This window comes from Oncorhynchus kisutch, linkage group LG4, assembly GCF_002021735.2.
Source record: "Oncorhynchus kisutch isolate 150728-3 linkage group LG4, Okis_V2, whole genome shotgun sequence".
NCBI lineage: Eukaryota > Metazoa > Chordata > Actinopteri > Salmoniformes > Salmonidae > Oncorhynchus > Oncorhynchus kisutch.
The window spans coordinates 72,220,789-72,281,782 of NC_034177.2; the positions used below are offsets into that span (position 1 = coordinate 72,220,789).

The 60,994-nt window shown below is 41.6% G+C and overlaps 1 protein-coding gene across 2 annotated transcripts; it reads left to right on the forward strand.

The window, feature by feature from the left end:
• Positions 1-20,220: 20,220 nt before the first annotated feature.
• On the forward strand, positions 20,221-59,862 carry LOC109889961 (gamma-adducin). Of its 2 annotated transcripts, none has more exons than XM_020481827.2 (15): positions 20,221-20,469; positions 41,244-41,524; positions 45,653-45,797; positions 46,683-46,834; positions 47,145-47,225; positions 47,827-47,976; positions 48,505-48,648; positions 48,929-49,027; positions 53,104-53,277; positions 54,417-54,677; positions 54,999-55,115; positions 55,502-55,591; positions 57,093-57,216; positions 57,395-57,487; positions 57,744-59,862. In XM_020481827.2, exons 2-15 carry the CDS (start codon positions 41,324-41,326, stop codon positions 57,971-57,973), a joined length of 2,061 nt encoding a protein of 686 aa, XP_020337416.1. In that variant the 5' UTR covers positions 20,221-20,469; positions 41,244-41,323; the 3' UTR covers positions 57,974-59,862. The 2 variants fall into 2 exon arrangements, with proteins under 2 accessions (XP_020337416.1, XP_020337415.1); XM_020481826.2 differs by lacking the exon at positions 20,221-20,469 and adding an exon at positions 39,642-39,908.
• The last annotated feature ends 1,132 nt before the right edge of the window (positions 59,863-60,994 follow it).

The following is a 60,994-nucleotide window of genomic DNA, read 5'->3' on the forward strand; positions in this document are numbered from 1 at the left end:
TTAATGAACATGCACCTGTGGAATGGTCGTTAAGACACCAACAGCTTACAGACGGTAGACAATTAAGGTCACAGTTATGAAAACTTAGGACACAAAAGAGGCCTTTCTGAAAAACAGCAAAAGAAAGATGCCCAGGGTCCCTGCTCATCCGCATGAACATGCCTTAGACATGCTGCAATGTCCGTACTGTGAGACGCCTAAGACAGCGCTACCCAGGGAGACAGGACGGACAGCTGATCGTCCTCGCAGTGGCAGACCACGTGTAACAACACCTGCACAGGATCGGTACATCCGAACATCACACCTGTGGGACAGGTACAGGATGGCAACAACAACTGCCCGAGGTACACCAGGAACGCACAATCCCTCCATCAGTGCTTAGACTGTCCGTAATATGTTGAGAGAGGCTGGACTGAGGGCTTGTAGGCCTGTTGTAAGACAGGTCCTCACCAGACATCGCCGGCAACAACATCGCCTATGTGCACAAACCCACCGTCGCTGGACCAGACAGGACTAGCAAAAAGTGCTCTTCATTGACGAGTTGCGGTTTTGTCTAACCGGATTCGGATTCATGTTTATTGTCGAAGGAATGAGCATTACACCGAGGCCTCTACTCTGGAGTGGGATCAATTTGGAGGTGGTGGTCCGTCACGGTCTGGGGCGGTGTGTCACAGCATCATTGGACTGAGCTTGTTGTCATTGCAGGTGTTGTGTCTTTGGCTATGCCGGATTAAGTGATATGACATGCTGTTCTATAAAATAATTTCTCCGTAATTAATATTACCTGATTGAGCTAATCCTGTAAATGTAATTAACTAGAGAGTCGGGATACCCCAAAATAATATTTATAGAGCTCTAATCTTCCGAATAAACTCTTAAAGACCTAGTAATATTTTACATCAATAGCAGTCAATATTAATCGTCATCTTAATTCAGTCTCATCTGAAAGCTGTAAATTCTTGGTTATCTGCACGAACCCTGGCTAAAAAGTTGAATCAGCAATACAAATTTGGGTTTAATAATTTATTTACTAAATACCTAACTAATCACACAGAATTACACATCCACATAATTAAATCATAACTTGATTACAAATTACGTCATAAAGGAAAATGTCCCTAGTGGACAGAACAGATATGACAGCTTGTTACACAAAAGAAAAGGGCTGGGTTTGAGTGAAAGAGCGGGAAGACTGAGGAACAAAGTGCTATCGTAAATACAGTATATTATGCATTCTAAATTACCGCCCATTTGGAAAAGGAAAATGCAATAAATATTTACTCTGAGCTGCTGTGTAGGTTGGTGGTAGATGGAAGGCCATGTTGCCCAACCGAGTCCTTTGTCCTTTGAAGAATGTCTCTGGTTGTCAATTGGATACGTTGTAGTAACGGGATACTCTGTCTGTTCCTTCCTAACCCTCGTTTGCAGCGGCTGTTGCTAACTCAACGGTTAGGAGGTATCACTTCTGTAGTGAATAAGAGTTCAAAGTCCATACCATTTGCAACCAAAGCTCACTCTGATGTTGGCTTCGTTCTGTAGTTATTATCTGAACCATTCTGACATCGGACCGTCGTCCTCACATCCTCGGAACAGGAGGTTATATTGTCGTCAAGGCTTTATATAGGAAGGGAGAAAAGGGGGGTGTTTCATAGTTTACAACCTATGTCTCTTCACGTGGGCGGGCCACTGAGTCAGGCCTTATTCACTCATATTCACTCATTTTAGAAGCTAAAATCACATTTCATCCCATCATGAATAATTTCATATTCAAACATTTAAATTGAACAACAATTCCATGTGAATCCGATAACTCTGATGTGTAGACTTCACACTGTAGAGTTTATGTCATCTTATCATTGATGAGAATGTCTCAGATGACAACCGAACTGACATTATATTCATTAAGTACCACCCCATATGTTCAATTGGTCGGATTACCAGAATATAGTTCATTTCCCCCCACCTTCTGATGTTCCCGAAATCTCTTGCAAATGTAACATCAGTAGGGTAGAGAGAGGGAAAAGGGGGGAAGAGGTATTTATGACTGTCATAAACCTAACCCCAGGCCAACGTCATGACACTGGCAATCTCAACGCTGTGTGTTACACTCATTTGGTACCCTTCCTGCAGGCTCATCCTGACATGACCCTCCAACATGACAATGCCACCAGCCATACTGCTCATTCTGTGCGTGATTTCCTGCAAGACAGGAATGTCAGTGTTCTGCCATGGCCAGCGAAGAGCCCGGATCTCAGTCTCATTGAGCACATCTGGGACCTTTTGGATCGGAGGGTGAGGGCTAGGGCCATTCCCCCCCAGAAATGTCCGGGAACTAGCAGGTGCCTTGGTGGAAGAGTGGGGTAACATCTCACAGCAAGAACTGGTAAATCTGGTGCAGTCCATGAGGAGGAGATGCACTGCAGTACTTAATGCAACTGGTGACCACACCAGATACTGACTGTTACTTTTGAGTTTGACACCCTCTTTGTTCAGAGACACATTATTCCATTTCTGTTAGTCACGTGTCTGTGGAACTTGTTCAGTTTATGTCTCAGTTGTTGAATCTTGTCATGATCATACAAATATTTCCAGATGTTAAGTTTGCTGAAAATTAACACAGTTGACAGTGAGAGGACGTTTCTTTTTTTTGCTGAGTTTAGGTTGTAATATGGCTTTTTTCCCTGGCTTGGGTTCCTCAGTGATTTTACCCATGCAACACTACTGCTGACTGCAGTTCGGCGTCGTAAACGACTTCAGTGGGCCAATGCACACCTTCGATGCATGACCCCATGTTGCAACAATCTGCACACAATTCCTGGAAGCTGAAAATATCCCAGTTCTACCATGGCCTGCATACTCACCAGACATGTCACCCATTGAGCATGTTAGGGATACTCTGGATCTACGTGTAAGACAAAGTGTTCCAGTTTCCATTAAATAGGAGTGGACAACATTCCACAGACCATAATCAACCTGCTAAACTCTATGTGAAGGAGATGTGTCGCGCTGCATGAGGCAAATGTTGGTCATACCAGATACGGACTGGTTTTCTGTTCCATGCCAATAACCTTTTTAAGTATCTGTGACCAACAGATGCATATCTGTATTCCCAGTCATGTGAAATCCATACTTTAGGCCCTAATGAATTCAATTGACTGATTCCCTTATGTGAACTGTAACTCAGTAACATCTTTGAAATTTTTGCATGTTGCGTTTATATTTTTGTTCAGTGTACTATGTCTGCATATCATTAGTCTACCATGAATATATCCATACTATCCTACTAAAGCACATTTTGATGGGTAGCCAGGCTGGGAATCCCTCGTACAGTCAGTCCAAAACCTTTGTGTCAAATTCAATTCCTGGAGAGCTGTGTCTGCTAAGTTGTTTCCTTTGAATTTGTGTTTAGTTTTGACCTAGCAGACCAGGTGAGAGGAGGTCCAAACTAAGAAAACAACAGACACTCACCCCTCCAGGAATTGAGAGTAACGCCTCTGGCTTAGTCCTTACATCAAGAGGTCTAAGCATAACAATACATTTTAAATTCCAGAATTCAGAATCAATTGGGCTTCCAGAAATAATATGGTCGCCCGGATAGCTTTATTTTGATTGCAGACAAAAAAATGAATGTAAAAAGTTATATGGCCTATGTAAACAGCCGAGCTCTGTGCCCCGATTTTAAGTCCCAATGTGAGGATTCGATTAAACTGGTCGAGGTGCCAGGTTGGGTGGAAATTTCACCGGTTGAAAAGTGATTGCATTCCTTTTGAAACCTGGGCTGCCTCTTGGGCGTGAGCCGGGTGACGTAAGTCACCTGGGCTCAAAACAAAGTGACGTAAGTCATGCACGTGGAGTAATGATTACAACACATGCAAAGTGCTTGCTCTTGATAAAAACACATACAGTACATACTTTATCTGCCTTAAACTAGTTTGAAAATGTTAACATTTATTTATGGAAAATACATGTTGTATGTTCCTGAACAATGCACCATGCTGCCTTGATGACAATATGACCTGGTGGCCCAGATTACAGTTCTATTTGAGCAGGGTACTCCTCCCTCACTGCTTAAGCCTGTTTATGTCATGAGCCATAGCCCGGTGCACACCGGTTCAGCTTAATCAAACTCCCTCATTCATATGCTGAAACAGTGTCAAACAAGGCATATCCACATGGGCAGTAATATGAAATACACTTCCACAAAGGTTCAGATGCTACTCGATAAGCTAACAAGGAAAGTAAGTGTTAAGCAATTACACTGTGGCATTTTTTAAATAAAAAATAATTGTTAAACCCTTTTTCATGGTATCCAATTGGTAGTTACAGTCTTGTCTCATCGCTGAAACGCCCACACGGACTCAGGAGAGGCGAAGGTCAAGAGCTGTGCATCCTCCGAAACACAACCCAACTGCTTCTTGACCCAATGCCCACTTAACCTAGAAGCCAGCCGCACCAATGTGTCGGAGGAAACACTGGACACCTGGCGACCGTGTCAGCGTGCACTGCTCCCGGCCCACCACAGGAGTCGCTAGTGCGCGATGGGACAAGGACATCCCTGCCGGCCAAACCCTCCCCTAACCCGGACAACGCTGGGCCAATTGTGCGCCGCCCCATGGGTCTCCCGGTCGAGGTCGGCTGCAACAGAACCTGGACTCTAACCCAGAATCTCTAGTGGCACAGCACCTTACATGACTGCGCCACTCAGGAGGCACCGACACTGTGATATTACATGAGAAGGAGATCAGCTTACTTTAAAACAAAAACAGTATACTTTTTTGGTGTTTGTGTACCTCTGTAAAATCTTATCACATACCATGGGGATATGAAAAAAATAACAGTAGGTTGGATTGTTAAGCACAAACTGAAGTCCTTTTAAGTATGTTCCACTACACTATACACTACATTGAATGTATCTTCATGTGGTCTTTTTTCTTTCCTGCTGCCAGGACCTACCAGCTGCCTGGCTCAGAACCAGTCCCGCCTGGCCAAATCCACTCATGCTTCTGGCCCCTCACTGTGCTGGGTAACAGGTCACAAACCATAACAGGTTGGAAAAGTAAGTGAAAAAAGTTGTCAGTGAGTTTCAAGATACTCGGTAGCTAGCTATGCAGTCTCAAAGACAAGAATAGGCACACAAAAAGGGCAAGGACATAATTTCAGTATGCTTTCCTACAATCAGGGCACAGGATAGTGGAAGTGGCTTCTAGCTTTATACCTGCCTCCATAAGGCTATTGAGTGCTGCACTCTGTCCTCGCTGTCCTCCTAGGCACCCTGGTGGCCTATTTAGAGATTTATGGATACATTTATTAATAGGCTACACAAGGGGTAGACAACCCTCGTACAAGAGTGCCGCAGGCACTTAATGTATATGATTTAACCAACCTGGAAGACCAGGTGTGTTGTATTTAGTCAATCATTGAACTGATCAATTAGCTCAGGTGGTCTGGTGTGTTGCCTAGTTGGGACAAAATCCTGCAGTACCTGTGGCACTCCAGGAACAGGGTTGCCTACCCCTGGGCTACACCCTCATGCACAGTATTTTATATGCTAGTGCACGTACATCCTGTTTATTATGTAATAATGCACTGTTATGTGAGCTTTAAATTGTGCTTGATGTATCTGACACCACACATTTTTCTCTGGGAAAATAAAGTTAGTTATACATGCTGTTTTGCTATAATGTGTTTCCAGTAGCCTTAACTTGAATATTCTACCCATTTGTCACGTGAATGCTGCTACAGGACTGTGCTGTTTATCTCCGCAAAGGCAATTTACTTATGTACAAGACATTCTTATTGCTCTTCCATGTTGGCATGGAAGATATGTGTAACCTGAGTTTGTTGTGGTAAAAGAGAATGAAATGGAGAGTTAGATGTACACTACCAGTCAAAAGTTTTAGAACATCTACTTGTTCAAGGGTTTTTCTTGATTTTTACTATTTTCTACATTGCAGAATAATAGTGAAGACATCAAAACTATGAAATAACACATATAGAACCATGTAGTAACCAAACAAGAGAATGCCACGCGTGTGCAAAGCTGTCATCAAGGCAAAGGGTGACTATTTGAAGAATCTCAAATGTCAAATATATTTTGATTCGTGTAACACTTTTTTGGTTACTACATGATTCTATATGTGATATTTCATAGTTTTGATGTGGAAAATAGTAATAAAAAAAAAGAAAACCCCTTGAATGAGCAGGCGTTCTAAAACTTTTGACCGTAGTGTATGATATGGGATATTTTATGTTGATAAATGGTCAATTCATTATCTACCATGATCTATATCCCGAATTGGTTAAAATAAGGTTAGGTTAAGGGGGTGAGGGACGTTTTTATCTCAATATCAAATACTTTCTGACCCTGGTTAACAATTAAGTACCTTACTATGATTGTTTTTAATTAATATGGTCAAAAAGAAAGAAAACACAAATATTTGCAAAGAGCAATTTCTTAAGCAATCATTTTAGACATGTCTGGGAGTGGTCTGATTGGGGAGTGGAAATCTAAAAATGTGCTGTTATTGGCAGGCAGGTTTGGAAATCTATTGATGTCACCCTTATTGATAAGGGATCATAGCCTTTACCAGGTCAGTCTATGTTATGGAAAGAGCAGGTGTTCACAATGTTTTGTCTGTTATTCCTGAGTCCTTGGTGATAATCCAATAGTTTATAGACTGCGAAATACGTATATAGTTCTCTGAATAAATGTCTGGGTGGATGCAGTTTATCACATTCTCTGAGTATGAATTCTCATGGCCCTTTTTCTCCAGCATCTATCTGATGATATACACTTTTATTTGTTTCCCCCCTTCTCTCCCCCCCCCCCCCCCATTTTCTCCCCAATTTCGTGGTATACAATTGTTAGTAGTTACTATCTTGTCTCATCGCTACAACTCCCGTACGGGCTCGGGAGAGACGAAGGTCGAATGCCATGCGTCCTCCGAAACACAACCCAACCAAGCCGCACTGCTTCTTAACACAGTGTGCATCCAACCCGGAAGCCAGCCGCACCAATGTGTCGGAGGAAACACCATGCACCTGGCGACCTGGTTAGCGTGCACTGCGCCCGGCCCAACACAGGAGTCGCTAGTGAGCAATGAGACAAGGATATCCCTACCGGCCAAACCCTCCCTAACCCGGACGACTCTAGGCCAATTGTGCGTTGCCCCATGGACCTTCCGGTCGCGGCCGGCTGCGGATATACACTTTCTAGGTGTGCCCATCGTTGATGTCGAATGCCACATAGGCCTAACAGCTGATTGCCCCGGTGTCATCTGACTGCCGTGTCATCTTTCCACAGTAAAAATTAGGGGGTTGTGTATTCTGACTTTGCAGACATTTGGCCCATCAAGGTCACTGATGTCGCTTTCGCTGAACTCCTCCACCTCAGTCTCAACCACTTTCACCTCCACCTTTGCCCCATGACTCCTTTTTTTTGACGCATATGTTTGACAAATCCAACGTATGCACCACACCGAATGCACTGCAACCGCATCTGCAATGCAATGCAAATGCAGTGTTTCATTGGAAGTGAATGTAATTCTGGTGTACCAAAATGCGATGACGCTGTCGGTGTGATCGAAGCATTAAGGTCCAGTGGAGGCAAGGCACCTCCCAGTGGCAGCATTCACTTTCAGTCCCCTGGCAAAACATTGGCGTCAGTCGTTACTATGGCAATTCAAGTTGGAGCTACCCATACCTCTAATAAACCTTGTTCAATTTCAAAATCCCCAAAATCCAGATGTTTCTATATATTAAATGGGCATGTTTAGTATTCGTGGATGGAATACATCTCTTTGGTTAGCTTTACTTCCTAAAGGGTTTCTATTCTCGTTGAATTCAACAGGTGTTGTGCTTCAACATGAAATGCATTATGGGATTCATTCTACATGACACCCTTGAACAGCATACCCTATCAGTGGCACGGTGGCAGAGCTTCGGTCAGTGTCGGCATCAATGTGTGAATGTGCGATTGTCTGTGTGATGAACAATGGCACATTACAGATAACATCAAATGGAGGGTACACAAACCTCTCTTCTCTGTGACCCTGTCACTAAATGCTGTACAGAGCTGAACGCTTCTGTCACACTGAGTTTATGCCTCTTTGTACTGTGCCACGAATAGCCTCATAAACTGGACACTGAAGACTGCATCAAGGTTAACTTCAAGATTATTTGTAAAGTAAAGCAGATATCTGCAGATACTGTAACACAGTGTTGGTGTGCATGCGGGTGCATGCATGTTTCCGTGCATGTGCATATCCTTGGGTTACCATAAACGCAAGATGACATGTATCTTAGCATTGGATACATGTTTAAACCTCTTGAGCTGACCACTTTCAATATAGAGAGGGATTAGTAGAAGAATAGCAAAACCTTATATGGAAGAAAAGCTGGAGAGCTGTAGAATAGCTATGGATTTCATTCCTCAATGGCAAATACAGCTTCAGTGAATTGTCCGTTGTGGCTGTGTCCTATAGAAAATCATTAAAGATTGTTTAGTAGGTCTGCTGCTTTATAAGTAATGCATTCCCAAATGGACAGCTGTTTAGCCAAGTGAAAATGCTAACAATTTAAACCATGTACCTTAACGACCAATAAAATGAATACCTTTTCTATTTATTAAAATAAGTAGCTCTTAAATAGCTATTTCATCAAATATGTGGTCAAGGTGAGTGCCAGGTGTGTGTGCATCACAATTAGGCTGCCCAACAATGGCATGTGTTTTTTTGGATAGTTTGGCATGTGGTTCTTCTGAAAGTTTTGAATGTCCTGGCAACCTTGCATTTCCATCAACAAAAAAAAATTGGGGGAGGAGGGGGCACCAGTGGTTGGTCGTTAACGGGTTGCCATTTCTGAGGTTGACGTTATACCCATCTCAGTTAGGCACTCTCATCACTATTGCTATTGCTGCTGGGTTCAGCATAGTAAACAAAGGCAGCAGCGCATTCTCTTTGTACAAACTCGGTGACTCACTCAGTGGCACTCTTCTTGATGCACCAATCTGAGAGAATGCTATACACATTGGCACTCAATACACACAGGTGCAGGCCTACACTGACTGTAGCTCAAACATGCTTATATGTCTCAGAGCAGAGGTCCCCTCAGTCCCCCTCAACAGACATACTCATGGCCATATAAAATGTGAACTTCTCTAGTGAACTCGTTGCTATAATCTGTCGTAAACTCATCCCTCTAGGCCTACACTGACTGTAGCTCAAACATGCTTATATGTCTCAGAGCAGAGGTCCCCTCAGTCCCCCTCAACAGACATACTCATGGCCATATAAAAATGTGAACTTCTCTAGTGAACTCGTTGCTATAATCTGTCGTAAACTCATCCCACTAAGCATGTACTGACACTGACGTCTTTTATTTTTTTTGATCTGGTCCGAATCAAACCCCAATCATAGACGTTTTTGTTTTGTTCAGATTTGGTCCTGTCCGGACCGGCCTCAATTTCAACACCCACAGACATCCAGAACGGCCTATATTTGGCCCAAACATAGATGTCTATAATTGGTTCAGATTTGGTCTTGATTTGGCCGGTCTGGACGTCTGTCAGTTTTAAAGCTTTTGAAAAAGCTAATATAAAAGTGTGACAGCAATACTAAATATTCTATGTTGTGATCTTCAGTTGGCTCCTCTTTCTTATTCAGTGGTTCAAAAAATAATTATTGTAATATAATACTTACTTCATTGAGAATGTACAGCGTGTGCAGTTGAAATTCTCTTAACAATCATCTTGAAAAAACGCATACTAAAAACTTGGAAATCAACCAATCCGTAATCATTAACACAATGGAAAAATATAATGATTTATTATTGAAATATTGAAATAGCATGGGTGACCGAGAAAAACAAATTGTTAGAATTTGAGGCCATGTGGCAAACAATAATGAAGGTAATAGGGTTGGGGGTGTGAGCATGTGAGTCTGAACAGAGTAGATGGAGTCATTGTTTGCATGTCTGAAAGTTGTTGTTCTTATTTTAACCTTTATTTAACTAAGCAAGTCAGGTAAGAACAAATTCTTATTTTCAATGACAGCCTAGGAACAATGGTTTAACTGCCTTGTTCAGGGGCAGAACAACAGATTTTTACCTTATCAGCTCGGGGATTCGATCTTGCAACCATTCAGCTACTAGTCCAACACTCTAACCAATAGGCTACCTGCCACCCCATTTACCTTTGTATATGTAGTAAACATCTCAAATAAAAGGGGAAGACAAATATCAGAAAAAGTAAATAATAATAAGCGTTTTCAACGTCCATAAAATACATATTTTCAGAGTCCCAAAGAATACGTATTTTCACCATTCATTCAGAACCCAAAATGAACCTAACTTCAACGTCTGTAAAATACATATTCTAGACCTTTGTTTACTGGGTTATGTCTCTGAGGTGCCCATGCAGGTGGCTCTCACATCTGAACTTATTTATTATGAATAGGTTGCTGAATTTTGGCCTGTATCCAGTCTTACTCTAAACTTCACTCTAAACACTTGGCAGAAGTTGCAATTGCCTCATGTGGAAAGTTTGAGGGTTGACTGCCTGTGATATCCACAATGTTCTCATCTGTTCATAGGGTAATTAAGGCATCGGGTCACCTCAGGAGAAATCCGTTTGTCTGAACTAGCTTTGGCAATCTGTGAAACAGGGAGGTAACTCTAGGCTCTTCTGTCGACATGAGAGGTTCTAGTAAAGAGCTCTTGAGGTGGTGAATGATGAAACGAGAAGCTTTTACAGAGTTCAAAGACTGGCTAGGCTGGAGTGTGTAGAAGTGTCTTATGTCTACATGAGTGAGCATGTCTGGGCTAATTCATATTGTTTTGAGTGACTTCTTTGTAAGTGTCTGAAAATGTCAGTCTATTTCTGTCTAGGTCCTTGTTTTGTGGAAAAGATTCACCAGAAACTCATTTTACATACATATCTTTAGTATTTATCTTTAGTAAGTCCAATTCTGGCCTTAAAAGGTTTTAACACCATCATTGAATGAGTTATTATCTTCCTTATCCATTCTGCATCACACCATAAACCGATTCTACCAACAACCCTTTGAACGTTCTTCCTAGAACCCTCCAAAAACAGTTCGACCAGCCTTATTTATACATCAGGCCTGCAAGTCACATTATGCTAGTTTGTAAAGTGATGTATGATTCTTATGGGAATCCAGACAGAGTGAGGTTATCCAACAATTTGAACCACCTGCAACCTGCATTCAGAATGACTAACAGGGTAGGGAAGACTGAGTACTGAGATGACCTACATTTTTTAAACTGGAACAACCATCTCATTAACGGGTGCTATAGTCCAACTGCTAACACATTGATTAGTTTAGAAAAATGTATTTTATTTATCTTTGTGCAGCATGAGGTTAGTCAACCAATCAATGCACATGCAAAAAACAAGATATTGAAGTAAACATTTCTGAAAATCAAGCTGCAGTAGAGCATGCTGGGAAATATGATAATGAGTTTCCAGTGTTTCACTCTACACAGAGTCAAAATGACACAATCACACTCAACTCTGGTTATTAATACACCAACGCTGGGGTTTTTGTACACAACTGAGTGTTAATTTTCAGGACCTCTTTGAAGACCGAATGCTGCCTCCGAGGCTAAATGAGTTTGACACCCCTGCTAAACCATTACTGTTTCAGCAAAGGTTTAAAAGAGCGTCAAAATGATTAAACCATGAATATGGTTGTTTCTTATCTATTCGTTTCAAAGCCAAGCCGAACATTTGGCAGAAGTTGTAATTGCCTCCTTTGGAAAGTCTGAGTGAATGCAGTGAGACTGCCTGTGATGTTCACAAAGTTCTCATCTGTTCAAAGGGTAATTAAGGTATCGAGTCACCTCAGGAGAAATCGGTTGGTCTGAACTAGCTTTGGCAATCTGTGAAACAGGGAAGGAACTACATTTCAGGCTCTTCTGTCGACATGAGAGGTTCTAGTAAAGAGCTCTTGAGGTGGTGAATGATGAAATGAGGACCTTTTACAGAGTTCAAAGACTGGCTAGGCTGTAGTGTATAGAAGTGTCTTCTTGAGTGAGCATGTCTGGGCTAATTCATATTGTTTGGAGTGACGTCTTCGTAAGTGTCTGAAAATGCCAGCCTATTTCTGTCTAGGTTGTAGTGCTGTGGAACAAATGCACCAGATTCCCAGTGGTTATATGGCTAGGTCATCTCAGGATTCAGTTGAATCTAGTTATTTCAGGTAAGCATATCAACATATCAGTAGGTATAAATTTAAAGGTTTTATCACAATGATTGAATGAGTTATCAACTTCCTTATCCATATTGAAACACACCATAAACCGACCACCAATATGCAGTATTTGAGGATTTTGAAATCTTATTGCAGCAGGAGTATGAAAAGAAAACTTTAACGCACTGTGGGAATCAATTGTGTCTCAAATTTCAGGAGTTTAAGCTCAGCCTATTAAAGGCAGCAATCAGGTAATATCTGTGTGCAGGTTCCTACAGGGACATGGAGGAAGTCTCCTGGCTGTATCTTGTCCCCTTTACTGAGTGCCTGACTCATAGTCCCATTAGATTAACATGGGGTGCAGTAAAACCTTTTGCAGAGAGAGAGAAAGAGAGAGAAAGAGATGGAGAGAGGTAGTTAGAGAGAGATTTTTAAGCTCTAAAAATATCTATTTCAATATCTGTGTTTACCTTAGCTTGCCCTGAATGATATTGACTTTGAATCTTTCATTGTCACACACTCCCTGATTTGAGTGTATATTGAATAATCTTATAGGCCTATTGATTTTGAAGTACACAGAGTTCTTTGATTGATTTCATTTTGGCTTCTATAGGTCTTTTCCAGACTGAATAGAAATGGTCTTGGCATTAACCAGTCTCACGTAGACAATTTTACTCTGGCCCATCTACTAATGTGTTCATCTTATGGAACGTTTTCCAAGAGGACAAAACATTTAAATGCTAAATATATGATGGGTTTTATTTACATTCATTGTATAGGTCTTTGTTTTTTTGTAATAAATGTAGAACAAAAGTAGAGAGGTAAAACTGAAAAGAGAATATTATTAGGTCTATAGCCCTTTTATTATTGTATATTTGTTTCACTAGATGGCAGTGTAAGCAAGCACTGGCGTTGTTACAGATATTTCCAGATATGCTAATAGGCTTACACAAAATCCAAAACGTTATGAGACCAAATGTTGTATTATTTCGTTTTTAGACTCCTCCTACGAGAAAGTGTTGCTTACATTTTCATGCATGTATTGCAGAGATCTTAGCCATTGACATGGGCTTGTTTACAAATGCTTAACTCCTAGTTTTAAATCAACATGACACCTCCTAACTTTATGACACTGGCCTTTTTGGGTGTGCTCCTGGGATGGGGTGTTATCCTGCGGGTGTGGTTTACTGATTGGAGAACGTTCAGGAAATGAACGTTTTTTTCAGCCTATTAAAAACAACAACAACATGTTGGGTGGGAGAAGCTGCAGCCAATCTAAATAAGAGTGGATTTACATTAGTAAAATGTGTCTAGTGAGATCTATCTCTCTTCAACATCCGATTTGCAACTTTTCTGTTTACACTAGCCTTGGATGTGTTGTGGCCCAAGCCACATTCCTGCTTCTTGTGTGAGTACAGCTATTACTATACTATACAGGAGCTTCTGATCTAAACCATATTGCACATGGTGTTGCACACTTGATTAATGCAATGATTCACAAAAACATTACATTTTTTGTTCGGCTAACAGAGCAAAAATGCTGTCTACTGTTAAAGTAATAAAGGTAATTATTGCAGGGACGTGATGTGGGAGAAAAAGCGTTTACCCAAATATGCATACTATGTCACATATAATGCCTTTTAGAAAATATTCATACCTGTTGACTTATTGCACATTGTGTTGTGTTACAGCCTACATTCAAAATGAATTAAATATTAATTATGTTTTCCCATCTACACACAATGCCCCATAATGACAAAGTGAAAACATGTTTTTAGAAATGTTTGCAAATGTATTGAACATAAAATACAGAAATAAGTCTCTGAAATCTTTGCACACTTGGATTGTACAACATTTGCACATGATTATTTTAAATAAATGTCAAGCTCTGTTTGGTTATTTTGGTTTTTGGTTATTGCTAGTTTTTGGTTATTGCTAGACAGACATTTTCAAGCCGATTTCAGTCAAAACTCTAACTAGGCCACTCAGGAACATTCACTGTCGTCTTGGTAAGCAACTCTAGTATATTTGGCCTTGTGTTTTAGGTTATTGTCCTGCTGAAAGGCACATTTATCTCCCAGTGTCTGTTGGAAAGAAGAACCAGGTTTTCCGCTAGGATTTTGCCTGTGCTTAGCTCTATTCTATTTATTTTTTCTAAAAAGCTCCCTAGTCCTTGTCGATGGCAAGCATACCCATAACATGATGCAGCCACAAATATGAAGACTGGTACTCAGTGATGTGTTGTGTTGGATTTGCACCAAATATAGCACTTTGTGTTCAAGACATAAAGTTAATTTGTTTGCCACATTCTTTTTCAGTTTTACTTTATGCATGTTTTTGAATGTATTCTGTACAGGCTTTCTTCTTTTCACGCCATTATTGTGGATTATTGTAGAGTAACTAGAATGTCATTGATCCATCCTCAGTTACCTGTTACAGCCATTAAACTCTGTAACTGTTTTAAAGTCCTCATTGGCCTCATGGTGAAATCCCTGAGCAGTTTTCTTCCTCTCTGGCAACTGAGTTAGGAATGATGCCTGTATCTTTGTAGTAGCTGGGTGTATTGATAAAGCATTCAAAGTCTAATTAAGGGATGCCCAAAGGGATATTCAATGTCTGCTTTTATTTATTCCTACCCATCTACCAATAGGTGCAATTATTTGCAGTGCATTGGAAAACCTCCCTGGTCTTTGTGGTTGAACCTGTGTTTAAAATTCACTGCTTGATCATTTTATGTGTGGGGTACAGAGATGAGCTAGTCATTTAAACATCATGTTAAACACTATTATTGCACACAGAGTGAGTCCATGCAACTTATTATGTGACTTGTTAAGCAAATGTTTTATCCTTCATTTAGTTAGGCTTGCCATAACAAAGGGGTTGAATATTTATTGACTCAAGACAATTCAGCTTTTAATTTTTAATGATTTTTTTATTTTTTATCTTTAAATCATGATTCCACTTTGATATTATGGGTTATTGTGTGTAGGCCAGTGAAACAAAATCTCTATTTAATCAGTTTTAAATTCAGGCTGTAACACAACAAAATATGGAAACAGTCAAGGGGTGCGAATGCTTTCTGAAGGCACTGCAGAATGTGCACCACATTATTGCACTCTCTCGTTCTGCTATGTGTGCATCTTACTAGCCTTCACTCAAATGGCAAGGGGCTGAATGAAACTCATTGGCTAAAACTCTAATTGTGCAGATTGACATAAAAAGTGTAGTCAACTTTGTTTAAATTCAGAAATAATCTGATTGGTTTAGGGCAGAACAAATCTGATTGTTTTCTAAAAGGTCAATGGGCGGAGTTTACGAGATTCACAATTTATGAAAACATGGTGGAGGTTTGAACCAATTATTTGTATATGCACTATTTGGTGTTATTTTTATTTTTTACTCATCTATTTTTTACTTAACACGTATTTTTCTTAGAACTGCATTGTTGGTTAAGGGCTTGTTAGTAAGTATTTCACTGTAAGGTTGTATTCGGCACATGTGACAAATAAAATTTATTTAAAATCTTTAAAATCTATTTGACATTAATTCCTATGAAGGACTACTCCGAATGGGGAGTGTCAATATGGCCGACTGGTGGCTTCAAAGCCTCTCAATTGCCGATACATAGCATAATCTGCAATCCGGGGTTTTTATACACCATTGGTTTGAACTGAGAATCTTGTAAATAAAACTTTGAGTTAAAAGTTGTAGCTAACATTTTGAAATCATTGTGTTACAGTAGTCAGACAAATGTGAGTCAGTGAAGGGAAAGGGTGTACCTAGTCAGTTGCACAACTGAATGCATTCAACTGAAATGTGTCTTCTGCATTTAACCCAACCCCTCTGATTTAGAGAGGTGCAGGGGCTACCTTAATCAACGTCCACGTCATCATCGCCTGGGGAGCAGTTGTTGTTGGGTGTTAACTGCCTTGCTCAAGGGCAGGATGGCAGATTTTTCCACCTTGCCGGCTCGGGAAGCTCATAACTGCTAGGCAAACTGCTGCAAAGAGTAAAATGTAGCAAGCTAGCAGCAACATGGTAAGTTAATCAGAGTTGCTAGCTAGCTAAGCATTTAGCAACCTCTTAGCTACTCATGTTGAGTTAATAAATAGAGCAAACGAGAAGATAGAACAAATATTACAACAAATGTTATGGTTCAATTCAAATATGCTGATTAATAATGAAAACATTATTTATGGAGAAGAAAAAATATTTTTTTTTATTATTTATTAATGTATTATGAATATAAACGGTGGAGTTATGTCACATATGCAGCTATCGGAAATGTATGGGAATGTCTGCTCAATCCAAATTTACAACCAACTGATTGCAGCATTACCACAAAAATGGAGGAAGCAAGTAGAAAAGGGAGAAGGTAGGGAACTTGCTTGCCTGCCATATACTAAAGATACAAATTGGCTGAAAGGAATTGGCATGAATAGAAAAATATACCAGTTTCATTTGAAGACAAAATTTTTAACAGCTGCGCCATACAGGTTGCAAAATAAATGGGAAGAGATTTACAATGTACCGATTCCATGGCACATGGTTTATGAACTGGTACCAAAAACAACACTTGATTCAACACTTTGAGTTTTGTTTCTGGTCACAGGTTCAGGAATGGTTACCTTACAAATAGCAGTGTTGGGCGATTTGGAAAGCCAGTCAATAAATAATATAATAATACTCGTAGGAAAGGTTTTCATCTTTACCTCACAATCTGTGGATACTATACGATTAGAAAGGTTCAAAATTATAACATCACAGCACAATTAAAAAATATATGGCACATGGAAAATAAACATGGGTAGTCTATGGTGATAGGTTGGATGGGCTGAGAGTGGCTGAGGGGTGGGATTAATACTTTATGTTTGGTAATGTATTATTGCTATGTGATTGCTTTATATAAAAGTATCATGTGTGCAAAATGTGTATGTAAAATGTATGTATATGTAGCAGAAAAGCTGTAAAACAAAAAAAATTGAAAGTGTCCTCCAAAGAGGGGGGGATAAAAAAAAGTGTATATATATATATATATATATATATATATATATATATATATATATATATATATATATATATATATATATATATATATATATATATATATATATATAAAATAGAGCAAGTAGATGTAAGATATACAAGTAAGTCAGCTAACATTTGCTTTATTGAAATGTTAAGTTCAATAAGCTATGTGAACTTAAAAAACAGGAATGGACAGCCCCAGGGACAGCATTGTAAATGCTAGGCTGAACAGAATGGGTTGGCTAGCAGATAGCTATCTCTTACTAATGTTGAGTCATAGAACATAGGTAGCTAGCTCCCACTTACTATATAAAAAATCTTTTGAATAAGCTTTAGATACTTAAAAATTGGAATAGACTGGTATACTATGGGGGCAGAAATGTAACATACTAAGCTAAATGTAGTTTAGCTGCGCAGAGAGCGACCTCCTACTAATGTTGAATTCTAAAATAAAATAGCTAACAAGCATGGTCTCAAATCTGACAGTTTGTCAGTTAACATTAGTTTTATTTAAAGTTTCGTTGAATAAGCGATATAAACAAAACAAATTGGAACAGACTGTTTACGATGCCCTGGGGGCAGAAATGTTTATTTGGGTCAAGATCACTTGAGGCCATAAGGGCAGACATCAAGTACAAACGGTAATTTAAGAAAGTCAACTGCCTTCGGGGCAGCCTTTTGAATGCACTGTTTAAATACTTCCCCAGGACCAGTAATGTTAGTTTGGGTTAAGATAACTTGGTGCCCATGGACTTATCTAAATCAGTGGTTAGAGCATTGGGCCAGTAACCGAAAGGTTGCTAGATCAAATAGCCAAGCTGCCAAGGTAAAAATCTGTCGTTCTGCCCCTGAACAAGGCAGTTAACCCACTGTTCCTAGGCCCGTCATTGTCAATAAGAATTTGTTCTTAACTGACTTGCCTAGTTAAATAAAGGTTCAGTCAAACTAAATATTCCAATTTATAGTTTATTAAGCTTAATCTTACCAATTCGTTTTGGTAATCATTTTCTCATTTACTGGCATATTTGAAAGCTAGCTAGCTAGCTCTGCTTTTTTATTCAACATTAGTAATAGGTAGCTAACTGCTTAGATAGCTAGTTCAGCTTAGTGTAGCATTTTACATTTCTAACCCCAGGGAAGCATAACAATCCGTTCCAATTTTTAAGTTTATATAACGTATTCAACTAAATAGTTTGATAAAGTAAGTGGGAGATGACTTACTGGTATATTTGAGACTGAGCTAGTTATATTCTACGACTCAGCATTAGTAAGAGATAGTTATCTGCCAGCCAACTAGCTCTGCTAAACTTAGCATTTTACGTTGCTGCCCCTTGGGCAGCATAACTGTCCATCTCTCATTTTTATGTTCATATATATTATTCAACATAACATTTCGATAAATCAGATGTCAGCTGACTTTCTTGTATATTTGACACCTAGCTAGCTAGCTATATTTATTAAATCAACATTGGTAGGTAAGAAGTTGCTAAATACTTAGCTCACTTGCTTGCTCTGAGTAGTTTAGCATGTTGCTGCTAGCTTGCTGTATTTTACCCGTTGTGTTTTAGAGATTTTGTCACTTTTTGTCTGACTACTGTAACACAATAATGATTTATTACATCTTGCAACTCAAAGTTTTCTTCACAATATTCTCAGTTGAAACCACCCTTGTTTTAAAAAGTTATGCATCTGTTAAACTCCGCCCATTGATCTTTTTGAAACCAATTGGATTTGTTCTGCCCTAAACCAATCAGAATATTTCTGCCCTTAGAGCAAAGTTCACTACACTTTATGTCAACCTGCTCGAATTGCTAGGGGCTGGCCTGCATAGTGGAAAAACAGTCACTTTCAAACTAGGGATTTCATGGCTAATTGAGGTAAATCTGTAATTCTGCTCATAGATTATGCATGTATTATGCAGGTTTCAAAAATCTTTAGTAGTCGGCAAAGTTCCGGTTGATGTCTTCAAAGAGAGATTTGAATCTACATCTGGCTCATTAATAAATTATACAAGTATCTCTCCTGAACCTACTTTATGTTGTGGAAGCAGTGTAGTGTAAAGAGGCCCTAAAATCACTACTGATGCTCTTCCATTTTTCTTTCCTTAAAGTTGATGTTTCATTATCAATGTTGATTCTTTGTGTTAAAGTTATATTGTCTATACTTCTGTATTATATGTGTGTATTCTATTGTCGTCTAATCAAATGTGTAATAGATACATAAAGGAACAACGTGGTAGTCGGTCCCACACACTGTCTACAGTACTGGGTTCCCCTATAACATTGTGAGAATACCCAGTACCCCCTATGATAGATGTTCATATCTCCTATATCAAAAATAATATTCCTCTTCTCCATCTCTCTGTTTCCTCCTACACAAACACTCTTTGACACTCTCTCTCCCTCTCTCTCCCCCTCTCTCTCTCCCTCTCACACACACACTTTCTCTCTCTCATGTGGTATTTATTTTTGTTAGTGTCTTTGTATTGCTTTACTGATTTTTTATGCAAATGCTTGGCTCTAGGCCACAATGTACTGAATAAAATGTACTATATGTCATGTATTCAGGCAGGCAGCACAGTGGAGAAGGGAAGCAGTGCTCTTTTACTCATCCACTCCTGTGTGGGAGGATGAGGTGATAGTGGGCAAGCATTCTCTGCATTGTCCTCCGAGCTGCACAATTTACAACATGTAGCCTAGCTGCACACAGAAAACAGGTTGAAAATATCCCATCCAGACAACTGAAAGTGAAAAAAGCAATAAAGTATGAATTGATCAAATGATTTATTTCATTGGTAATCCCCGATTAATCATTGTAATGTCACAGATCTTTGTGTAACACTCCAATACTACAATTTCTTTAATTTGATATGAACTATTTAGTTATTCAAAGCCCACTCTCAAAACATTGAATATTCCTGTTCTAGTCATCTTTGCCAGAACATATCTGGTGGATGTGTGACTGTATTGCTCCTCCCACTTTTGCACAATACAGTCCCATACAACAGATTGGTATCTCCACAACCTCGTCTGACATGTTTGGAGGTTTTTCCGAGCAAGCTGTGAGAATGTACAGTGCATGTCAGTGAGGAACTGAGGGAGATGAGAGGCAAAGCAGCAGTCCATCCTAGTTGGGGCTAGATTTTTACCCTTCCCATTGTGATAATGTAAACTGCAGACTGACAACTGGCAGAACTGTGGGAGTTTGACGTGACAAATTCCCCCACAGAGAGGTAAGTGGAACAGCATTCAAGTTTTTGCAATGGTGGTTGTTGAGACAAGTGAATTGAACTATAATAGTAGTTTGTAACTGCAAACAGGGCAAGTTTTTTATATTTTATGTCATATCTGTAAATCACAAAATGTTTTGAAAGTAGCTCCTCATTTTAAGATGATTACTTTATATATAGACTCCATAAAGACTTGCTCAATGACTGATCAGAATGACAATCCATATCATGGAATAATGGAATGAATCACCTGTGAGTCTGTTTAGAAGGAAACGTTGGACTGATAAGGCTTTCCCTTACCAGATGTGTTATCCTATTCAGTAGTCTTTTTTATTAACCCAACAAGCCCCCCTCCCTCTTCCGAGGACAAAAATACATATTTATATATTTTTGACACCAGTCTCAACGTCAACAGTGAAGACGCAACTCCGAGGTGCTGGACTTCTAGGCAGAGTTCCTCTGTTCAGTATCTTTGTTCTTTTGCCCATCTTAATCTTCTCTTTTTATTGGCCAGTCTGAGATATTACTTTTTATTTGCAACTCTGCCTAGAAGGCCAGCATCCCGGAGTCACCTCTCACTGTTGACGTTGAGACTGGTGTTTTGCAGGCACTATTTCATGAAGCTGCCAGTTGAGGACTTGTGAGGACTTGTCTGTTTCTCAAACTAGACAGTCTAATGTCCTTGTCCTCTTGCTCAGTTGTGCACCGGTGCCTCCCACTCCTCTTTCTATTCTGGTTAGAGACTGTTTGCGCTGTTATGTGAAGGGAGTAGTGCACAGCGTTGTACGAGATCTTCAGTTTTTTGGCAATTTCTCAAATGGAATAGCCTTCATTTCTCAGAACAAGAATAGACTGACAAGTTTCTTTGTTTCTGGCCATTTTGAGCCTTTAATCGAATCCACAAATGCTGATGCTCCAGATACTCAACAATTCTAAGGTTTTATTGCTTCTTTAATCAGTACAAAGGTTTTCAGCTGTGCTAACATAATTACAAAAGTATTTTCTAGTGATCAATTAGCCGTTTAAAATGATAAACTCCGATCAGCTAACACAATGTGCCATCGGAACGCAAGAGTGATGGTTGTTGATAATGGGCCTCTGTACATGTAGTGTTTTCAATAATATCTTTACCGATCATGAGCTCTTTAATCCCACCCCTTAGCTACTCTCAGACCATCACACCTATCATTGTATACCACCCTCATTTGGTTTTCATGTACCATATATTTTTCAACTGTGCTTTTATGATTGACAACTTATTCAGTATATTATTCAGTATGTATACAGTAATAACTGACTGGCTGTCACACGCTTCATAAACAACAGAGTAGAGTAACAGTGAAATTCTTAATTACCGACCTTTCCCAGTAATGCAGAGAGAGAAAAAATTTTAATAACAGAATGATAATAACACAAGGAATAAATACACAATGAGTAACGATAACTTGACTATATACATGGGGTACCAGTCCCGAGTTGATCTGCAGAGGTACGAGGTTATTGAGGAAGATATGTAAAGCAGTAAAGTGGCTAGGAAACAGGATAGATAATCAGCAGTAGCAGCAGTGTATGTGATGAGTCAAAAGAGTTAGTGCAAAGGGGGCAATGCAAATAGCCCAGGTAGATATTTGGTTAACTATTTAGCAGTATAATGGGATTGGGGTAGAAACTGTTCAGGGTCCTGTTGGTTCCAGACTTGGCGCATCAGTACTGCTGCCTTGTGGTAACAGAGAGTACAATCTACGACCTTCAAACTCAACCCTGGACCTTGAAGCCAGTTCCACTGCAGTTTTTTCATTGTGCCCCTCTAACCAGGGACTGATTTAGACCTGGGACACCAGGTGTGTGCAATTAATTATCCGGTAGAACAGAAAACCAGCAGGCTCCGAACCTCGTACGGTAAGAGTTGAATACCCCTTGTCTATTACTTGGGTGGCTGGAGTCTTTGACCAATTTTAGGACCTTCCTCTGACACCACCTGGTATTGAGGTCCTGGATAGCAGGGAGATCAGCCCCAGTGTTGTACTGGGTTGTACACACTACCCTCTGTAGCGCCTTAAGGTCAAATGCCACACGGTTGCCTTACCAAGGGGTGAGGCAGCCAGTCAGGATGCTCTCAATGGTGCAGCTGTAGAACTTTTTGAGTAACTGAGGGCCAATGCCAAGTCTTTTTAGCCTCCTGTGGAGGAAGAGACATTGCCGTGCATTCGTAGATTCCAAGATGGCATAGCAGTCAGACATCTTTGTGTAACGAAACTCCTCTTCGTCTGAGGAAGAGTAAGAAGGATCGGACCAATATGCAGCGTGGTAAGTGTCCGTCATAATTTATTGACTGAACGCACAAAACAAAATAACAAAGTGATGTAGCTCCCTTCAGTAACCACGAGCACAACCGTTCCTTGATTTTAACTGGCGGCTTTATTCTGTAGTTTTAGTCAGAATTATCACCTTCCGTGAGAACTATAAAGTAAATGAAAAATACAGTTAAGCACACTCTTACAACCTTATCTTACGAGTGACTTATTAGCTTGGTATAACTCTGAAGTGCTTGCATACATAACAGTTTAACCGGCGTTATAACGGGTTCAGATTAAACACATGAATAAAGGAAAAAATACCTCATTGGCTGCTTACAGAAGGGAGGAAATCAAACTTCACACTTATTATTCCTGGCATGAATTCACACTTCATCCTAACATACACTCTTCAACCTTTATGAACTACACCCGATGACATGAAAACTTAGCTAACGCAGCGCAGGATTGCCTTCCCTCCAAAAGTGTGTTGCTACAATAAGGATCCCCGTTACAACAGTATTAGCTACGTAGTTCTGCTTGTATTATTATTTCCCCCGCACAGCGGACACGTAAACAATTCAAACAAAAAACAACGACATAACCTGTAAGTCTAACTGTCAGTTACAAGTGAAATGGACTAAACGAAACAGTTCTGTAAGGTGACATACACTAAACAGAAAACAACCACCCACAAACAAGAGTGGGAAAACAGGCAACCCAAGTATGGTTCTCAATCAGAGACAACGATTGACAGCTGCCTCTGATTGGGAACCATATCAGGCCAAACACATCGAAATACCAAACATAGAACAAAAACATTGAATGCCCACCCCAACTCACACCCTGACCAACCTAAAATAGAAACATACAAAAGGAACCCCCCTCCAAAGGTGTGGACTCCGGCCGCAAAATCTAACCCCATAGGTGAGGGTCTGGGTGGGCATTTGTCCGCAGTGGCGGCTCTGGCGCGGGACGTGGACCCCACTCCACCATAGTCTTGGCCATCTTAAGTGGTGCCTTTGGTGCGGCGACCCTCGCCGCCAACCTCTGACAGGGGACCCTTACAGCAGGCCCCGAATAGATGGGAGATTCCCGGCAGCGCCGGACAGGCGGGAGACTCCGGCAGCGCCGGCGTGAAGGGCGACTCCGGCAGCACCGGAGTGAAGGGCATCTCCGGCAGCGCCGGAGTGAAGGGCGCCTCTGGCAGCTCCTGACTGACGGGCGGCTCTGGCAGCTCCTGACTGACGGGCGGATCTGGCAGCTCCTGACTGACGGGCGACTCTGGCAGCGCTGGACAGGAGGGAGACTCTGGCAGCCCTGGACAGGAGGGAGACTCTGGCAACGCTGGACAGGAGGGAGACTCTGGAAGCGCTGGACAGGCGGGAGCATCTGGAGGGAGGAGACGGAGAGACAGCCTGGTGCGTGGGGCTGCCACCGGAGGCCTGGTGCGTGGAGGAGGAACCGAATGGACCGGACCGGGGAGGCGCACTGGAGGTCTCGAGCACCGAGCCTGTACAACAACGGGCGGCTCTGGCAGCTCTGGCAGCTTCAGACTGACAGCCTGTCCTGGCTGGATACTCCCCGTAGCCCGGCAAGTGCGGCGGGGTGGAACAGACCGCACTGGGCTGTGCTGGCGAACCGGGGACAATGTGCGTAGGGCTGGTGCCATATACCCCGGGCCGAGGAGACGCACTGGAGACCAGATGCGCTGAGCCGGCATCAGCCGGGCGACTCTGGCAGCGCTGGACAGGAGGGAGACTCTGGCAGCCCTGGACAGGAGGGAGACTCTGGCAACGCTGGACAGGAGGGAGACTCTGGAAGCGCTGGACAGGCGGGAGCATCTGGAGGGAGGAGACGGAGAGACAGCCTGGTGCGTGGGGCTGCCACCGGAGGCCTGGTGCGTGGAGGAGGAACCGAATGGACCGGACCGGGGAGGCGCACTGGAGGTCTCGAGCACCGAGCCTGTACAACAACGGGCGGCTCTGGCAGCTCTGGCAGCTTCTGACTGACAGCCTGTCCTGGCTGGATACTCCCCGTAGCCCGGCAAGTGCGGCGGGGTGGAACAGACCGCACTGGGCTGTGCTGGCGAACCGGGGACAATGTGCGTAGGGCTGGTGCCATATACCCCGGGCCGAGGAGACGCACTGGAGACCAGATGCGCTGAGCCGGCATCATTTCTCCTGTCTCGATGCCCACTCTAGTCCGGCCGATACGAGGCGCTGCGATTTAGCGCCCCGGGCTATGCCTGCGCACTGGGGACACCGTGCACCTCACGGCATAACACGGTACCTGCCCGGTCCACTTCTCTCCACGGTAAGCACAGGGAGTTGGCTCTGGTCTCCTGCCTGACTTAGCTACACTCCCCGTGTGCCTCTCGTCCCTGTTGCGCTGCCGTGCTAGCTCCTCATAATTCCGCCGCTCGGCTTTGGCTGCCTCCAGCTCTTCCCGGGGCTCGGCGATATTCCCCAGCCTGTGCCCAGGGTCCCCTACCGTCCAAAATCTCCTCCCATCTCCAGGAGACCAGAACCCTTTGCTCCTGGTTACCACGCTGCTTGTTCCGGTTGTGGTGGGTGGTTCTGTAACGAAACTGTAACGGAACCATACCAGGCCAAACACATCAAAACACCAAACATAGAACAAAAACATTGGATGCCCACCCCAACTCACATAGCTACTAGCTATCAGTCAGCAAACCACTGCTAGCGGTCATCAGCTAACCTTTAGCTTGGAAAGCTCTCGCCAGTTCGTACAACGCGTTTCAAACCAGAGCATACCGAACCTATTTTTCCCTCCATATCCCCGAATTCCTACCACAAACTCTGAACCTTTTCATCTGGATCATCACAGCTAGCTAACTGCAGCAAGGGTTGACTACTCCTGGCTAACGTTTCCAGCCCGGAGCTAGCACCAACTAGCCTGGGGCTAGCCCATGCTAGGACCATCTCCCGGCTCACGCCTGGGCTACAATATCCGGACCCATTCTACTGCCGGTACAGGGCACGGAACCCCACCGATCCTCTACGACTTGAATACCGACATTAATTGCCCGAGGATTCCAACAGGCTCCTCAGGCGCGACGCCCTCTGAAGGCCCATTCTGCTAACCTGCTAGCTACCTAGAGCTACTTGGAACCCTACTAATTCCACGACTGGTCTATCGACGTCACCGCACGAAGAGGCAAAAACAGACTTACCCCCATCGCGACGTCCCCCAAAGGCTAACTTGCTAACCCCGGTCTGCTAACTGCTAGCTTGCCTTCCCCGGTCTGCTAACTGCTAGCCCCTGCTAACTGCTTGCTTGCTAACCCGATCTGCTAACTGCTATCTTGCCAACCCCGGTCTGCTAACTGCTAGCTTGCCAGCCCCGGTCTGCTAACTGCTAGCTTGTTTAGCCCCGGCCTACTAACTGTTAGTATGTTAGCATCGGCCTGCTAACTGTCTGAATCGCCGTGTTCCCAGTCAGCCCAACCACTCACTGGACCCATATGTTCACTTGGCTATGCATGCCTCTCTCTAATATCAATATGCCTCGTCCATTACTGTCCTGGTTAGTGATTGCTGTCTTATTTCACTGTAGAGCCTCTAGCCCTGCTCAATATGCCTTAACCAACCATGTTGTTCCACCTCCTACATACGCGATGACTTCACCTGGTTTAAACGTCTCTAGAGACTATATCCCCAGGTGCTCTCATTTGTTGACTTCTGTAACTGTAAAAGCCTTGGTTTCATGCATGTTAACATTAGAAGCCTACTCCCTAAGTTTGTTTTGCTCACTGCTTTAGCACACTCTGCTAACCCGGATGTCTTAGTCGTGTCTGAATCCTGGCTTAGGAAAACCACCAAAAACCTTGAAATCTCCATTGCTAACTATAGCATTTTCCGTCAAGATAGAACTGCCAAAGGGGGTGGTGTTGCAATTTACTGCAAAGATAGCCTGCAGAGTTCTATATTACTATCCAAGTCTGTACCCAAACAATTCGAGCTTCTACTTCTACTAAAAATTCACCTTTCCAGAAACAAGTCACTCACTGTTGCCGCTTGCTATAGACCTCCCTCTGCCCCAAGTTGTGTCCTCGATTCCATTTGTGATTTGATTGCCCCCCATCTATCTTCTGAGCTCGTGCTACTAGGTGACCTAAACTGGGACATGCTTAACACCCCGGCCATCCTACAATCCAAGCTTGATGCCCTCAATCTCACACAAATTATCAATGAACCTACCAGGTACAATTCCAAATCCGTAAACACAGGCACCCTCATAGATGTCATCCTAACTAAATCACCCTCCAAATACACCTCTACTGTTTTCAATCAAGATCTCAGCTATCACTGCCTCATTGCCTGCATCCGTAATGGGTCAGCGGTCAAACGGCCTCCACTCATCACTGTCAAACACTCCTTAAAACACTTCTGCGAGCTGGCCTTTCTAATTGACCTGGCCGGGGTATCCTGGAATGACATTGACCTCATCCCGTCATCCCTCAACTTTTCAGGGAAGTTAGGAACAAATATACACAGGCAGTTTGGAAAGCTAAGGCTAGCTTTTTCAAACAGAAATTTGCATCCTGTAGTACTAACTCAAAAAGGTTCTGGGACACTGCAAAGACCATGGAGAATAAGAGCACCTTCTCCCAGCTGCCCACTGCTCTGAGGCTAGGAAACACTGTCACCACCGATAAAACCACTATAATTGAAAATGTCATTAAGCATTTCTCTGCGGCTGGCCAAGCTTTCCATCCTGGCTACCTCTACCCCAGTACTCTGCCCGGCACCCTCCACAGCAACCCGCCAAAGCCCTCACCATTTCTCCGTTACCCAAATCCAGATAGCTGATGTTCTGAAAGAGCTGCAAAATCTGGACCCCTACAAATCAGCTGGGCTAGACAATCTGGACCCTCTCTTTCTAAAATGACCTGCCGAAATTGTTGCAACTCCTATTACTAGCCTGTTCAACCACTCTTTCGTATCGTCTGAGATTCCCATAGATTGGAAAGCTGCCGCAGTCATCTCCCTCTTCAAAGCGGGTGTTGTTGTCTGGACCTCTGGCAGTCTTTATGGGGGTGCCACAGGGTTCAATCCTCGGGCCGACTCTTCTCTGTATACATCAATGATGTTGCTCTTTCTGCTGGTGATTCTCTGATACACCTCTACGCAAACGACACCATTCTGTATACTTCTGGCCCCTCTTTGGACACTCTGTTAACTAACCTCCAGACGAGCTTCAATGCCACACAACTCTCCTTCCGTGGCCTCCAACTGCTCTTCAACAAAGGGGAAACTGCTCGCTGTCCAGCATTACTACTCTGGACGGCTCTGACTTAGAATACGTGGACAACTACAAATACCTAGGTGTCTGGTTAGACTGTAAACTCTCCTTCCAGACTCACATTAAGCATCTCCAATCCAAAATTAAATCTAGATCTAAATCTTGGCTTCCTATATCGCAACAAAGCATCCTTCACTCATGCTGCCAAACATACCCTCGTAAAACTGACCATCCTACCGATCCTCGACTTCGGTGATGTCATCTATAAAATAGCCTCCAACACTCTACCCAACAAACTGGATGCAGTCTATCACAGTGCCATCCGTTTTGTCACCAAAGCCCCATACACTACCCACCATTGCGACCTGTACGCTGTCGTTGGTTGGCCCTCGCTTCATACGCGTCGCCAAACCCACTGGCTACAGGTTATCTACAAGTCTCTGCTAGGTAAAGCCCCGCCTTATCTCAGCTCACTGGTCACCATAGCAGCACCCACTCGTAGCACATGCTACAGCAGGTATATCTCACTGGTCACCCCCAAAGCCAATTCCTCCTTTGGTCGTCTTTCCTTCCAGTTCTCTGCTGCCAATGACTGGAATGAACTGCAAAAATCTCTGAAGCTGGAGACTCATATCTCCCTTACTAGCTTCAAGCACCAGCTGTCAGAGCAGCTCACAGATCACTGCACCTGTACATAGCCCATCTCTCTACCTACCTCATCCCCATACAGTATTTATTTATTTATATTGCTCCTTTGCACCCCAGTATCTCTACTTGCACATTCATCTTCTGCACATCTACCATTCCAGTGTTTAATTGCTATATTGTAATTACATCGCTACCTGCTCCTTTGCACCCCAGTATCTCTACTTGCACATTCATCTTCTGCACATCTACCATTCCAGTGTTTAATTGCTATATTGTAATTACTTCGCCACCATGGCCTATTTATTGCCTTAACTACCTTATCTTACCTCATTTGCACTCACTGTATATAGATTTTTGTTTTCTTTTGTTCTACTGTATTATTGACTGTATGTTTTGTTTATTCCATGTGTAACTCTGTGTTGTTGTATGTGTCGAATTGCTATGCTTTATCTTGGCCAGGTCACAGATGCAAATGAGAACTTGTTCTCAACTAGCCTACCTGGTTAAATAAAGGTGAAATAAAATAAAAATAAATTTGTCATGACTGTGTTGATGTCTCTGTTGACCATCTTAATTCATTAGTAATATGGACAACGATGAACTTGAAGCTCTCAACCAACTCCACTACAGCCAATGTGGGGATGTGCTCGGCCCTCTGTTTCCTGTAGTCCAAGATCAGCTCCTTTGTCGTGCTGACGTTGAGGGAAAGGTTGGTGTCCTGGCTACCAGGTCACTGCCCTCATCCTTATTGGCTTTCTTTTCGTCGTCGGTGGTCAGGCCTTCCGCCGTCATGTCGTCAGCAAACTTAATGATAGTGTTGGAGTCATGCACGGCCACACAGTCGTGGGTGAACAGGGAGTACAGTAGGGAACAAAGAATGCACCCCTGAGGGACCCCCGTGTTGTGGGCCAGTGTTGCCGATGTATTGTTGCCTACTCTCACCACCTGGGGGCGGCCATTCAGGAAATCCAGGATCCAGTTGTAGAGGGAGGTGTTCAGTCCTGGGGTCCTGAGCTTAGTGATAACACTATGGTGTTGAACGCTGAATTGTAGTCAATGAACAACATTCTAAAATCCTCTTATCCAGGTGGGAAAAGGCAGTGTGGGGTGCAATAGAGATTGCATCATATGAGAATTGGAGTGGGTTTAGGATATCTGGAATGTCAGTGCTACGGGGCAATAGTAATTTGGACAGGTTACCTTAGCGTTCTTGGGCACAAAGACTATGGTGGTCTGCTTGGAAAAAGTAGGTATTACAGACAGGGTCAGGGAGAAGTTGAAAATGTCAGTGAAGACACTTTCCAGCTGATCAGTGCATGCTCTGAGTACTCGTCCTGGTAATCCATCTGGCCCCACGGCCTTGTGAATGTTAACCAAATCAAATCAAATCAAATTGAATTGTCACATACACATGGTTAGCAGATGTTAATGCGAGTGTAGCGAAATGCTTGTGCTTCTAGTTCCGACAATGCAGTAATAACCAACGAGTAATCTAACTAACAATTCCAAAACTACTACCTTATACACACAAGTGTAAAGGGATAAAGAATATGTACATAAAGATATATGAATGAGTGATGGTACAGAGCGGCATAGGCAAGATGCAGTAGATGGTATCGAGTACAGTATATACATATGAGATGAGTAATGTAGGGTATGTAAACACTATATTAAGTAGCATTGTTTAAAGTGGCTAGTGATATATTTTACATAAATTCCCATCAATTCCCATTATTAAAGTGGCTGGAGTTGAGTCAGTGTGTTGGCAGCAGCCACTCAATGTTAGTGGTGGCTGTTTAACAGTCTGATGGCCTTGAGATAGAAGCTGTTTTTCAGTCTCTCGGTCCCAGCTTTGATGCACTTGTACTGACCTCGCCTTCTGGATGATAGCGGGGTGAACAGGCAGTGGCTCGGGTGGTTGTTATCCTTGATGATCTTTATGGCCTTCCTGTGACATCGGGTGGTGTAGGTGTCCTGGAGGGCAGGTAGTTTGCCCCCGGTGATGCGTTGTGCAGACCTCACTACCCTCTGGAGAGCCTTACGGTTGTGGGCGGAGCAGTTGCCGTACCAGGCGGTGATACAGGCGGTGATACAGCCCGGTGATAGAGCCCGACAGGATGCTCTCGATTGTGCATCTGTAGAAGTTTGTGAGTGCTTTTGGTGACAAGCCGTCAAAAAAAGCACCTCAGCCTCCTGAGGTTGAAGATGAGCTGCTGCGCCTTCTTCACGATGCTGTCTGTGTGGGTGGACCAATTCAGTTTGTCTGTGATGTGTACGCCGAGGAGCTTAAAACTTACTACCCTCTCCACTACTCTCCCATCGATGTGGATAGGGGGGTGTTCCCTCTGCTGTTTCCTGAAGTCCACAATCATCTCCTTAGTTTTGTTGATGTTGAGTGTGAGGTTATTTTCCTGACACCACACTCCGAGGGCACTCACCTCCTCCCTGTAGGCCGTCTCGTCGTTGTTGGTAATCAAGCCTACCATTGAGTTGTAGGCGTGCGTGGCCACGCAGTCGTGGGTGAACAGGGAGTACAGGAGAGGGCTCAGAACGCACCCTTGTGGGGCCCCAGTGTTGAGGATCAGCGGAGTGGAGATGTTGTTACCTACCCTCACCACCTAGGGGCAGCCCGTCAGGAAGTCCAGTACCCAGTTGCACAGGGCGGGGTCGAGACCCAGGGTCTCGAGCTTGATGACAAGTTTGGAGGGTACTATGGTGTTAAATGCTGAGCTGTAGTCGATGAACAGCATTCTCACATAGGTATTCCTCTTGTCCAGATGGGTTAGGGCAGTGTGCAGTGTGGTTGAGATTGCATCGTCTGTGGACCTATTTGGGCGGTAAGCAAATTGGAGTGGGTCTAGGGTGTCAGGTAGGGTGGAGGTGATATGGTCCTTGACTAGTCTCTCAAAGCACGATGACGGAAGTGAGTGCTTACAGGGCGGTAGTCGTTTGTTTAAAGGTCTTGCGCACATCGGCTACGGAGAGCGAGATCACTCAGTCATCTGGAACAGCTGGTGCTCTCATGCATTGTTGCTTGCCTCGAAGCGAGCATGGAAGGTATTTAACTTGTCTGGTAGGCTGGTGTCACAATGTAGCTTAGCATCCACTTCATTGCACCAGTTCCGTATTGAGCACAATACTGTTAGATTTTGTTCGAGTTTTTACCTGTAAGCAGGAATCAGGAGGATAGAGTTATGGTCAGATTTGCCAGAGATGCTATGGTACCCCTTCTTAGGTAAGAACCATCTAGATGTCTTTTTAGCTGATGTACTCTATAGTTAAAGCTGTTTTAACAATCTTGCCGAGATATATTTTTTATTGTTTGTCTGGTCTTTCTGTGACCAGAACCTCATCAGTTCCAGATGCTGAGTTAATTAAGTTACCAACAGCTGTTTCAATGAATGTCTCTCTCTCTAGAAATATTATACACTGGGTAGGCGTGTGTAGTGGAATTGAGACATGCAAGATTTCATAGCTAATTGTGTCCTTTAATGTAGGTTTTCAGACACCCATCAAGTTCACATGCAGTGGGTCGTGACCCAAACCATTTTAACCATGTAATTGAGCATTATCAATTAATTTGTTAAGTTTAAGCAATGTTTCGGCAAAATAGGGAGTGGGAGGGAAAGATGCAGTATATCATAATGAGAAAGACATAATTTGGAACATATTGGATATTTTCTACACAACACAAGTCTCTTTAGCCATGAATTTTACTCAAATAGTTGCCATGTTCTTAAAAGTAAAGTTATTTATGTATACACTGAGTGCACAAAACGTTAAGAACACCTTCCTAATATTGAGTTGCACCCTCTTTTGCCCTCTGCAGAGCCTCAATTCATGGACTTAACAAGGTGTCGAAAGCGTTCCACAGGGATGCTGGCCCATGTTGACTCCAATGCTTCCCACAGTTGTGTCAAACTGGCTGGATGTGCTTTGGGTTGTGGATAATTCTTGATACACACGGGAAACTGTTGAGCATGAAAAACTCAGCAGCGTTGCAGTTCTTGACACAAACCGATGCACCTACTACTATACCCCGTACAAAGGCCCTTCAATTTGTTGTCTTGCTCATTCACCCTCTGAATGCCACACCTACACAATCTATGTCTCAATTGTATCAAGGCTTAAGCCTGTCTCCTCCACTTCATCTACACTGTTTAAAGTGGATTTAACAAGTGACATCAATAAAGAGTCACAGCTTTCACCTGGATTCACCTGGAGTCTATGTCCTGGAAAGAGCAGGTGTCCTTAATGTTTTGTACACTCGGTGTATATGTTTTAGCTTTCAGCTTCATCTTCCCATGGTCTAGTTTTATATGATAAACCCACCAGGAGTTAAACTAGGCCAGACCCTTACTCCAGCCCAATAGTCAGCCGCACCCTAGACCACATCCTATGATGGAGGCAATAGAGGCCAGTCCAGTCTCTGCCAGGTCCTCCATGTACTGTAAATAAACAAAGCTTGGCCGTCTCCTCATTCTCCCCCATCCAGCTCAATCCTCTCTCCTAGTCATTATGTATGTGTTGTATCTGTCAGTTTTAAATTCTATATAAAGCTGTGGAAAATACTGTTCTGACTGCAGCAGCGTAAATTGCTCCAGGTCCCTAGTTGCCTGTACATGTATATTGCTGCTCATCACCCACACTGCTAAAGTGAATAGCAGAACCATGTTCAAGTCTAGTGAGTACAATGCATATTCATAAGTAGTGTGATTGTATTGAAAAGATAGACTTGCAGTCAGAGGGTTTATTATTTAGAAATGCCATATGATTAGGTTCCCCTATAGCATGTTCTTCATATTATAGAGTTCAGCATACATGTAAATGTTTGTAAAAGTACTTCTCTTGTTTGTGCATTTGCCAGTAAACTTAAAACACTACAAGGGGGAACAATAGCTCAGACCAAAGACAGGAGTAGCCTTCAGTTAAGCTATGCAGTGTCCAATATCCTGAAATAGGGTTTCAGAAATAGACGGTTCTCAGGCCTTTGACACTGACTTGGTTATTACATAAGGCTCTTGGGGAAATTATCTACATTTCCATTATATGAGAAAGCTGTGCACCACCCATTTACAGTGAGGTATCAATTTAATCAGCATTACAGAGGCTTAATCCTATTTCATTACTTACAAAAAGGCTTGAAGTGGGTAACAAATTCAGTGGCTAAGACGCTCTCAAAGCAAATGTGTCAAGGTTAAGAATGTTCATGTTTATGCATACTGTATCTAGGGAGTTGTGAAGTTGTTCAACATTGGTCCATGGTGGTATTCTCTTGAGAGAGCTGTTGTTGATGGATATTTTTTCTCAGTGGAACCGACTTGAAGGTGCTGTTGGTGAAATTCGATGAGGTATCCATTTCCTCAAACTCTGAAACTATGTGGTGGGACATTTTACTGTATCAAATTAACTCATAAACAACACATTTTATTTTTGGTGTCTGTTGGTTCTCAACAGTTGGTATCAATTAGTTGAGTTAGGGTCAAAGGTCCTTTTGTTGATAATAAAATATGGTGTTCCCATCACAGAGGCCAAAGGATAATTACCAGAAATGGAGGTAGGGGAGGGGACAGACATGGACATAAAAGTCTCTGGAAATATTTCATAGACCCTAGAGAGAAAAGTTGCCCTTTCAGTCTTTAAAGAGTCATTAACTAGACACAAGAAAATCAACAGATATGACGTAGAGCGAATGCGAATGGTTGATAAGGGGATATGACCTTTAACATTTTGCTCTGACGGCAGGAATAATCAGTCAAGAAGGCAACATGACCTGTAATATTGACTGATGAGAAAAGGATGTTTCCACCTCCAAGACACCTAGACTCCCCCTGAAAAGGACTTTGTGACAACTGCTGATGTAAAAATGGCTTTATAAAGAAAATGTGATTGATTAATTGAAAAAGGAAGTTTGGGGGAAGATAGGGCTGGCTGGTCTACATTATTAGGATTCTCGCTCTCTTCTTTCTTTCTCTGCGATGACAAACAGATGATTTTCTGGCTGGAAGCCCAGAGTTCACCATGAGGCTTCCTGTGAAGACATGTCGTTTTTCTCATTATCCCCACACTGACGTTGACAGCCACCATGATGTGGAAATGATTTCCTCAGTTTGAGCAACAGACATAATAATAATGCCTATAAACTTGAATGGCCTCCAATGAACCAGAAGTCTTGTCAGCTAGAAACATTTGGCGGAGTATGTGAAGGAGATTCCATGATTAGATTCATTGATAGTTAATGTTGTGTTACATTTCAGATTAGTACAGTAATAACTATTAGCATAGCTTGATAAATAAAAGTCTGTTAGAAAATGATGAAAATAAAATGTGAACACTGAAATAGAACAAATATTTTCATCAAGAGTTCTTGTGAGAATCAATCAATTACTGACGGAGTAAGCTAAAAAACAAACAACAACAAAAAACACTGGCCAAAACATTCCTGTTTGACCAATGCTGTGTTGAGTTAGATGCTCTGATGGGAAAAACAGCTAAAGAAAACAAAAAGCAAAATTAACACATGGGGACAAGAACCAAATGGAGAGAAAGGTATAAATTAATGATTTTAGTTGCCATTACAGTTGGTTTATTAGGATATACTACTGTATGTCTTGCGTGCCAGAGTTCTGATCCAGTGATTCATTAAAGCTGAAATCTAATTGAATTCCTGCCAAACTTTAATTTCACAATTATTTTGTGAGTTGTAAAAAAACACTGGTTGGAAGTTATTATGCACATTTTGACAATGAGAACAGAAAAAAGCAAACCACATAACTGACCCAAAAGACGTGCAGCATATTGCATCTTCTGGAGTGGATATGTGCCATTCACGTGTTACCAATCTAAAAGTCTAAGCCGTTTGGGAGGTAGGGGGAGGGGGCATGGGGTTTACTTAGCTAACATATGGAATTGTTTTAAGATGGTCATAATATGGATCAGTTAGCTATTACATTTTGAATTTTAGGACCCCTTTAGGTATCCCCCAAAAATATATAAAAAATATTTGATAAAATATTGAATTTGGCATTTACTACTATAGCCCACAGAAACGCATTGAATAACACATTCATAAATGGCAAAAAAGACCGTCTAAAAATAAATCATAAGGTATAAGGTTTTGAAGTGTCTGTCCTATATCTAGGAGATATAAGAAAGCTAAGGAAATATGTGTTTTTATGGACACATAATTAACCCCTTATTTTTGTTGGCACAAAACATACTTCCATTTGTTTGTATGGGTTACCTTCAAACGAGTCCCGTGACACTTGTGGGAGTCTCCCCTTTCCATGGAGTGGTCATAATAGTTTGTAGGCCAAACCGTTTGGACGCTACATGCGTTTTCATGAGAAGACCGATTTTTGGGATGTCTCATGATCTGACAAACACCGCTGGAGCTCGGCCACCTTCCACCTTCCACCACAGATGCGGAAACCCGACATGCAGTGGATTGCAAAAAAACGGATATTTCGAGCTTAGATTTACGGATTTTGATGGGGATTTTTACAATTATGTTACTTAGATTGACGCACAAGTTTTATTCAGTTGTTCTGTATGTAAATGCATAACTTTGCGATGAGTCTAGAGTCAAAACAAATCTAATTGTATTTGTCACATGCCCCCAATACAACAGTTGTAGACCTTACAGTGAAATGCTTACTTATGAGCCCCTAACCAACATTGCAGATTAAAATTGTTTGAATAAGAATAAGAGATAAAAGTAACAAGAAATTAAAGAGCAGCAGTAAGATAACAATAGTGAGACTATATGCAGGGGTGTACTGATACAGAGTCAATGTGCGGGGCACCGGGCTAGTTGAGGTAGTTTGTACTTGTAGGAAGAGTTATTAAAAGTGACTATGCATAGATGACAACATAGAGTAACAGTGGTGTAAAGAGGGAGTGGGGGGGGCTGCAAATAGTCTGGGTAGCCATTTGACTAGATGTTCAGCAGTCTTATGGCTTGGGGGTAGAAGCTGTTTAGAAGCCTCTTGGACCTAGACTTGGCACTCAGGTACCGCTTGCTGTGTGGTAGCAGAAAGAACAGTCTATGACTAGGGTAGCTCTAGACTTTGACAATGTTTAGGGCCTTCCTCTGACACCGCCTTGTATAGAGGTCCTGGATGGCAGGGAGCTTGGCCCCAGTGATGTACAGTCAGGATGCTCTCGATGGTGCAGCTGTAAAACCTTTTGAGGATCTGAGGACCCATGCCAAATCTTTTCAGTCCCCTGAGGGGGAATAGGTTTTGTCGTGCCCTCTTCACAACTGTCTTGGTGTGCTTGGACCATGATAGTTTGTTGGTGATGTGGACACAAAGGAACTTGACGCTCTCAACCTGCTCCACTGCAGCCCCGTCGATGAGAATGGGAGCGTGCTCAGTCCTCTTTTTCCTGTAGTCCACAATCATCTCCTTTGTCTCCTTCTACTTGTTAATAATGTTAGAGTGGACATCTTGGATGTTCAGTGGAAGCCTTTGGAAGAGCAGTGAGACTTGTTACTGTGAACCCATTTTATTCTATAATTCAGCCTTTTATATGGTTCCCTCTGCCAAGGAGTGAGGTCAAGTTCATGTCAGGGATGACGTAGAATCTCATAAACGCTTTTGTGCTGTTATCCTAAGATAATGTGGGTTTCCTCAGTTCTTCATGAAAACTTGTTTGCTGACAAGCAAAACATTTTGGGACTATGTCAACAATGGGCTAATGAAACAAATAACAATATATTGTTTTTGAGTGGAATTTTCCTTTATGTGTTTGGAGGATTGTATTTAGGCCCTTAGTAATCAATCATAAGAAAGAGGTATGCTTGTGTTTCTGATACATATTTCTTACTGTTTATGAATACGATCTCTAGTAATAACACAAGACATCTGGTCAATGCTACACGAGAGGGATTGCCCTGTTTAAAAAGTCAAAATAGAGTTACAGAGAATTTAAGGGTTCAGTGGGAGGATGCTGAGTATGTGTGTGTATGTGCACTACATGTTTAGTGTAGTGTGCAGGCAGGGTTGAAACCATGCTATCCTTTGGGAGTTGAAGGGTCACACAGCTCTGCAGTGAGAATGTTCTGCTTTTCATTAAATCAACCCATATGTCCCCGTATCTGCCTCGCCGTGGAGACTCCACTCTGCTTCCTCTCCCCGTGTGTGTGTGTGTGTGTGTGTGTGTGTGTGTGTGTGTGTGTGTGTGTGTGTGTGTGTGTGTGTGTGTGTGTGTGTGTGTGTGTGTGTGTGTGTGTGTGTGTGTGTGTGTGTGTGTGTGTGTGTGTGTGTGTGTCACCTTTTGAACCGCTAGGTTAGAGGTCCTTGGTGCAGCAAGAAATGTTTACGTTTGTGGCATTTGGAGACCAAATTCTACTCTAAACTTTCTGTGTGTGTTTGCGTGGGAGTGAGTGCATCTGTGTTCGTATAGTAAGTCAATGTTATTAATTGCTCCTACAAGTTGGCAGAGCACATCAATGATTTGTTGTAATTTGTATGTCTTTGTGTTTGTGTTCTACCAACTTTTGTGTCAATCTTATTTCTATTTTTGTGCAACAAAGACATTTTCATTTCTCAGAACGAAAATGCTTTGCGAGTGGTTAGGACACAACCCAGAGTGGGAGTTCATTAACAGAGTTAATAGAGTTAAGTAGTATTATTTCCTGAATGGGCTAGTGAACCACATTCCCAAGGGACCAAAACAGGGGCTAGAGATACACATTTGATCAAAATATAGTTTTAAAAGGATGCCAGAATATACAATTACATTTAATTCAAGTAAGGAATCAAATGTTTACATCAATCTGAAGAAGTAATGAACTGTAATTTCTATTTTTTAAATAGAATTCAACCGTTGACTAGAACTGGAATAATTTCAGTTTCACTGGAATAATTTGATCTATGTTTGTAGGCTAATCAACACAATATCTGCACAATCCCACCAGTGCTTGAGGGGCATATCACTATGTTGTTGTTTGAAATGTGATGTCTATGTGTGCCCTCTATGGCACAGGAAATTTATTTTGTCCATTTGATACATAATTTTTCAATCTAAAGTTCTGAGAGTTGTGAAATATACCCTTGAGAGTTAGCCTTGGTGTCAATTGTATTTATAGAATAGTCAGATTATTCAAGAAGTAGATCAAATGTAGCTATGATGTCTAGACTCAAGAGCTCTCTCAGTAAGTGATGCAATTGTATGCAATGTGTTGCCCTTCAAAGTGCTTTGTAGGTTAAATCATATTCTGACAAATCCAAGATTGTGGAAATGGGATTATTTCAGTGTGACACATACACAATACTCCTGTTCCTAAAATGATGTCTGATCTCTGTGAACTGAAGGGACAATCCTGTAATGTGTATTATTGAGGCATGCATATGTGAACATTTGTGTTGCATTGCTTCCACTGGGCCACAAAGCAAACCACCAGCCTACTACTTACTGCCTGCATTCACTTTTTGACTGTATTCGTTCGATACACAGCACCTTGAGGCTTTTAAGTTTTATTTGTTGGTAATGTTTGGCCAAAGACTTAACGTCAACCTCTTCTGCAAGGCCATGGGAAAGGCAGATTTCTCAATTATTCATGAAATTAAATAGCGGATGGTTATTTTCAAGATCGTCATACACATACGCATTTACACACACACACACACACACTCACGTGCACACACACTTTTCCCAACAGTGACATCATTCCTATTCCCATTGTTATAAGTATAAATATTCAGGAAATTAGGCCAGCAATACGATCTATTCATGATCTGTTTTACTGTAGCCTATTGGAGGTCTTGATAACATAACTGAGTTTCAGTTCACTTTATATGTAATTAGCCTACTGTTACCGAAGTCAGTCAATTGATCATGAGTTGGATTCGTTTGGATTGAGGGGGAGGGGGGCGAATTTCCTTTTTTTTGTCCCGCCAAATTGGCAAATTAGTAGGCGGATATGAGAAGTCACATGGTCTCTCTTTTCCCTTTTTCCCTACACAAACACACCCACTCCGAAGAGAGTACAGTATGCCCACACTCAACACGCGGACGTACTCCATCGTGCACACATAGCTGTTTAGATATTCACTAGCTACAATGCACATACGGATACATTTTTTTACACCATTTCAGTCAGAATGCATCGAAATCTGGAATACATTTAACACTTTTCCCTCTCGATCTTTGAATTCTAATTCTGTCCAGGACTGTGGTTTCTTCTTCGGTTAGATAGCCTACGAGGATACAATCACTGCCAAAAAGGTTTGATGTTTCAAATAGTTACTGCATACTATGTTGTCTGTTTCCTTAAGACTGGTTTTGTGCAAAGTGTTGTAGCACTCTGCGTCTTGATAATATTCATGGAAGGTGAAAGTCACTAGTCGATGTCGACTATACATTGTCATGCATTCTCAACTTTTTGTCTTGATGCGCTCCTCAATGGAGTAGCCGAATTTGAGTTTTCTAAGTATACTCGGCTACGTACAAAATATACATAATCTCTATTTCCAGAGAGTTGAGTATCTTCGTTAAACTTTTGATTGATCTCATGCATGCAATTTTCTCTGTTAGTCTGCTCTTCCATCACATCACATTGTTGGAGGTGATTTTAAGCGTTAACTCTATTGAGTGCCTCTGTATGCTGCTTGCCAGTACGAATTAGCAGTTTTACTCCTTTTTGAACATATGGTTGAATTAATTTACCATTTATTTAGATTAGAAGCCCCATCATTAGTTATTCTATGGGTACAATACAGGAAATGCTCTGCTGATATTTTCTGTAATTACTGTATGTTATATTCAGATAACAGTTTAAGTTATCTTTGGCAGAAAAGGTACATTGAATAGCCCACGTTTGACACTGTAAAACGAGTAAAAATATTTGTTGCCACAATTTTTGTCCAGACTTCATCACATCTAGTTGTGTTGATAAGAACGTGCTGACGACCCTGACATTGATCAGGCATAGTAGAGCAACAACAAAAAAGTATGTTGCCCACCACCCCAATGGCTGTTACTTTAACACCCGAGGTGCTAACTACCCTAAAGCACCCCTATGATGTTTTATTGACATGCTTTATGGCTGTTGGCATGACAGTAGAAGTAGGTGGTTGTAGTTTCCTTCCCTCACAGATTACAGTGGACACGGGATTCTCTGTCTGCCTGCAGAGATAGTGGTTAGAGGTTTTTTATTTTATTTAATCTTTAGTTAACTAGGTAAGTCAGTTAAGAACAAATTCTTATTTACAATGTCGGCCTACCCCGGCCAAACCCTAATGACTCTAGGCCAATTGTGCGCCACCCTATGGGATTCCCAATCACGTCTGGTTGTGATACAGCCTAGAATCGAACTAGGGTCTGTAGTGGTGCCTCTAGCACTGAGATGCAGTGCCTTAGACTGCTGCGCCACTCAGTAGCCCAAATTGTGTGTGTGTGTGTGTGTGCAACTTGGTGTAAGCCTCCTATTTGATTTCCTCAGCAATAAAATGAACTGATTTAGTATCAATCAAGTTTCCTGTGAAATAAATACATTTTCAACATATGGCCCCACTTGACTAGCTCTGGTGCGAAACTGAAGTTTTGGTCTGTCCCCAACAGATTCCCAGAGCCAGCTGTCCTGCAGTGTGGCAGGTGAGGACCAGAGAGAGGTGAGGTGCGATCCTGAAGATTTGGACAGTATGAGTTTGGTGGAGATCAGACAGGCTGTTGGGTCCATGACCCTGTCCCTATCCAGCACAGACTCCAAGGAGAGGTACTTTGACCGGGTGGATGAGAGTGACCCTGAGTACCTCCGCAGCAGGAACATGTCACCTGAAATACAGCAGGACTTCAACATGATGGAGCAGAAGAAGAGAGTCACTCAGATTCTACAGAGTCCAGTATGTTGCTTGTTGTCTGTCTATGTTAATGTGTGTACACAGTACAGTCACTTTCATTATCTGGTTGGAGACCATAAAATGGCCTGAAAAGGTTTGCTCTTTGAGATCCAGGCCTATGTGGTTGGCTCTTGTAGAAACACTACACCATTGATGTTTTCATCAAATGTTATTGGTCATATACACATGGTTAGCAGATGTTATTGTGAGTGTAGTGAAATGCTTGTGCTTCTAGTTCCGACAGTGCAGCAATATCTAACATGTAATCGAACAATTCCACAACAACTACTGAATACACACAAATCTAAGGAATGGAATAGGAATATATAAATATATGGATGAGCAATGGCATAGGCAAGATGCAATAGCAAGACTCTGCTTGCACTGAATGCAAGAGAAGTGACACAATTTCCCTAGTTAATATTGCCTGCTAACATGCATTTATTTTCACTAAATATGCAGGTTTCCAAAAAAAATATAGACTTCTGTGTATTAATTTTAAGAAAGGCATTGATGTTTATGGTTGGGTACATTTGTGCAACGAATGCGATTTTGTTAAATTGTCACCTGTTTGGCAAAGTTAAAGTAGGCTGTGATTCAATGATAAATTAACAGGCATTGATTATATGAAATGCAGGACAGGCTAGTTAACCTAGTAATATCATCAACCATGTGTACTTAACTAGTGATAATGTGAAGATTGATTGTTTTTTATAAGATGAGTTTAATGGTAGACAGCAACTTACCTTGGCTTATTGCAGCCACACGGTCCTTTTGACGCTGCACTCGTGTAACAGGTGGTCAGCCTGCCATGCAGTTTCCCCATGGATTGCGATCTAATCGGCCATAATCGGAGTCCAAAAAGGCAGATTTGTTATGAAAACTTGAAATTGGCTCTAATTAATGCCGATTTAATCGGTCGACCTCTACTCCTATACTGACATTTTGCTTGTTTGATTGCCTTGCAGAGGGAATAACTACACTGTTTGTATTCGGCCATATTCCCAGTCACCTTTCTATGGTTAAATGCGGTGGTTCGTGCTTTCAGTTTTGCGTGATTGCCTCCATCCATCCACGGTTTCTGGTCAGGGTAGGTTTTAATAGTCACAGTAGGTACAACATCTATGCACTTCCGTATGAACTCACTCACCGAATCAGCGTCTACGTCAATATTATTCTCTGAGGCTACCCGGAACATGTCCCAATCCGCATGATCAAAACAATCTTGAAGCGTGGATTCCGATTGGTCAGATCAGCAATGGTGGCAAAACATTGAATCAACTGACACCATGTTTGTACAGTGTTAATATTTGTTCCAATGAATTGAAATGTGCTACTGTCAGAGGAAACAATATTACATATTAACCAGTCCAAAAATAAATGTCAGCTTTAATATACATTGCCTGACCAAGTTCACAGTTTAGCATTATTAAAGGTCCAATGCAGCCATTTTTATTTACATTTCAAAAAAATCTGGGTAACAGTTAAGTATCTTACTGTGATTGTTTTCAATTAAAATGGTCAGAAATTATCAAAAAATAGCTTCTTAGCAAAGAGCGATTTTTCTCAAGCAAGAATTTTGCTAGGACTGTCAGGGAGTGGTCTGAGTGGGGAGGGGAAGAATGAAAACTAGCTGTTATTGACAGAGAGGTTTGGAAAACATAATGGGCTTAGAACCTCTAGCCCAGGCAATTTGTGGGGAAACAACCTGTGGTTACCTAGGTTTCCCCATTGGCGCACAGCAAAAAAAAACTTTACATTTTATTGTTGTCTGCTTGTTTTAGTCAATTTCAAAACTAGATTTTAAGAAAAGTACAACTTTGATGTTGCTAGCAGCCACGTGAGTGCTAGTTAGCTAGCCAGCCAAGACCAACAACACAAACGGACTATACATCTACTAGTGAGTGGAGTTACAAACGGTCTATACTAAACAAGTTAAATGTCTTACCTGTGGGGAAATGCTTTCCACACATATAGTTACGTGTAGCCTACTTGGACAACGGGTCCCCACATTTCCCACTTTTCCATGCTGAATAGCCCTGAGATCACAGGGCTCTTCTCACAGGCTCCATTTCCCTACGTGAGAGCATTGTGAACCTTTTAGGTCTGGATTTTTTTAGATGGTTACATGTACATTGAACAACACAGCAACTCTTCGACATGTTTTGTTCTTTCTGTATAACAAAAAATCTACGACGAAGTTGTCTCTTACAATGGGGGTCAATATGATTTTTTGGGGGGGGTTGCCCCCAATTTGTGGGTGTGGTCGATGGGGAATTACTTAGTATCATGTGATAATGGCTGCCTGGTATTGTTATGCAATAATTTCCGTGGTAATGTAGATTGTTCATTCTAACTGATGTGCCTCATGTAATGGAATGTATTTTTTGTAATGTCAGTTGAGTTGATTCAACAAATCACAGCACAGATTTATGGGTACAGTTCCTGCTTTTACTTCCTGCTTTGCTCGTATGGGTACATTCGCAAAGTCCACCCATTATGCCATCAATGACCTGTTATTGGTCTACTAATTTACCACCTGGTGATGTCACCAGGCAGGCCAAAATGCCATCCCAACAAAACATGCTGAAATTTCAGGTGTTTTTTTTCTTTCAAACAGCTCTTACACTAAAAGGGCATTATCATCCTTTTTACAATTTTACAGTATTATTTCAACATCATAGTGTGGAAATATATATGTATAACACAAGACAATCATGTTTTTGACTGCACTGGGCCTTTAATTAAATCAAATGGGGAGAACAACATATAGGCATGAACAGAAGAAGTATTGGCATCCACTGTATGTATTCCTATTTGACTCAAACCCTTGAGTATAAGCAGAAAATGTTGCCTACATGCACTGATGATAAATGCATCATATATGCCATTGTGAATCAGAGGGGCAGATAATCAAGCAGTAAAATGTGGTTAGAGAGGCTGCTAGGAGGTGCAACAAACACATGCCTGTAAAAAAAAGAAAAAAATGAGATGAGCCCACGCTCATCTGTGATTGCATAACAGACCCCAACAAGTGGAACTTAGCTCATCACCATGGGAACCGCTCTGAGATGGTGTGGAATGCTGGCGTTGCACCAAAGAGGCTTGCAGAATAATCGTCTTTTTTGGAAAGGATACCCAAGATTCACAACAATACTGTGAGCATAAATTAATAGGCTGACTTAATGGCAGGGCTACCTCCCAGTCACCTCTATTCACATGGACATAAAGAGGGGTTTAGAAACCTCTAATGTGATTTGTGTAAACTTGTAATAAGGAGGGCCTCGTTAGGCCTGAGAGTACACTGTGCACCCTGTCCTAATGCGAACGGCTGAATAGACATGGAATTGGAACAGGGTCAAGGTGAAAAGTATTGCGTAAATACACAGACCATACCAGCAGTTGAATAATATATTTCTATATCAAATTTAGCCTAACAGGGTGGAAATTTATGAGTGGGACATACAGACTAACAACATGAAACATGGATAAATAGATAAAACTGGATGTTTATGTTTATTTAGCTTTGCACCATAGTTTCCCACCAAATCAATTATAACACTTCCTGAATGTGGGGTCATTGTAGGAAGAGGTTGTTTTCTTAAACGGAGAAGTACAACAAACTAACAGGGTGGAAAGTGGTATCAGGGACATAGAAAATCTTAAACAAAATTATTATAATACAATAATTGTGAGAAAAAAAAAGTTCTTGATGAAAGAGACTAACTAGGAATATAAAATAATGAGGAAAGATTTGATTTATTTCATGCCTTATATTTCTTGTGGAAGTTGATAAATAACACCTGTGGACAGCAAAAACTCATCCATGGACAAAAAGTGTTTAAAATGCATACATTTTCCTTTCAGGATTCATATTTTGGTGTTTTTAAGGTCAAGGGCACCTGACCTTTATATTTAAATCCACATTTTACACTAAATAAGAAATTATTATTATTATTTTCTAGGGACAGAAAAGGCACTGCAGAGTAAGAATGACCCAGCTAACATCCTTTCCTCATTTTCTTTGTGACCTGTGACCACTATCCTGGAGTGGTAAGCATTGATCAGCGGCCAGTGGTACTATTTTCACTGAGTTATGGATTCCAAGGTGTGTCATTGTTTGGTTTCCAGGTGTTTAAGGATGAACTGGAAGGACTGATCCATGATCAGATGACGAAGGGCAATAATCCAACAGGACTGCTGGCTCTGAGGCAGATAGCTGATCTGATCATGGCCAGTTCTATGGGAGGGCCAGGCTCCTTCACATCTCCTCTCAGTAAGTAGCTGTGTGCGTGTAGGTCTGCGCATTCTGCATAGTGCGTCAGTGCAGATTCTCTCTGCATTGTCAATGTTTTGGGGCATGGAATTCACAAAAACGTGTGACATTGAGAGCCCTAATGCAGCAAAATTCTGCTCAATTACATGTTAACCACATTCCGAATGTTTCTAAGTGAACCAAATGTTCCCGACTTTATAATGAATTACAGCTGTCTGGAGCGTAAATGATGTTGCCCTCCGTCTTTCAATGGAGGTCACTATGAACCCTAGGGCTAAAAAGTTCCATTTTAAAAACACTAGGAATGTTTACTGTGACTGTTAAGAAATGTAAAATGAACTGTCGTCTCCTATGGCTTTGAGGTAATGGAGGCAGAACTGTCTCTTTATAAATCAACAGTCCCTCCTAAAGTACTTGTAAAAGAATAGGGTTCTGGTTTGTCCAATGCCCTTATACAGTAGGAAAAATATGTACTACTCAGAGCTCTTATGAGGAGTACTGAGAACAGCTTCTTTTATGATCCAAAAGTTAACCATGGGATGCTGAGATGTAGTGAGACATTTATTTATAGCAATCATTTCAACTAAATGTTGTAAGAGAGAGGCAGGACCATTTAGAACTGCTCAAGTTAAACAAGTCAGCATAGGTGGTGCTTGTAAGCTCAAACCAAAGAGAAAGCAAATGACATTGACCGTGTCATAATGCAACTTCAACATGAAGAATGTTCTTGTTTCATGAACATTCAAGTTGTATGAATGGTTAACACACCAGCTTGTTTAGACACACAAAGAAAGCTGTTATTTGTGATGGTTGTCACAAAGGCTGTGGGATGTTAGTCACTGTGCTCTTGTCACAGTTCACTATGAATGCATGTGTTTTCTCCAGACCTAGGGATGGTCACCCCGGTCAATGACCTCTATGGGGTAGAGTCTGCATCCTTTACCAAAGGGGAGAAACAGTGTCGCTGTAAGCTAGCCAGTGTCTACAGACTGGTGGACCTCTTCAGCTGGGCCCATTTCACCAGCTCATACATTACTGTGAGTATTACCCTCATTAAAAACCTTATTAGACCTCTCTACTTACATGTAACACGAACTTAATGTAGCATTATAAGCACAGTAGGAATTGTGATTACTGTAGGCATGTCAAAATGACACAGTAGTCCTCAGTCACCCAATACACATTTTATTTTAGCCATTTTCAAGCATTGTTGAAGTACAAATAAATAGTCTAGCCATTTTTATCTTGAGAATAGCCTACATCCAGTTTACTGTATGTAACCGGTGCGATGTTGTTCTTGGAAATGCCTTTTGACGTTTTGCTTTTTGTGACCTTTTCCTTGTACAGGTCCGGGTTAGCAAAGAACAAGACCATGTTCTTATCATCCCACAAGGGCTCTCTTTCACTGAAGTGACGGCTGGCAGTCTGGTAGGTATAATGGTGCATGCATTTTCATATTCCAGATTTCTTAGAACTACCATAGAAAATAACCCTTTGTGCTTTTCTCCAGTGGGTGAACAACACTATCGTTATCAACAGTATCCAGAAAACCCCATGTAGATGTAAATCATGCAGAATATGTGTTCAGACTATCGACATGACCACATAATCAATAACCAGCCACCCAGACAGCCTCTGGGTATGCTGAGACACGCCTCACTCTACTTCACCAAGGGGTCAAGGAGAAATTACAGTTTTGTTGAATGGATGTTTTTCAGCATGTAGTTGCCAATAGTTACAGTATTGATGGAGCGCTAAGTCCCAATAGAATGATAACTAGATGACTTGTAATCCACTTACAGTGTCATCATAATAACAACGGAATATAGTTTAATTCCAATAAGAAAAAACAAGAGTGGAATAATGAATATATTTTAATAGTGCAGCAATATGGTAGCACAGTCTAAAATGTTTTTATTGAACTAGTAGGCAAGTCCGTTAAGAACAATCTTATATACAATGACGGCCTACAGTGAGTATCTGGTTGCCATGGTAGCCCTACTGATATTGTGTCCTGGTCTGTTTCCAGGTGAAAGTGAACATGATTGGTGATGTTGTCGACCAGGGATCCACCTACCTGGAGGTGGACCACTTTGGCTTCAGCCCTCACTCTGCTATCTACTCCATGCGCCCTGACATCAGGTGTATCATACACATCCACACCTCTGCCACCGCTGCAGTGAGTACACTCAACTAAAACTCAGTGAGTGGCCATGTCACCTGGCCATGATACTCAATGACTGAGTTAACCAATAAGGCCCGAGGGGGTGTGGTATATGGCCAGTATACCAGGGCTAAGGGCTGTTCTTATGCACGCCGCAACAGCCTTTAGCCGTGATATATTGGCCATATATCACAACCCCCAAGGTGCCTTATTGCTATTATAAACTGGTTGCCAACGTAATTAGCAGTAAAAATAAATGTTTTGTCATACCCGTGTTTTACGGTCTGATTTTCCATGGCTGTCTGCCAATCAGTATTCAGGGCTCGAACCACTCAGTTTATAATTAAGAGAAACCTCTTGGTTTCATTATTGTTTGTACTGTAAATACACCTAATGTACTAGTACTGTTGCCTTTTGAGGTCGTCTCTTATGGTTCATGCAATATGTCTGATATTTTACCAGCCGGAAATAAAATAAAAGGTGCCTTTAGGTAGTTGTTGTTGACACAGCATTGTCACGGTTGCTTTTATCCTGAATTCACAGGTGTCCTCAATGAAATGTGGCATCTTGCCAATTTCCCAAGAGGCTCTGGTTCTGGGCGATGTTGCATACTTCAGTTACCAAGGCTTTTTGGATGATCAAGACGAGAAGGTGGAGTTCCAGAAAGCCCTAGGGCCCACTGCCAAGGTAACTATTGGTTTCCTTAACAACACCAACAGGTATTGTAGTGTGTGCCATACATAGAAACAGAACACACAGAATTCCATCACCATGGAGATTAGACTGCCTGCCATTTAATCTGTTTTGTTACTGTAGTAATTGTTTTTTTTACACAGGTATAAGAGCATTCTAAATGTAATTGTTACTGGAAGTTGTTTTCACTTCGATAAAAAAAAAAAGTATTTGTATTCACTTATTAATTTCACCTTTTGAACTTGTTGTTATACCGCGCTTCATCTTTTTGCAGGTGCTTGTTCTGAGGAACCATGGCCTGGTTGCTCTGGGGGAAACCATAGAGGAGGCTTTCCACTACATTTACCACTCACAGCAGGCTTGTGAAGTCCAGGTAACACTTGAATTCATCAGCCACACTTGTTCTACCACATCATTGTATAGGTCATGAAGTAGTTAGTTCCCTGCTATTTCTGTGTTCTTATCATGTAAATTCGATGAGGGTGTGTTGCGATCCAATATACAGAATATATGTGTTATTTTGCTTCCCTTAACCTGTGTGGTCTAAACACATCAGTATGTATTAAATTAATAACTACTTTTACACTACATGACCAAAAGTATGTGGACACATTGCTTGTCGAACATCTCATTCCAAAATCATTGGCATTAGTATGGAGTTGGTCCCCCCATTGCTGTTATAACAGCCTCTACTCTTCTGGGAAGGCTTTCCACTAGATGTTGGAACATTGCTGCGGGGACTTGCTTCCATTCAGCCACGAGCATTAGTGAGGTCAGGCACTGATGTTGCGTGATTAGGCCTGGCTCGCAGTCGGCCTTCCAATTCATCCCGAAGGTGTTCGATGGGGTTGAGGTCAGGGCTCTGCAGGCCAGTCAAGTTCTTCCACACAGATCTCGACAAACCATTTATGTATGGACCTCACTTTGGGGCATTGCCATGCTGAAACAGGAAAGGGCCTTTCCCAAACTGTTGCCATGAAGTTGGAAGCACAGAATCATCTAGAATGTCATTGTATGCTGTAGCATTAATATTTCCCTTCACTGGAACTATGGGGCCTAGCCTGAACCTTGAAAAATAGCCCAAGACTCCTCCTCCTCCAAACTTTACTGTTGGCACTATGCATTCGTGCAGGTAGTGTTCTCCTGGCATCCGCCAAACCCAAATTTGTCTGTCGGACTGCCAGATGGTGAAGCGTGATTCATCACTCCAGAGAATGCATTTCCACGGCTCCAGAGTCCAATTGCGGCGAGCTGTACAACACTCGAGGCGACGCTTGGCATTGCGCATGGTGATCTTAGGCTTGTGTGTGGCTGCTCAGCCATGGAAACCTATTTCATGAAGCTCCCGACGAGCAGTTATTGTGCTTACGTTGCTTCCAGATGCCGTTTCGAATTTAGTGTTTCGGTAGTGAGTGTTGCAACCTAGGATGGACAATTTTTATGTGCTGCGTGCTTCAGTACTCAGTGGTCCCATTCTGTGAGCTTGTGTGGCCTACCACTTTGCGGCTGAGCTGTTGTTGCTCCTAGACATTTCCACTTCACATTAACAGGACATACAGTTGACCAGGGAAGAAGTTTGACGAACTGACTTGAAAAGGTGGCATCCTATGATGGTGCAATGTTGAAAGTCACTGAGCTCTTCAGTAAGGCCATTCTACTGCCAATGTTTGTCTATGGAGATTGCGTGGCTGTGGGCTCGATTTTTATACACCTGTCCGCAACGGCTGTGGCTGAAATATCTGAATCCACTCATTTAAAGGGGTGTCCACATACGGTGTATATATAGTGTATATTAGGTATGTACCAATATCCAATATTTTCCTTGCCAAAAAACCTGATACCGATATTAAATATTTTAAGCCTTCTAGTTAAGTTGAATAGTTGAAACACACACTGACCAAAAAGTTAGGGTGTTGGTGATGAGGATACCAAGGAACTTGAAATTCTTGACCCGCTCCACTACAGCCCCGTTGATGTGAATGGGGGCATGTTTGGCCCTCCGTTTCCTGTAGTCCACAATCAGCTTCTTTGTCTTGCTCACATTGAGGGAGGGGTTGTTGTCCTAGCACCCCACTGCTAGGGGGACTAAGCACGCACACCTGAGGGGCCCCCGTGTTGAAAATCAGCGCGGAAGATGTGCTGTTGCCTACCCTTACTACCTGGGGGAGGCCCGTCAGGAAGTCCAGGATCCAGTTGCAGAGGGAGGTGTTTAGTCCCAGGGCCCTTAGTAGGGATGCACCGATATTACATTTTTGTCCGATACCGATATCCTATATTTTCCTTGCCAAAAAAAAACAAAGCCGATAACCGATATTTAACATTTTAGCTGCCTTCTAAGCATTCTAGTACAGTTAAATAGTTGAAACACACACACTAACCAAAAAGTTATTTTGTTGACATTTACGTATTTCCCCATTACCAGTAAAACAAAGTAAATCAAAACCTATTTCTTTCACTTACTTGCTGGGCTGTTTCGTTGTTCATTTGTTTAGTCGTTTCATTCTCAACCAGTATTTCATCATACATGTCAAGCAGAGAAGTTTCAGCTCTGTTTGTCCATGGCCTCTCTTCCTCAGTGCGCACTGTCACCGTGTCCGTTTCCATCTTGTCCAGCTGTGTTTGTAGCATACAAACACGTAAACCCTGTTTCTTGTCTGCATCGAAGTAGCGGTCCTTGTACCTAGCATCGAGCATAGTGGTGACACAGTAAAGAGGCTCAGAGAGAATGCCACCGAATCGCTTGTTCACAGCCTCTAGTAGAGTACTTTTGCAAGTTTAACCCCACGATCTGTTGGAAGTTTTGTTGAGCAGGCATTTCAATGCCATGACAGAGGGTATTACGTCTGCTGCAGACGCAGTTGATGAACTTATTTCTCCAGTCAGTTGTTCGAATGGAGCTAGGAGTGTGTTCATGTTTCCAAGTTTCAAACATGCTCTCAAATGGCAGAAGTGGTATGAGAACCATGAGCGGCTTTCCTCAGTACAAAATCCTTGTCGACCCACTGTGCTGTCAGACTCCGCATGCTCATGGGGCTGACATCGCTGGTTCAAATGTCAGTCGTGAAGCTAATAGCAGTGACGCTCATGGATGTGTGTTTCAACAATACTGTGTAACTCCATTAGGGCTACATCTGAAAAATAGCGCCTTCTTGGTAGTGTGTACTGGGGCTCGAGGTGTTCGACCAGTCAGCGAAAGTTAACATCATCCACAACAGAGAAAGATTGATTGTCAAGGGCAATGAATTCCATTATCTTGTCGTTAATGGATTTCGCCTTTGAGTTGTCTCGCTGACATTTTTTTACTCTTTCAAATGACTGCTCAACTTGAGCTTGTTTAGTTGTTGGAAGTATGCGCTTAGTTTTTTTCTGCTTTTGTTCTAAGTAGTCGCTGAACTTCAAAATAGATCCACACAGCAGACATTGTGGGCGATGTTAGGAATGCTGTGTAGCGCTGTATTTTTTGTGGCATCATTACGTCATCTACCTACGTTTATATAGGTTTGCACGTCAGCTTTGACATCGGTTTTGCACATCGCTGTTAAACTAGACATCAGGCCGGTGTTGGAATTTTTAGCTGATGTCGGCCGATTCCGATATATATTATTCTGATATATTGTACATCCCTAGTGTGTGTATATATAAATCACTATACTTGTAGAATGGTTTCCCTCATGTAGAGAAAAATGGTCCCTGGTTTTGGAAAGGAATCAAACTTGGTGTTGGTCGTTTTCCAATTGAATGGTGTTACATTCTCTGCATGAAAGAGACATTTGTGATAAGTCAGACATCTGTTAAAACAAAGCTAAATCAAGGACTATATGTGTCTTTGAAACCACTGTTCTCAAAGAGCAACAGGTTGAGTTTAGTGTTCGATTCGGTGGCATTCTCTCTGAGCCTCTTTACTGTGTCAGACCGATAGTGTTCTCTTATCATCATATGTTTCTGGGATAGTGTGTCCATTGAGCAGGTCATTCCACATGTGGTCAGTCTCGAATTCCTGTGCTTTACTAGACTCTACTGTCGCCTTGTGACACGCGTTTTTACCTCATATTTTCACTATAATAGCTACAGATGTCGGATCTTAATTTGATTACCCTTTTGCAGGATAACTTTCTTGCAATGCAGGAATTGTAAAACGTGTAGTGTATTTGAGGCTTAAAAAGGCTTCTGAAGTTTGTAATTTGCACCTTGAAATTTGAATTGATTTTTACCTTACAATTTTTTTGATCAACTCCTACAAAGATGTCCATTAATTATTATCCACATAATAATTCACATTTCCTGTTGCTGCAGGATCATTTTTCTTGCTGTAGCAAACTGGTTCAAATTAAGATCCTACGTCTGTAGTTTTAGACTTTTACTCATTATTCACCAGACCTGGTCTTCTCACATGGTCAAGACAAACTCCCGGTCTTAACTATGATATGTGTTTTTGATGTGGTCTTTCAGGTCAGTGCTCTGCGGTGCTCTGCAGGAGTGGAGGACCTGGTGCTCCTGGACAGGGAGAGGCTCAAGCCCCTTACCCACGGAGTGGCTGCTGCTGGGGTCACCGTGGACAGCGAGGTCAAGTGGAAAGTGGGCGAGGCAGAGTTCGAGTCACTCATGAGGATGTTGGACAACCTGGTAAGTGACCTCACGATTTTATCTGACTTTTCCCACAATGCTTAGCATTTCCATCCTGAGGATGTGTGGGAATACATTGACATCATAATCCCAACCAGATCTCCCATGAATCAAACATGGGAGATCATGAATGCCAGCTGTAGCTCCTTGAACTAATGCACGATTATTGTCCAATATAACCTATTAAAGAGTGCCACACCGTTGGGGGTTTATCAAAGATGAACGTCCAATCTTAGCCTGCGGCTAGCAGACTGTTTGCTAATGCTGGGTCTAGCATCCCCTGTAGATAACTGTGATGTTCAGAGGGCTTCTCCCCTTTAAACACTACTATCTCAACATCACTACTAATGATAAGGGACAGACCCAATCTCTGGGCACAGCACACCCTACTCTGAGAAATCCTCTATTGAAACTACTAATGACATGCCACTTCCTGGGTAGGCTACAGCTGTGTTAGCTTGTACAGCCCTGTGTCATCATAGCCCGCCTCCCCCATCATTGATTCCAGATGGCAGGCCATGCTGTGTGGAGTAAAGAGCACAGACCACACAATCCTTCAGAGTCGATTGACTGGAATACTCAACACACTCCCTGGGTTCCGCTCAACATGGTTGAGTTTGGGGTTTGCGGTCCCCCACCCCCCTTTTCTTTGATGTGTTCCACACAACATTTCCCCTGTGTGGCCAGACTTTATCTATTCCCTTTGAAATCAGGCACTTCTGAAAGCGTTGTTTATATGTACTGTACAAAGTGTTCCAACAATGTAAAGAAGGTCTTCACTGGAGAGGCTGAACATTGGGTGTTCTACGAACTGCTTAAACTTTAGTCATTTTTATGGAGTGTAATGTTTCACATGGTTAAAGATGGAAATGATCTTACAAACTTTGATGGAAAACTGCAGGACCAATGTCTGAAAACGTGTCTTTGGGAGATTGATTTTATATGCTGCCAAGGTGCAAATCACTTAACTGTACCTTGTGGTACTGAGCGTAATTATGTTGCGGAAACCTTTTCCTTGGAAATCACATTTCCTAATTAATATTCATGTATAAAGGCTTTATACTTGATGGATAACAGGTGGCAGTTTTCATGGAGTCCATTTTGGCAGGTGGACTGAAACAATGTCTCTGTGTTGCTAGGGTTACCGGACAGGCTACGCATACCACCACCCCATAGTGAGGGAAAAGATTCGGACCAAAAACGACGTGGAGATTCCTGCCACGGTCTACACTGTCCCGTTGGTGGACAGTGATCTGGGTCAGAGAAAACCGTTTAACGTCCTGGTTCAGAAACAGAAGAGGGAGAGGACCCGCTGGCTCAACTCTCCCAACAGCTACCTGAAGGTCAATGTGCCTGAAAGTTCGCCCAGTGGAGAGTGCAGCCCCAGGACCAAGACCATGGTGAGCTGCTATAAACCATTGTTCTTCAATCTACCTTGTGTACCGGTAGACATGCAGTAATATCTTTAGTGCTTCAACCTGACAGTCTGTGTTCCTATGGCAGAGCTAAAATATTTGCTCAAATATGAGGCTTTTCTGTCGGTTGCCAGAGCAGTTTTAAATGTGTGGATTAGCCTGCCCTCTTGTGGAATCTTGTAACTGTATGTATGAAACACCAACATTTTTCTACATAAAATCTTCTTAGTTTACCCAATGCATCAAATGTGTTAATGAGCTCCAGTCTGAAATGTATTTTTATTAAACCAATATCTTTCCTTTTAGTGGATGAAATCTGAAGAGACCAGCAATGGCACTGGCACCCCCATAAAGATTGAGGACCCCAACCAGTTTGTTCCCCTTAACACAAACCCCACTGATGTTCTGGAGAAGAGGAACCTGGTGAGCTAGAACATTGTGTTTTCTAATCATGTTCCTGATTGAAAGTTTGGACATATTGGGCTGGGTTAAATGTTGAGTTCAACAGCTTGACCATACTATTGAACTCTCTTCCCAAGCAAATTCGTATTGATTGCAGTGACCTATAGGGTGCAACCTGTCTCCCTCTGGCATGACAGCTGGGTGGACCAGAGGATCAATCAGTCATAAAGCCTTTCTGTGTCACTGAGTCATTTCAGAACAAAAATAGACAGAATAATAGACACCCGTTAGTCTAGGGACACATTTGGGTGTAGTAGATAGTTCTAATTACCCAGAGAGTTATGCCAATGTCTTGGGAACAGAACTTACAATTATTTTAAATTTGTTATTATTTTTTTTTTTTTTAGATAAGGCAACAGAACACTGGTGATCAGATGACTTCAGGACCAAAGTCCCATCTTCTAGCTGGCATCGTTGTGGACACCATACCAGGACCTGTAAGTACTTGGATCAACTTCACACCACACAACCCTAACATGATATATGTCGTTCCACAAAATGTTTGCCTTTTGCGTCCCTTTGATATTTTAAGTAGAAATTGGACACCAATAAAATTAATAAAAAGCCTGTTATATTAAATGAAGTGCCCTCTAATATAGACCACATGGAGAATTCAATAAATCAGATGTATATTATTTTATTTCTTTTTTTATTTTACCTTTTATTTAACCAGGTAGGCAAGTTGAGAACAAGTTCTCATTTACAATTGCGACCTGGCCAAGATAAAGCAAAGCAGTTCGACAGATAAAACGACACAGAGTTACACATGGAGTAAAACAAACATACAGTCAATAATACAGTATAAACAAGTCTATATACAATGTGAGCAAATGAGGTGAGATAAGGGGGGTAAAGGCAAAAAAGGCCATGGTGGCAAAGTAAATACAATATAGCAAGTAAAACACTGGAATGGTAGTTTTGCAATGGAAGAATGTGCAAAGTAGAAATAAAAATAATGGGGTGCAAAGGAGCAAAATAAATAAAAATTAAATACAGTTGGGAAAGAGGTAGTTGTTTGGGCTAAATTATAGGTGGGCTATGTACAGGTGCAGTAATCTGTGAGCTGCTCTGACAGTTGGTGCTTAAAGCTAGTGACTAAGGGACTTGCTAAAGTGCCAAAATTAAGCATTTTAACATGTCCATTTTGACATGTCCGTCAACCCTGTCAACCCTGTCACCTCTAGGAAGATTTTAACCCCATCATTTCACCAAGTTTTTACTATCATTCTAATGCCCAAGTTATTTTGTTGCTTTGACAGTCATTTCTGAAGATTATTATTTATTTAATGTGATTCATTTACATCTGTCCCTTATTATAAAGTCAACCCAGTTACCTGAACTCAATTCTCATTTTATAATGGTGAAACGATTTCTTTTTTATTTCTTTTTTTCAAAAGGAACAAAGAACATCTAATAGTCATATCATAGTGTAAAAGTAGATGAGCTGCTTCTACTATTTTTGGCCATTTTCTGGTGTTTTGTGGTGGGAAACTGAGTGTGTCGAGCACAACACGTCAACCCTGTTATCCATAGGCTAGAATGTTTTGTTTTTGTTTTGTTGTGAACTTTGTATTCAATTGCCCATCTCTGTTGCACACAACACGCTTCCATTCCAACTTGTTTTTTATAAAGTTGAACATGTGATCTTTATGAAAGAATGTTAAAATTAGGTGAAATCAAAAAAGGCACCTAATTGGTGGAGCGGCCCATATGGTAGTGAGTTTCATAGTTGTCATGATCAGAAGACTAATGTGGGTCTTCGTTGGTCCATCCTTATATTATGTGTTCAGTGAAGTAGTTGGGTTGGAGATCACAGGTATGTATTGGCCTTACCAATGGTTTTAGGTTAAACTGAATTTGTGGAGCTCATTGGACACTAAGCAGTATGTCTAGCAGCTAAAAGTTTAACCCCATTTGTATGTACCTCTCTCCCCTCAGGCCTTTATCATTGAGGATGAGGAGCAGACACGCTCTCTTCCTCCCAACCCCTTCAGTGAGCTGACAGAGAAAATGCTAGAAGAGTATAAGAGTGTTTTGGAGCAAAGGCAGCTGGGTCAGGATGGTATGATTCTCCCCTATCTCATTACAAATATCAACTCTGTCATGATGAAGATAATTTTATTCCCACCTCTGTTATCTACAGTAGTGATGGCTAGGGCCCAACGTTTTGCCTGGCCAGGCCACAAGGTCAGGATAAAACTCCAGGCCCTATTGATAACCCTTGAACTTTGAACTTGCAGATGCTGATGATGTCACAGATGCAGATGAGATGACAACTTTTGACGAGTCCACCATCTCACTGTCCCTGTCTCCACTCATGTCTCCAGTCAAAGGTATGGGCTATTTCATTAGAAAGGAACAAGACCATTGTGTGAAATAAAGTTTCAGTGAGATGCTTAATTCCTAAATCAGGGCATTCCTTCTCTTTAACGTTGAATTGGTTCTAATACATAGAGTTTTGGAAAGGTTGCACTACAGACAAAATTGTCATCTTCATTCTTCCTGTAAAGGAGTATTCTTTTTTTTAAAGTGTATAAGTGCTTCGTTCACCAATCCTTCCTCGCTGACTTGGTTTCTTCCTGTTAACAGAGATCATACCCAATGGGAAAGACTATATGGAAGAACTGGAGGAGAAACTGAACATCAAGGTATCCAAGATCAGCGTCAGCACCACAGAAACGGTTGAAATCTCCATCACAGAGAAATCAGGGGGAGACAAGACCCCTGAGAGCCAAACCAAGTCCCCAAAGAAGAAGAAAAAGTTTCGCACTCCCTCCTTCCTAAAAATGAATAAGAAGAAGGAGAAGGCTGAGTCCTAGATGGAGAGAACCTGAAGAAAGCCAGGTCAGCTTGTTTGGTATGAGATGAGATCATAGGATGAGGTGTGTTCCTTAGAGAGGGAATGTATGAGTCACTAAGATCTTAATAGATCTCCAGCTTTTGGGAGGGAGCAACTGTGACAATAAGCCTGTTATTACAATCTTCTTATTACTCAATTACTTCCTCTGAAGACTCCACACATGAATAGTAGGCATGGTGATGAATGTGTAGTGTATCAGCTTTATTGTTCTCAGTATGTACAATAGCCAATTCGCCATTGTGTAATCAAAACACATAGTATATAGCTACAGAAACTCGTTCTTTAAAATCAAAAACCTCACTGAAATACCACATTTAGCCTGCTATGTATTTGTGTTCAGGTCCTTTTTCCAGTCGGCTCATCCTTGAATGTACAGTAGCCTATAGTTGAAGGTAAGACATGTAAATGTCATGAGGCAGTGTCAAGTGAGTGTTGTATCCTGGTCCCTGAATGTATTGAATGTATAAGAAGTGTGGTTGGTTTGTATCTGGACCTAGACATAATAATGCTGTTTTAGTAGATTTTTATGAGTAGGATAAAGTATGGGTTGTAGTTGTCTTTCTGATTATTCGGTTAACATTTTGATATACACTACAGTACATATTTGTGTTCTTAATAATCCATTTGTTATACATAATACTTTTAACAATGCAAGACAGAGAAGGCAGTTTTAGCCAGGCAGAAACTTTTCAACTTTTATTTATGCCAGTGATATTATTTTAGTGGTTGCTGCTTATTCGTTATTGTGATTAAATGGACTGATAGTATGATGATTAATACAATCTCTATGAGCTCAATATTGTTGAATCCGTTTTACCACATTCACCGATATGTACACATGGGTATCATATGACTGAAAGCGAAATTACAAGTGTAATGATATGAGATAGCTAGGCCTATATAAGGCTATGGAAATGTTATATGTATGTGCTGTGTATGTGAAAGACTGTCTCAACTAATATCTTGATAGATCATTTGAAAGTTGATTAGGCCATACAAATGTAATAAAATGTTTAACGGATGCCCCTCTTAACATATATATATATATATATATTTTTTTTTTTGAAATCTGATATTGTTGGAAGAAATGCAAGATTATAGCAAAAAAACAATGTTGTGAGGCTTCCAGTAGAGATATACAACTTCCTCTCTGATTATGGCTGAATTGTACCTCTTTTTGTCTCCCCAAGAGGCTCAAATCTCTTGATTAGGTCACCAGGTGTTAAACTAAGGTCCCTATAGTATTTTAACAAGAGTGAGTCTACTATTCACAAATATTTAAATAAATGTGTGTGGCCTTAATAGCAATATGTTATAAAAAAGCTATTCTCTGGACCTGAGTTAAACCTAAAGAAAAAGTAAAACATCCAGAGATGGTATAAATTGAGGATTGGATTTATCCCAGTAACCAATGTGAATGATTTGCTTCGATCCAAAAGGAGAAACATGGTTTTCCTTTGTAAATACTGTGTTTTGTGAAGCTGTTTTTAAATGCAATACTGAAATGAAGGTTGATCAATTTGCAACGGTCTGACATGTCATTTAGTATGTTTTGATGCTTGTCAGTTTTTTTTATGGTCTGTTGAAGTATTACAAGTTTAGATGCATAAACCCTGTATATCGTGTTCACATTCCCCGTTTGTAACCTGCATTACTAATGCTTATTGTCCTTGTTCCTTTGTTTTGAATTGCTTTTGTATGGACTGAGCTTTTGTAATATAACTTTTGCTCTGTATAGCAGCTTCATAGAATTTCATTACATTCTTTAGGAAATGCATTTCACGACATATATTAAAAACAGTGTGTGTTTACGTGATTGTTTTATTAAACCATGGTCAATTGTTTATATATTTTTGCATTTTTATGTCATTAAATCATGCCATAAACATTGCCATACACTGAGTGTAGCAAACATTACATCTTTCCATGACAGACTGACCAGGTGAAAGCTATGATCCCTTATTGATGTCACTTGTTAAATCCACTTCAATCAGTGTAGATGAAGGAGAAGAGATGGGTTAAAGGAGGATTTTTAAGCCTTGAGACAATTGACACATGATTGTGTATGTGCGCCATTCAGAGGGTGAATGGGCAAGATAAAAGTTTTAAGTGCCTTTGAACAGGGTATGATAGTAGGTGCCAGGTGCACCAGTTTATGTCAAGAACTGCAATGCTGCTGGGTTTTTGATGCTCAACAGTTTCCTGTGTGTATCAAGAATGGTCCACTAAAGGACATCCAGCGAACTTGACACAACTGTGGAAAGCATTGGCTTCAACATGGGCCAGCATCCCTGTGGAACACTTTCAACACCTTGTAGAGTCCATGCCCCGACGAATTGAGGCTGTTCTGAGGGCAGAAGGGGGTGCAACTCAATATTAAGGAACGTATTCTTAATGTTATGTCCCCTCAAGTGTATATCTGGCTGTATGAGACCATCTTCAAACCCAAATGGGAACACCAACCAGGGGTGTATTCCGTGATGTTAGATGTCAGAATATTGCAGATGGAAATGTCATGAATAAAGCTGCCTCTTATTTGTAGATACTTTACAGTCAATCATATTGGTTCTACATAACACTTTTATATCGGAACATTCTATAATGTTGCATCCTCCTATCAACAGGCTCCAGGTAGAATACCCCTGGCAATAGCCACACACATACAATACCGCAGGTTTTAAGGCTTTCATTTTCAAGCAGACACAGCAGTGTGCTAGAAAACAGTATCACCCAAAAAAACTATGCATTTTCCTGATTGATAATTGCTTGTGAAGCCCTTTCTATATTATTCGGTCTATTGCTGTAGTGCCTAAATAGAGGTTGCCATGGTAATCCAAGGAGAGGGGCCGTGGAGACAAAGAGGTGATTTACAATCCGACAGGTGTTCCTGTAAGGGGTGTGAGACAGGATCATACCACCACCCTCATCACAGGAGGTGACAGATTGACTATAATTGGGAGTGAGATCTCCCTGCATTAAG

Bases quoted from the DNA above. Each gene is read 5' to 3' on its own strand.
- LOC109889961 (XM_020481827.2), top strand. From the start codon at position 41,324: ATGAGTTTGGTGGAGATCAGACAGGCTGTTGGGTCCATGACCCTGTCC. The intron at 47,226-47,826 runs GTAGGTATAATG...GTCTGTTTCCAG, and splicing joins AAGTGACGGCTGGCAGTCTG to GTGAAAGTGAACATGATTGG. The intron at 57,217-57,394 runs GTATGATTCTCC...TTGAACTTGCAG, and splicing joins AAGGCAGCTGGGTCAGGATG to ATGCTGATGATGTCACAGAT.